Source organism: Paramacrobiotus metropolitanus, unplaced genomic scaffold (genome assembly GCF_019649055.1).
Source record: "Paramacrobiotus metropolitanus isolate TYO unplaced genomic scaffold, Prichtersi_v1.0 Parri_scaffold0000007, whole genome shotgun sequence".
Lineage (NCBI taxonomy): Eukaryota > Metazoa > Tardigrada > Eutardigrada > Parachela > Macrobiotidae > Paramacrobiotus > Paramacrobiotus metropolitanus.
Window position 1 is genome coordinate 2,558,710 of NW_026570227.1, and position 69,831 is coordinate 2,628,540.

The following is a 69,831-nucleotide window of genomic DNA, read 5'->3' on the forward strand; positions in this document are numbered from 1 at the left end:
ATTATAGCAACAGTGAACAGAGTAATAGAGAATAGAGCAGGTCAGCATTAACTGAAAGTAAAAAGCATGTCGGTGTCGGCTTCTCTCTAAAATAATAATATGAGGTATTTGTCGATGCTCGTTTCGTGCAGGTTTAAAATAATTTAACTAAATACAGCGCTAATTACAGCTATTGTAAATGAAACATAAAACCCATACAGCGTTAATAGCAGCAGCATTATCAACCTACCTATAATAATTATACTACAGTAGCATATTCTTCCGAAGTAGTATTACAATTTCGATAATACACGACATAGGCATACAAAATCACCGATTCGCCTTCGTAGCTGATTAGCTGGAAGTTAATCCGAAATAATTAAGTAAAGAGTGCAATGAGCAGTCCAAATTTTAGAAGTTGTCACAAAACCGTAACGAAGTTATCGTCATGTAAAAACACGAAGTGGCGTTTTCTTGTCTGCTTCGCAGTCAGCGAAAACATTCCGTCGCGGACTCGCTGTGCAAATTACGTATTATTCGTGTACTAAAAATTTGTAATTAACGGTATAGTTAGGGACCATACACAAACTACATATAGAACAAATTTTCGGGAACGTAGTTTATAGATAGTCCCTTACAGTATCTTCCTTTGTGTAACTTGATGCTTGTGCTGTGCTAAACCACCCCCCTAAAATGTGCGAATCAGAATCGTGTAACATTTTGGCTACAGACTCTCCATAGACCGTACGAAAACAAGCCGTAAACTAAATAGTGTACAAAGACTAGTCTTTGTAATTATTCTAGTTTAACCGACTGCCAGCTGGTGTCAGTCCGCTCCGGAAAATTACCCAGATGCAGTTTATTATGACCCACTGTTTATTATGACTCACAGTACCCCTTAAATCCTTTTTGAATCCTTAAATCCTTTTAAATCACAGTACCCCCCCCCCCTTTTTGTAACGGGTCGTATTTTGTCGCACACAGACATAAACTGTACGGATTTGTTCTATTTGTTCAAAGTTTGTCGTATCTAAATCTATCATTTGCAAATTTGCAATAACTTTTATATTTGTCGACATATAAAATTAGAATACCGCATAATTAGAATAAAAGCCTAATCTTCAAGGAGCACTAACTGTTCAGGGTCACAACGTACGGTATAGCCCAAAATGCAATTGCAGGTTGCGCTAATATTTATGGCATCGCTTCATAAGTCATATGGATATAAGCAGCATATAATTAATACATCACCTTTCTAATGTTAATAATAGGAATTTATATGCCAGTGCTTTCCGTAAAGTAGTAATATATTAATCGGTGTAATAATTATACTTTGTAGTTATAACATCGTAACACTGATCCTGCAAAACTGCAACGCACTGTTTTTTGTTTAGCCTTCCTTAGTAATCGCCGTTAATTTAAGCAATTCAGCGCCATGTACGTAGTTTAATTAGTGCAAAGTGGCAAACTGAGGTCATAATGTGGATAGCTTATTTATATGCATTAAATTTATCTTTAAAAGATGCATGAAGTTGAGCGTTATGAAAAGATGCATGAAGTTGAGCAATTATAAAGAGGCGTTGTGCCTCTTTATAATTGAAATACTCAAACAGTACTGAATGCAAAACATATTTTGCATATAGGGGGAATTTAACTGTTGAGGCCAGCACTCCCTGTACTTGATGCCGTCTCCCGCCTGGAGTGTGACGTTACGGGAGTACATACGGTTAAATCAGGCGCGGTACATAAGCACCATGTTTAGCCACAACGTAAAACTTCAGCCGGCTGACGGCAGCAAGTACAGGGAGTGCTGGCCTCAGCAGTTGAGTTCCCCCTATATTTAAAGAGCAGGAATGTAGAAGCCCTTTGCCGACAAATGTTTGTCAGCAGAGATGCGTTTTTGTGGTGTCTGAAAGAAATATGTTCAATTTCAAACAGCTGTTATGGTGCACCAGATGAGGGTGTTACTGCCCAGATGTTATCAGTGGGTATTGCTAAAGTCTGTGACTGTGACTGGGTGGGACTGGGTGGGACTGTGAGTCTATGTGACTGGGACCTTATGTGACTGTGACCGTCTGTGACTGTGCACACTGGGCATGGGAATGATTGGGACTGTGACCTTTTGGGAGTGGGGCTAGTGGTTGTAGCAGTCCGCCAACCAACTGACAGGGCACTTCCGGTCAAATTTTTTAACTGGCTTATAGTGTTAAAAGGCAGTACTTGCAAGCTTATTCTGTAAGGCAGTGCTTCGTACGGCATTCTAGAAATTCCAAGAACGCGTAGTATGGCATTCGTCGAAGAGAATACTTAATTTCCTTATAACATACAGAGTATAATAAAATTCAAAACCAAAATAACAGAAACCATAACTGCTACACCAACCATGACCGCTACTACTAGGTACTGCGCAGGGAAAAACTGCCAGAAAAACAGTGCAGTAACCATTCAGAACTGGTGTTTAGCAATATCGATTCTTATCAACAAATTTCGAAAATACATGTTTTTTAAGATAACGTAACGAAGAAAATTTAAGAGAGGCAAAAAACCAAAACAATACCTGCAACTGGATCAATAACAAAGGAATACTGTGGTAATATCGAACCTTACGGAAATACGAAGGTAACCGTTAATGAAAAATATAAAAAATCGCGAAAATTGCTTGCTTGTGCTTTTCATCCAACTTTTCCTTCGTTTCTGCCGAGATTACGAAAGTTGCAGATTTCAAAGCTGGCGTGTTCACGCTGTTAGTTGCTGCAACAATGCAGCCATTATTAGCATGGCAGTAGACGTTTGACGGCTTTCCCTGTCGTTGAACACCGTTGCGCGGGTATATTCTAGTGCCCACTGACACAAACATCAAATCATTTGGTGAATCAGGTTTAATGTGGGGCTTTTGCGAAAGTTCCTTCGACATCCGCTGCACTTCGTTGTTTGAGAACTGCAATCCTCCAGCAGCCATAATTCATATTCGCCCGGTTGTGGCTTTGGTTTGTCAGCCAAATTACGAACCAATACGAAATCCCAAATCTTTTCCATGGATTTCTTTTTAAACGACTCTCGGTCAACAGGAGGAGCCTCTGAAATGGTACGGGTTACATTAAGTGGGTATAGAGCAGCAAGGTTAGTTATTGTAAAAGCTTTGTTATAACAAATCAGTTATTGAAGTTATGCCTGGAAGCTAGACACAGAAACAATAACGATAAATTTTAGTTAATGGTTGCTAATATTTGGTACGGAATTGTATATCTATCTTGTAAAATAATACGTTGTATTTGTTTCTTGCCACACTATGTAATTACAAATCCCACCTTGCTCTTCCACACCTTCCTCATCAACTGTGGTTAGCTCAACTCTGCGCTTACGGCAAGCAGTAGAGCTAGTGCTTGCAAAGGATGAGTCATCGGCAAGCGGTTGACTTGACAGTAGGCTGACTGGTGGTGGCCTTCGGAGCTTCGCACCTTTGCGAATACCGGTGCCATGGAGTTTTTTTCCTGCGTCAGCTGGGGCACTGAGGTCAATCGCACGATGTAAGCCGAACCGATTTCCAAATCGCACATCGTTCGAATTCGCCCAGGTAACTAACGTGTCTAAGGATTGCGTATGAATGGCCACAGCAAATATATCTGGGCAAATACCAAATGTTACATAGTGGCTGCAGGTTTTGTCGCACTCGATTCGGTTCAGATTTCCGTCCAGCGTCACTGTTAACAACTGCCCGGGTTTATGACCGCACACCAGAAATCGGCTTCCATTGCTGCCAGGTGCTAGGACTATGGGATTTGGTTTTTGCAGTAACACATCGGCTTTTTCAAGCATAGATGCCAAAAGGTCACGACTAAACGTTTTGATCTGACCGACTGCTTCGCCGTGCGGATGGCTGCAAGATTAGTAGTTAATATGTTATTTATTAATAAGCAGATTTAGTTACGAGTGGTAATAATATAATAGTATAATAGTCGTTTACTGATGTGGTTATAATAAGTAGCGGTTTAGTTGTAGTACAGTAGGTGCTGGCCGCGGGCACGGGAATTCCGCACGGGATTTGGCTTCGTGCACGGGTAAATTATTTAAATTTCTAAATTTAAATCTTGTAGTTTACTTTAAATTTTTTGTAGATAATTAAAATGAAATCTTACTCACTTAACCCATAACTTTTCAAGGAAAATACAGTAAAGTCACCTGAGCCACGTGGGAATTTCTGTAATATACTCATGGCTAGCGCGTTCGGTTTCGGGATGGACCTGGAACTTCTGAGCAAGGTCTGATGCAAACGCACTTGATGGCCGGTGGGAAACTATAAACGTTACGATCAAAAGGCGAAAATCATAAAAAAATTAAGAAAGCCGTGCCCACCGTCTACACCCGTGCGGACCGAAAAAGGTCACCCGTGTCCGAACTCAGAGCACGTACCTAAACCCCGTGCAAACACCCGTGCACGCAGCCAACGCCCGTGTTTCCCGTGCACGCAGCATCGACCAAATAATTAAGCACCATACACCACTACGATTACAGAAGCGAAATAATGTAACAAGATCGTGTTTATCACTGACCATGTCAAGCGATCTGGCGTTTCGTCTCCGTTATCCGGTTGGCTGTTAGCCTTCTCGATGCTGAATGGTTCACGGTGAATACCCTTCTTAAAAGCCCGTTTTTGAAATTCGGATGTTGGGAGTAATTCTTTGAAGTCCGCTTCCAAGTGCTTGTACGCAGGAATTATTTCGTACAAACCGGATTTAATTGTGGCATATTCGAACTCTTGGAGATCTTTTTTCGCAAAGATTTCCATATCTTTTACAAAACGATTAATGCCCCTCAAGCTGTTAAACCCTTTCTTAATTCTTTTATTTGCACTTTCAACGGCGTTCTGGTTGTAATATCCGGCGCCGACATTTGCCGCTTTACGTGCTTCAGCCTGGCAAGTAAAACATGCAGCTTTATTATTATTAATAATATAGCTTAATAAAAATGATATGCTATAAAAACGGAAATGGTAAGCAGTATTTTTGCGGTTAAAAAGTATGAGTAAACAAGCAGTGCAAAACGAATTAATATTAAATACTATTTTACGAGTGAAGTAGTTAGCGAACGCTTGATTGAGTAGTTCGTCGTCTTACCGAATAATGTTCCTGAAACAAGGGTGCTTTGCTTTTGAAAAAGTATTCTGCCAGCTTGGGCCCGTTAGCATGCATTGCTCCCAACGTTAAGCGCAGCTGCTCTCCAGCTTTTTCGTAATCTTCCGGTGTTTCGCAGTCGATATACCCCGGTACTCTTTGGTCTCCGACAACACGCCCAAAAACAAGCGCGAGCACCTGGTCCTTGACATTCGACATTTTAAAGTCTTCCGCTTTTCGACTGATGTTGTCAATTGCGTGGATGATACAAAGAATATGTGGTACAGTTGGAAAAATTGTCTGGAATGCGCCATAAAGTGCCTGCAAAAATTTGCTCAAATGTTATATAATTACAAGGTAGCCTCCTGCTTTCGGCTGTACAATGCTTATATATTTGGTAAGTAATCGTACTGAATGTCGGGGATGAAATTACAGTAGTTTACTACGACCACTGGCAACTTCCACTCTAATCTATTTCTTAATTTTTCATTGGGAATACATGTACTACGTCTAATACTTACATATATGCAACCCACGCTCAATGTAAGCACATGTAAAAATATATGCACTTGTAAATAATATACTGCAAGCATAAAAACCTTCTAGTTAAACATTCGCTTACTTTATCGCCGTCGGTTCCAAGAAACTTTGCCTTGGTAAGCTGGGGCCTGACATTTAAAAGCATAGCGGCCATCCGCTGATACGCTTCTCCCGTCTTTCTCTTGTGGATAAAGGTGACGCCAATTATGACAGGACTGACCCGAGTTGTACGGTTGCGCAACATCAGGTGGCGCGTTACGACGGTGGTAACGTAGTATTCGCCCACATTAAATGTAGTATCCACAGACATTCCTGCAGCTGGTGCAAACCGCACTAGGTCGTCTAGCTGCGTGTCTAGAGCCAGCATCACAATGAGATCCGGTGCAATAACCACTTCGCGTACGAACGCGGAACTTTTGCCGTGATTATCCATACAGGCCAGAATAACTGCGTTTAACTCCTCGTCTTTGGTCGGTTTTTTGGCTGCTTTGAAGTTGTAAATCGATTTGTGAGACGGAATTTGGGCAGTCGAAGCTAGATTCTCAATTGGACCGACTTCCTCCAAAATGTCAGCGCGAATAGTCGAAGCGTCTTTTCCACTTTCTAATTAAATATAGAAAATCTTTTGATGTTGCCTAACATTTTCGAAATTCTGTAGTCATAGCTAATATATCAAATTTAAATAATATAATAACGTTAGTGTACAATAAAGTTAAACAATTTGCTTACCACAACCCTTTTTAATCTTTTCTTTCGTGGATTCATACATTCGTTCATAAGGTTTTCCGGTCCGCTCTTTTCCGTGGCTGGTAATGGCGAACGATTTGTCTTCTTTATCGGAAAAGTAATATTGTAGGACAGCAAATCCCAGCTCGCGGCAAAACACAATCACGCGTTTGAAGGTCGGTTCACTGAAGTTTGTATAGGTATAACGGCGAAACTCCGTTCCCTCCGCTTCATTCTAAATATAATGTTTTAAGCATTACGGCTAGGTTCACGGATGACCTTTTGAAATCCGCATGGGACAGAGGGATGGTTTACGATGAAGCGTTATAATTTTTTGGTGAAGTCTGCTCATGCCACCTTTGGCTGCTAGTACCACCTTTTGCACACCCCTTTTAACTTTTAGGCTTGCAAAAATAATTATTCTGCCTAAAGTATTCTAGGAAACGTAGCGCACTGCCTGTTCATGTTTTTTTTTACTAACCGATGTATATACATCCGATCCGCTCCATCGGTAGAAATGAATGGTCTTCCCATTGCTTTGCTCCCATCGACCGTTGCTGTCCGATAACACATCTCCCGGACTTGCCAAACACGACAGTTTGATAACAAAAAGTGATGTCCGCTGCACTTGATGTGGGACTCTGGTGGCCACTTTTACACCACGTTTCTGTTTCTTCGCTTTAAAAATCAGTTCGGCTGCGTAAAGGTTCGTAATGAACGAGAGGTGCTTGGTGCTGATTACGGGAATTCCGTCAATCTCCTTGGTATCGCTGTCATCCACCACAGATATCTCTGCATCCTCCAAGCAGACAACGTCACCTTCGTCGCTACAAACGATAAAAATTAAAATCTAACAGGGCGGGTAGTGCGGTACCGTGGGCTACTTCCGGCCACACAGGACAGTCCCAGGCGGGTGGTGCGATACCGAGGACCACTTCCGGCCACACAGGACAGTCCCGGGCGGGTGGTGCGGTACCGAGGACCACTTCCGGCCACACAGGACAGTCCCGGGCGGGTGGTGCGATACCGAGGACCACTTCCGGCCACAGGACAGTCCGGGCGGGTGGTGCGGTACCGAGGACCACTTCCGGCCACACAGGACAGTCCCGGGCGGGTGGTGCGATACCGAGGACCACTTCCGGCCACACAGGACAGTCCCGGGCGGGTGGTGCGGTACCGAGGACCACTTCCGGCCACACAGGACAGTCCCGGGCGGGTGATACCGAGGACCACTTCCGGCCACAGGACAGTCCGGGCGGGTGGTGCGGTACCGAGGACCACTTCCGGCCACACAGGACAGTCCCGGGCGGGTGGTGCGGTACCGCGGACCACTTCCGGCCACACAGGACAGCCGGGTGGTGGTACCGCGGACAATTCCGGCCACAGAACAGTCCCAGGCGGGTGGTGCGATACCGCGGACCACTTCCGGCCACGGGACAGTCCCATGCGGTACCGCGGACCAATTCCGGCCACACAGAACAGTACCATTTTATACTATAGCAGGCAGCGAATCTTTCGTAATGCGGCACCGCGCATTGCTTCCGCCACCCACACTGCGTAGTTTGATAAAAATGCACTAGTGTGGGAGTGTCTAAAATGAATTACAACGCGTGTACTTGAATGCAGTACCTGCATGAACCGTCATGATCCTCTTCGGATTCAATGGTGGTGACTGTAATGTCGCGGTTTTCTGGATCTGTTAGATCCCTGAAAACAGAGCCAAAAATATTAATATAACGATATTTTAATGATCTTTAAACTTCCTTTGATAGCGGAAAACGGTACAATTGCTATGTAATTTAGTAAAATATTATTGCATTGCGTAAACCACAAAAAACTGAAAATGTTAATAAATTATTATTAATACAACTTATACAAGAACACAGACGCAAGTGAAAAATGGTACTTACGTTGGCGGTGGACTTTCATGGACGCTGTCGTCCGTTTCATAAGTTTCGGGTCGCATGTTGCATCACTGCACTGTTGTAAATAGTGACTTCCGCATTCGGATGCGCAGTACAGTATCAGTGATTCACTTACTGTTCATTAGGATTACAGCAGATATTTTTTAACTGAATAGTGCAGGAAAAGCGAAGCGTTGCCGCGTACGGGTTTAGTAGTGGTTTTACTTTCCGAAAACGTTAGTGTGATAGAATCATTTCACATACACGAAAGACAAAGAAAAGAAGCCGAAAACAAGTGCGCTGTTTGGCTTCCGATGTTTCCTTCAGCCGGTCTTCTCTGGAGTCGCCTGCATAGTTCCAATCCTTCTCTCACAGAGCAAACGAGAGGGTCAAGACCAGATCACACCTACGTGCGACAGCCTAGGAATTTGAAAGGCTTTTGTTTGTTGATGTTTGCCGCTTACGAATAATGCCGCTCCGTGCCCTAAAGTAGCAGGCACTAGGCAGACACACAAGAACGCAGCAGAGGGATACCACATACTCAGTCGTCGATCACGCTGGACGCTACACAAAGTTTTCCCGAATAGGCTAAAATAATGTGTAGTGATACACACTTTTTATAGTGATACATGTATAGCGTGTATTTTAGTTGACCAAGTGTGCAAAATAAAAGAACTTCAAAACCATTTAAAAAAAGTGAAGGAGGGTATGCTGAAGATAAAAAAAAGCATGATTAATGTTACTTTCGACTATTTTTCTTGAATTTCTAGAATGCCGTACGAAGCACTGCCTTACCGAATAAGCTTGCAAGTACTGCCTTTTAACACACAATAAGCCAGTTAAAATTTGACCGGAAGTGCCCTGTTGGTTGGCGGACTGCTACAACCACTAGCCCCACTCCCAAAGGTCACAGTCCCAATCATTCCCATGCCCAGTGTGGCACAGTCACAGACGGTCACAGTCACATAAGGTCCCAGTCACATAGACTCACAGTCCCACCCAGTCCCACCCAGTCACAGTCACAGACTTTAGCAATACCCGTTATCAGTCGGCGCGAAAGTGATTTGAATGAAACGACATGGTCATGCACACACGTGTGTCACATGCCGTGTTTCATGAGCCACTCACCCGAAACACACAGATTTGTAGTTTCACGTAAACAGTGTTTTTAAACAATTAGAAATAATTATAAAAATGTACGCATACGTTTATTCATTTTAGTTTACGTCATAATATTAAGGATTCAAAGCGCGGAAGTAATTCAAAAGTTTACGGAGTGGTCACCTTGAGGGAAGTGGTGTCACCGGTATAAGTCCGGTACATGATAGGGGCAAAAATAATTACCAGTTAGCTAATTAATTCTTTAGTATCAGCATTTGTCTAATTAACTGTGGAACGGTGTATCTAATAAATTAAAATAAGCCGTGAGCTTAGTAAATACTCGTATGATGGATTTAACTGGGACCGGTAACTTTTCACGGTAATAACTCACAATAATTTGAAGATGTATCGATTGCATTTAAGGCCATGGCTAGTTTGGCTTTATTCAGATGAAGAAGGTCGGTTTTTTAAGTTTTTTGAAATCATATTTTCTTTCTTGATACTTCGTTATATCCAATTTAAATTGAGAAAAATTCACAACTTTAAACCGGAAAGATTGGCTTTAAAAATGTGAATTGAATAAATCACGCTCAAAAATTAACTAGTCTCCAGGCAACCATACAGAATTTTAGATAGACCACCCAGAAAATCGTAAACATAGTCCTCCTGCACCTTGCGAGGGCTTTTTTTGAAAAAAAAATTTTTAAACTTCACAAACTTAAAAAAACACATTTAGGGTTTCGATTTTCGTAAATAACCTGAGTTAAAACAATTTTTTTCAAAATCGCTCTCGCAATTATACTTTTAAGGTATTTCTACACCCTGTGCATTAAGTTTCAAAATCATGTTAGATCGCCTGAATTAGGAGTTAGTTTTCAAACTTTACCTGGTGCATTTTGAACGGTAGCCTTCGAAAGTTCATGCAAGTTTACATCACTCGTGGGCATGTTGACTGTTTCAGCCCACCACACATATCAAACCATAGTGACTATCCAGACAGCCCTTGCCCGCTTCTTACCACACTTGAGTGTGATGAAAATCTATTGTCTTTCGGTGTTTGCTTTGATTCCGCTGACCAGTGCTCTGTTTTATGGCTGGCAGTAGAACAAAAGATGCGTATCCCGATTCTGTGCTCTCCATTGATTTCATCGCAGGTGCGCTAACTTGCATATCCGTTCGTAATGGTGAGCCGGGCCAGTCACTGGTAGCATCGTTACTCAGTTTAGGCAGCTAACTTAAAAAATTTATATTTCAAAACCCTGGAATTTTATCACTTCAATGTTTTTACCATCGGATAGAGCAGTCTTCAATCTGTAAAGCGCCTTTCTTTTGCAAAATGGCCTATTAGGAATAAAGCCGAGCTAGCCATGGCCTTAAAGCTCAACGATTAAACGGTAAAGAGCAGTAATCTTTTCATTTTTTTGCGCTCGAATAGCCCACTCGATGGAAATATGCGATGCATCAATGGCATGCAACATCTGGTTTTTCACGACGTTCAAACTTCAGTTTTTTCTGCTCTGCATGATTCAGCACATCAAAAGCGCATTTCAAATACGTACTCTAGGTTATTTTTTCTAACGATATTCATAGCACACTAAGTGCACGGGTAATTACTCGTACTTTTACTCGACGAATCTATAAAGTATAAATAAAAGGATAAGCCTTAACAAAATTCCGTGTATGTCATCGATGCATTAACGCTGCACTCATCCAGACTCCAATGTCTATATGTCGTTCGATAGCCTTTAACGTACAGATTTGCCAATAAAAGTCAAATTTAAGGAAAAAACAAAAGTTTGAAAGAAAACTTGCAAAAACTTTGACATGGAAAGCCTATGGGAACAGCTAAAATCCATCACTGCAAACCGACCACCCCACCACTGTCTCGACGGCCAAAAACGAATTGACCGACTTACAAGTTAGAGTCGGGAAAACTTTGTTCTTCTGGAATCATGACCACGTGTTATTCCGTGGTCTTGAACGAATTTTACAAATTTTGTAATCAGTATTTGGTATCAGGAACAGGTGATTGAGCAAGAACACATAAAGAAGGTCTTCAAGCATGAAAACTGCTTAAAAACTGTTTCCCAAGGAGCTGTCATTCGCAGTGGTTTGACCCGCTTAAAGTTGTCACGCTTCCACGGGTGGTTGCCATTTGTACTGAATTGCTGTTAAAGTTAAAAATTTACAGAATTGCGATACTTTTAATTTTTTTTTCTGTGGAAAATTATGTTCCAGAAAGGCGGAATTACGTGTTTGGGGCTGATTTAAGGGGCAGCAAGCTGACATCTGCACATTTGAGCGACTGCTTGGCAGTCATTAGCCGAGAATTGCAGCTAAGGGATTTGGCCCGGTACGTAGTACTAAATTCGTGTACATTGCCGCGGAGTAGAAGTATAGATATTTGCTTCCGCGCACTTTTTGTGTTGCTTTTTGACACTGTGTAGCCGAATGATTTGTGTAGATTGGCGTGGAATCCGTTTTCGCGCGCAAAATTCGGTTATGAAGAGGAGTGACAAAATTCCAAAAGGTTCCTTTTCAAATTTTGCACGTAAATGCACATAACGACGAAGATCGTCTTGCCCCCGAACCATCTTTTATTAAAAACTTTTAATTCATTTTAAAATAGGAAAACAATGCCAACGCTGGGGGTCTGTGAGTGTAAAACCATATTCACGCATATGTGCGTTTACATGCTGTATTCGAAGATCGGTTGATAACGAGACTTTTGGTACACCTGAATGCATTTAAACTTTTGAAATTTTCATACAGCCATAACTCCCGAACCAGATGTTACGTACTGAACGGTTTCTACAATGTATACAAATCATCTGGCTGCAGTATGTCATAAAACAAAGCAAAAAAGGGTTTGCGAGTGCGCGAAAGCCGAATTTGGTGTTATGTACGGGGCCGAATCCCTTAAGCAAGGTAGCTACATGCTTACCAGCGACTACTGACTACTTCCGTTAGTTTGTCACATAAGGCAAAACCGCAGTCAACGCCGAGATGCATCGTGAGAAGCAGCAAACATGCAAGAAATTTTCCGTACAAGTCCTCAATTTTAGAAAGAGCTAACAGCGGAGAAGGAAATACAACAAAATGCTTCTGTCCTTATTTAAATAAAGTGTTTTAACTTTGTCCTGTGGTGAAAGTAATAGGAAAAAAGGTGGTGACTATTACTGTTTTAATTTATCACTTATTAGTGTACTGATTGTTGAAGGGCAGCAGCAGTGGTGTATTAGTGGTCAAACTGGGATGTAAAGTACTTAAATAATTTGCTATCGGATACGTTGAAAAAGCTCAGAATAGTAAGAAAAAGAGGGAACAACAAGTTTTAATAAATTACAGGGTCGGTCCTTATGTAGCAGCTGCACGAAATTTAGCTGATGGTGACTGATCTGGAAATAAATAGTTCGGAAAGAAAAAATTTACCCGTTTTGGGAGAAAAATAGCTTTAAATTAATTTCACATTTCAGGTTTTAGGCCATTCTGCAGTCAATTAAACGGTCAGGCAAATTTTCCAGTAGTTATCATAAAGTGACATCAACTGTGCAGTGTGCAAGGACATTATTTTGATTTTGAATTATATAGAATTCTACGCTTCGTTCATAAAACCAGCCGTTATGAGTTTACATACGATATATCTTTACATACCTGCAGTTATGAGTTTTATTTTTGCGCTAAGATGGGATTTGTCCATTGCTGATTGCATTATTTACTCCGCGCAATTTGCGCGGGGTCTGCTAGTATGTTTATATAGCTGTAACGCTTATTGCAGTTGCATTACGTACTTCTTCTACTTTTGTTTTAAAACGTACAGACCATCAAGTGCAACTACACAACTTTAAAATTTTTTAGCGCATTTTCCTCTTGTTTTGGACTATCAGAAATCTAATGCCTTTTTGGCCGCGAAAATTCCCTTCCTTTTTTTACCATCGAAATTGATCTTTCCTCTTTTTGACCAAAAAACATTCCTTCCTTTATTTATTCCTTCCTTTTTTTGACCTTGGTCAGTGGTTCGAGACTCAGACGTGAAGTTCTCAGCAGTTCAAATGTTATAGATGGTATTCACAGTCATAATTAAAATAGATTGAGTTTTATTTTGGCCGGAAATGTCGAATAGCGGCTATATTACAGTTAATTCTTTCTTTTCAACATTCGTGTTGCTGCAGTTACACTAGTACAAACGTCCCGTATTTGACTGAATGGGTTGTCGCCAATTAAAATGTTGTAGTTGCACTTGTACATTCCTTGCGTTGCATGTAATACGGGGATTCGCTGGACCATATGGGGCATATTTCCGGTCAAGAGTTAAAAGTTATCGAGATATTACTTTAGCAGTCTTAGGAACACTCAGCATTTTAATAGTCAGACTCAGCCTTTTAGTGCTCAGACTCAGCCTTTCAGTAGTCAGACTCAGCCTTTTAGGGGTCAGACTCAGACTCAGACTCAGCGCTTCAGCGCGGGCCTCTAGAAAGAAGTAAGAACCAAACACAATTTTTTTATTTTCTTGGATAAATCCGATTCCTATTTCTTTCTGTGTTAAACGCTGGGGAGTATTTAGATGTCACGTAACAGAAGCGGTTGACCCCCCCACCCCATGTAACAAATGCATAACGGATCGCATAACTACCCCCCCTACCGGGTCAGTGTTACGTAATACTTGAATCGCGCCTAAGTCTACATGTACTTGTACATGTGTTTGATGTCACGCACGCTTCAATTTTCGCTACCATTTAATGCGCAATGCGCACTACAAAATATTTACATTAATTATTACTGAGAAGACAAGAAAATAATAACTGTTAATTAAGTCATATACTACTTGGAGCATATTCAGGAAACTGTGCAACATTCCCGTACGCTATTACTTAACTACCGATAATCAAGATAAAATTGCACTGCTTTTTGCTACAAGTACGCTGACCTTTATCACAGGGCTCGGTGTCGCAGTTCTCGGAGTCGGTCGGCTTCTCCTCTTTATCGCAGCTGGACGATTCCACCACACTGTCGTTCTTCAGGCAGCTAACGTACCGCCGCTTCGAACGTCCGCCGCAATTTTGCGTGCACTAAGTAGAACGCCATAAAATCGGCCGGATAAATAAACACTAGCCTCATAAAGTTAACTAAATAAACATCACATTTGCTAATTAGCATACTGTATATATATTAAACAAAAACATTAGGAGAAAATTAATGAAAATCAACGCAGACTACTGTTGCGTCTAGCTTTATAGCAGTTCGCATCTGTACACTGTTGACAGTGCGTCACTGTGCGTGAGTAAGTGAAGACCAACGGGTACTACAAACCGGCATCCAGGGCCCCGCCGAACCACTGGCTATCGCAGGGAAACTCGATCTTCTTGCAGTTCTACTGCTCCTCCAGTTTCTTCCCAGCATCACACAGATCCGTCACCGCGCGGACCACATCCGATGCATACGATTGTCCATAGTCCAGCCGAAAAGTTTCTGACTCGTGGTCATAAACGTTAACGGTGCGTGTTGTTCCGCTAATTTGCCACACACTCACACACACGACAGGTGTGCTGTTCGTTAATTTTCTGTTAAAACAAAATCCGATCCGCAAACACTTCAACAAAACTTGCATTACCCAATATGGTCAACAGCAACTGACACTATTAAAGGCAGATGACTATTCCGAAAACTTTTCCCAGTTCCCTAATTATGATCTATTCAGTATTTACCGAGAAGTATTCGTATTATACTGTACATGTACGGGTGAATAATAACCTGTTAATTCGAATGATAATCAGAATTTAGAAAATATTCACTGTAAAATAAGTATGTGATACTTGTCGGTTTTGGGTATTTATTTTTAAGGAATCCGTAGTTTTACGTTTTCCAGTCTCACCGACGCTTTCCCGGTTCACTATAATTAACGCTCTTTGCGCGGAATATCTATAGTCTCGAAGCGATGGAAATGTTCGGATTGCAGTTATTATAAGTTACCCGACTGTTTGGTTTTCTTAGGTTTCCATTTTTCCGTGTTAGGGTAGACTGGGTACGAGTAGTCAAGATAAGTTACTGTATAGCACTGTAATATCTAGTATCGACAGGCCTTCCGGGTTTGTGACAAGCAGAAGAAGAGCAACGGAAACGCGACAAAAAATAAGGCAAATCTGTAACAATAGTGTAGAACAGTGGCTTCAAGCAGACCGTGACGTACCGCGGAATCCGATGGGAAAGCCGGTAGCTCCGCCTGGAACAGGCCGAATTTTGCCGGTCAGATTTGCCGCAGACGCTGTACTGTCAGGCTGTCAGCACAACAGCAGCCAGAATCCAGTCGGCAGCGAGTTTGTTTTTGTAGTTTATCACATTTATTTCCTTACCCGAACTGTTTTCGTGAAAAATTGCTTACTACCTTACATGTTAGACAGTTGTAATGCCATGTACAACAAATTACCTGCCGAAGTTTGAATCAGTTATTACAGTGTCGCTACGAGTTAGTGCACTGGTGATTAAGCCTAGTATTTCTTTTCTGAAAACATGCGCTGGGAATGCAGTGCTCCAGTCCCATCTGAACTGACCAGTTATAAAATGACAGTCTGCTATCCACACAACGGATATATATATATTGGGTGTCCGCCACCCGGGTTTCCGCGACAGCTCTCATCTCGGAGAACAAATCGTAACAAACCCGGGTGGCCGACACCCTTAACTAGACAACTTGTCCATCCTTCAAAAGTAAAATATAGAATCTACATAGTACTGCCGGGTCCCGGTTTTAGAGGGGCGGTAGTAGGATGCCTCTAAACTACCACAACCAATCGTGGCGTTACTGGTTTGAATTTGTAATTTAAAGGCTGATTAATCTGCAAGGCATCTGTAAGTTTTTTGTTATTTGTAGTATGATGAATCCATCTTCTTTGTCCCTCATCCAGAATCCCTTAGAGCAAGCCCACAAAGGCATCGGTCGAGTCCTATTAGTACTGTTCAGGGGCCCTAATTGCATGGTTTCGGCCATCGCAGTCAGGCAATCGAGATTTGTAGAGCACAGTCAAACAGTAGCACTGTTTGACTGTGCTCTACAAATCTCGATTGCCTGACTGCGATGGCCGAAACCATGCAATTAGGGTAATTCGGATTGGGCGTCGTTAATTTAATCAGTGCAACATCATTGTTAAAGATTTGTGTATCATAATTTGGATCGAAAATAGGGCATTCTAAATTTGCAAGTTAATTTCCGTCATGATGTCTTCAAATCTTTGTGCAAGTTATTTTGATGCATAATTCCTTTTCAAAAAATTAAAACGGACGATTTGTGATATTTCGGTTTGCGTGAAATATTTATCTGCTCATGGGTGTATACTGGGTGTCCGCCACCCAGTACAGATTCTACATACATGACCATCATGGCGGGTCGCCTAGGTTTTGGAGAGGTGTGGCGGTGGGCTGACCATGGTGGTCCAAAATTGACCGAGGGTGTCCGCCACCCTTGTTTTTTTCATGTGCATTGCCCCAGTAGGTGTCCCGAGCCCGGTGGGGCACGCGGACAGCTTAACATAAAACCTTTGAATTTATTGAACATAACTAAGAATTAGTACGACGAATGTGGGCTGTTTGATTAAGCGTCACTGTCACTGTTTTATGGTTCCCAGTCGATCAACGTACTGACTAATATTGTCAGTGCAAACCGTATTCCGGGTGTCGGACACCCCGATTACTGTGGATAGCAATGTGAACATGTGGCCATGTCAGTGAACATGTCAGCAATATCAAGTACAGCTCTCGGAAGGAGACGACAATAGCGTCCGTCTGTTTGTCAATAGTAGAAAACGAAGAAAGGAGTCGGCACAGATTTATCAGGCACTGGTTGAGCTCATCGCTCGTACGGTTTCTGGAAAAAATAACAGTACACAGTACCCACTACACAGTCTTAAAAAACCAAAACAATCTGCAGTTCGGTCCAAAGCACAAACGGCAATTCACCAAAGCAGCTCGCCCTACGCACCTGTATTTCGTGATTATCTGGTGCACTCCTGAGAGAGCCATTTTCCGAAAAATAAAATCGTTTGCATAAATACAATAACCTTTATAACAGTCAACAGAATGGGAGAACAAAAGCAACACCTGAGCACCTCTGCAATTTTCCAACTCCAAAACGCTAAAAAATATTCCAAATAAATAGATGAACACTGAACAGGAAAGTCTACAGTTCTGCTTCTGGATCACTTTACGCGACCGCCCTGGCCTGACTGTTACCAATGGCACTGGCACTGTACTGTAAGCGCTACAAGCGCGTCTCAACATGCAACTCAAAAAACCTGCTTTTTTGAACGCGCAGACGCACAGTGCCTGATTTTTTCATAATTTTTTGGATTTTTCTTTCGTCTCTGTTTTCTTTCGTAATATTCCCTTTTCTACTCTTCTTTCTCCTTTGTTTTGTGTTCTTAACTTTAAAATTTATTTCTCTACCTTTTCCTGTTATCAGGTTGTTTCCTCTGTGAACGTATCTACGGTGTTGCGCAAGGCGCGCGGTTTACCCGTGTGTGGCTGTTTCGCAAGCTCTTCCCGGTCCAGTCATATCCTCCATACTCCCACATTCCCATTTATCTTTTCTATCCTATACTCTACGATCCTCTCTCATCATGCCTAGCACCAATTTTTTGCGGTTGCACCGTATTGTTGTCTCCGTGCTCCCTTTTTCATCGAGCGACGAGCAGCCTACTGATTGCTGCCTTTCATGATGAAACGTGATTGGTGAACCTGGCCTCCATGAACCGCATCCTGGAACGTGTCTGCGGATACTGGCCGCCGGGCCCTTACAACCCCAGTGGTGTTCTGCTCATTAGGGTGCAGTGGGCAGGTGTGCCCCGCCTGAAATGGGTCCCGATGTGTGATCTGGCTCAGGCCCAGGATGTTGTCCGTGTATTCCTCCAAAAACGTGATAAAGCACTGTACAGATCGCCGCTGCCGGATGGACGGGACGAATGGCATGTTATGGCGTACCCACTGCACGCCGCCATTCTCCGTAATGAAGCGCGCATTCGCGCTGGGGTTCACGGGACTAGCGCCGGTAAACCGGAGCATCAGGTTGCAGCAGGTAAGCACCGTAAGCAGGTCAATAATTTTTTCCTCTTTCCTTTATGGTTGCTTAATATTGCAGAAATATACAGTTAATCGTGTACTTCCCGTCTCCGTATGGTAATAATTGATTGGAAAGATTGATCTTTAATTGGAAAAATTTCAGTTTCTTGTAATTTAATTTTTATCCAACTTTGCTCAGATTCTTTAATTGTCATGAACGTTATACTTTTCGGAATTTTCTTACAAGTTCGTAGCAGTGTACAGTCCTGCGCCAGCCAAGTTGGGGCAGTTAAAATAATTCCTTAACTTCTGCCGGAATGAAACCTAATGTCGGGATTTTTTTCTGCTAATTTTTGCATGAAAATTTGCAAAATTAGTCTGTAATTACAGCAGTAAACACTAAACACCTCTGAGTTGTTTTTGCGTTTTAATGCATTTTATCATCCCGCAATTTCTTCCATATTTTGTACGTTTGTTGTAGCCGGCAAAGCGTCCGTCGCAGCGGCGACACCGCCGTCCCTGATGATGGGTCCGAGCAGCAGTCTGCAGCGTCCCACGACGCCGGCCCGCCGGACACCGCGCGCCCCGAATGCCGCGCCGGCGAGCCCCGCACACGCTGCCACATCCACCGCGGCATCGCGGAAACGCCAGCCGGACACGACGGATGACGAGGATGCACCGCCGTCCCTGATGATGGGCCCGACGTCGCCCGGCGCGTCCTCCCTGTCCAGCGGCATCCCCGGCGACACGGCATTCAGCTGCACCGTCCTGCACTCCAAAAACGCCGGGATCACTAGAAAACGTCCCACTCCACTCCCAGGTAATTATAAAAATTATTTATGGCTGTTTTTACGGCATCTTAAATATTTTTAAGAAATGACGACAACATATCTGTGCATCAAACTTTAATAATTTAAAAATTAAAATAATTTTTATTATTTTAAAAATGATGACAGCAGGGGGTAATTGGGCGTATGTTTAGGTTTGTTTTTAAGACATTCTACATTGGCAAAAATGATGACAAAATTGTGTGCATATTTAAGTTAATTTTGACGACCTTTTATATTTGCAAAAATGATGCCAAATTGCGTGTGTATTTAATGTATGTTTTTTCATTTTAAATTTTTAAAAGTGTTGACAATATGGGATTGTTGATGTTGTTGTTTAGAGGAAGTTTCGCCGTCAGCGAAGGAGAAATGGGCAATAAAACGGCCAAAGATTTCCCGCTCCCGCGATCTCTCTTCGAGTGTTGCTCATCGCCGACGGCGCACTTTTATCAGTTTCATAGATGACAATGAAGATCCGGATGATTGCGATTTCAGGATCAAACGCAGTAAATGCAGAACAAAAGTAGTATGGTTATCATGTAGTTGATTGTTTTACAGTTTTACAAGATTTTGCTTAAGTTGTTATAGAAATAAAGTCTACGTAATCGTTTATCAAAATCGTGAGAAACCGCTGTCAAATTCTGCCTAATACAATTTGTACATTGATTTTACTTGCGCGTTGTCATTATCGTTATCAAAAAAAGCCATTTTTATTTACTAAAATAGTAAATATCAATTAAATCGCGAGATATACAAATAATTAACGATGGAGCAGTCAATTAAATTACTTCCAGATATAGAATACTTTTATTAATATTCATAAATAATGATAATAATAATAATTTTTTATTTTTAAATAATTATAATTTTGATAAAAAATTTTTATTTTTTAGTCATGCAAATTATGTTATTGCACATTCATCAATCTCAATTTTTTTTTATATTAGTTATTACTGGATAATCCTTATAATTGCACAGGTCGCTCACGTCGCGTATCTCCCACGGATGCAGATCGCAGTGAGCCGGCATCCTCGCGTCCCTTGCGTCCGCGTAATCCCCGCGTGTCCTATAAAATCCCGCAGTGGAATGACCCGCAGTTCGACGACGAACGAACCGTGGCCGAGCAGTCACGCAGCGCCAGGAAGCGCCGCCCCCGGACCAGTCTAGCGGGACAATCGGCACCGGAATCCCCGGTCCGTCGCAGCAGCATGGAGACGTCCGTCCGTTGCGCCGCGGATCTGTCGTCCCATCCGACACTTTCATATACACCGGCGTCCCCAGCGACATCCAGCGCTTCCATAGAAATTATTGGTAGCTGGAACCGTTTAGCAATCACATATAATTCTGTTTATATATTTCGGTTATTTGCCCAAGTTAATGTTTGTTTGACCCGTGGCAATAACAAAAATTATTTGGCCATTTTTGACCGTTTTCAGATGGGAATTACACAAAATATTTTTTTTCCTGTCTGTTACCGAAGTAATTTGAACGTAAATGTTATGATAATATTTTTTTGTAGAAGAAAGTTTTGAAGAACCGGTGGAATCCGCCATGTCGCCGGAAACCAGTCAACACGAAATTTTCCCGAAATCGTTGTCTCAGTTAGGAGAAGGTGCAGATTTCAATCAATTAAATATTCATTTTATTATTACTGCACTAATATATTACATGTATTTATTTTGTTATATTGTTATTTGTACCATCTCTTTATTATTCTCCGATTCTGTTTATTTATTACTGCTGGACTATTTATTATTAATTTGTAATTATTTAGTATTTATTTTATTATTCCTATTTACTTTATTAAATAATCATCGGGGCAGCGTAATTCTTCTTTGGTGAATGCAGAGCTGCATCTGAGCGACGATCCGGACAGCGACGCGGATGGAATTTCCATCCCGGACGTCCCTCCCTCCCCGGACACTCCCGTGAATGCCCACCCGGAAGTGTCCGTCCTTTCCGGGAATGATGCGGATGCCAGCGATCTGCCGGTACCCAATCCCGTCCGCCGATCATCTCCGGACCTTCCCGTCGCGCGCCACCACCCCCGGCGCCCGGAAAATGTTGATCGGTGTGAGCGAGACAGTCCGACTGTCGCGTATCGTATCACCGGCAGTTCACGACCCGATGGCCACCACCGCCATTCGCCGGCCGCCTGGACGTACGACGTGGAGCGTGGCGATCGCGTGGATCCGTGGAGTTTCGGCAAATGCCGGCAGCGTGCGCGGCACGCGTTGTGCGTGTATCTGCAGGAGGCAAAAAAGGAGTACACGGGGACGATGGAGACGCCGGCGCGGGATGAGACGGAGGAAGCGCGGCTGGACCGCTTGACGGACGAGCTGGAACAACTGGGACGGTTGGGCGTGAAGCGCGTCCGGAAACTAGTGAGAAATGTGCACAGAAAAATCCTCTCGGAAAAGTATACGTACATGCTAAAAAATATTAGTAAATTTAAATGGATAAATTTTTAAAAAAACAATTTACACGCGCATCATACATTAAAGTTCGCAGATAATACTTATAGACTTATGCATGCAAATAAATGCGCGCAGTTGTTTTAATTTTTACCTGAGAACTGTCTCTTTATCAATACCGAAAACAAAAACATCATGCTAGCTTCGCAGTTTTTTATTGTGAATTTTTTAAGCTCGAATCCAGTCGTTGTATATTTATTCGACTTATTCGTAATGCTGCTTGCTGGTCGTTTCATTATTCTTATTTGGTTTATTTACTGTAGTGCTTTATTTTTTATTTTTAAAAAAATAATTTTGATTGTTTCTTTAAAGGAAACATAATTCTGTGAGGTTTTACTTAATTTCAGCACTGCTAAACATTATTCATCATTATCCTCCTTGCTGTTAATTAATTCTCTATTTATTCATTATTTTTGATGTGTTTTATTTAATATGGTAATTTTTAAAAAATTATTTTAGAAAATAATTTTAGATTGTTTCTCTAAAGCAAACGTAGTTATGTACGGTTGTACAGTATTCATTTTGATTTCAGCCTGACTGCTGAAGAAGCATGTCAGTATGCACACTGCGCAACATATCGTGCCTGGGAGGAGCGCTGCTTGCAGAAAAAAGCGCGCCGGGAAAAGAACCGGACAACCGAGAAGACGCACCAGTGGATCTACGGAGACGAGTGATCATGGCTTTGGAATGAGTTTTACTTTCGTTAGCTTTTCTGGAAAAAGACAGGATATAAAATTTTTCCCGTGTTGCTTAGGCGATTTTCTGCAGGTCTCTTATTTCCGAATGGTGTTTTTATAATCGGAAAATAATTGTCTTAATAATTTTAATTTTTAAGGATTTAATCTTAATTAATTTAACACGTATCGATTTGTATATGGGATGTTTTTGCATGGAATGGTCGGCAGAATGTGAATGAGCTTGTTGGTTGTTGTTAAAATTTGTGGTTGTTATTGGTGCTTGACAATGGTTTTGCCAAAGAATTATCGGTGCGATTTTTAATATTAAAATATTAATAAATTGAATGCCGTTAATTGGCGTGCCGGTGACTGTGAAAATAAAAATCCATGGCAGTTTAATCTCGACACCGAATTTGATTGCGTTTATTTCTAACGAAACTGTTACTGAGATTTTTTATTACTGATTAAAATCGATTCAAATTTGGCTTAATTTATTTTTATAATTTAACTTTATTTTTGTTAATTTAGTATGCACTTAATTTTTTTAAAAATATATTTATTTTATGCTAATATATTTATTTTTCGCCAATGATTTTGAAAAAGTCTCAGTGCCATTTTAAGGTTTATTTCAAAATAAATTTCGCTTATTTTTATACCAGTAATTGCGGAGGAATTCTTAGCGTCATTTTCAATATTAAAATCGAATTAAATTTTGCTAGCTTGAATACATATGTTTGCCGTTTGCGTATTCATGTATACAAATCATAGTACGTACAATTTATATGCTGTATATGAAAAAATGCAAAAATATCCAGTTCCATTACCGTACATCAATCAGTATACAGAGGCCAGAGCCGACATTAGTAATGCACAATAAACCGAGAAAACTACGATTATTTAAATCATAACGAGCACCGTCCGCGGATCGTAATTCTCTTCCGGTTCTTTCTCTTCCTTATCCGTGGTCAGCAGAATGAGCTTACTGGACGGCGACGTCGACATGACCAGCGACGTGGCCGTCTTCATATTATTCGAGCATACCGACACCGCGGTGTTCCGGCGCGACGCCGCCGCCGTGGTCGCCCCACCGGGCAACACCGAGGGCCGCGGTGATTCGCTCAACCGCATCCGGTCGCCCCGCCCCCCGCACCACACCTCCGTGATCGATTTCAGCGGGATATTGAAGCTGGCGTAGATGATCGGGTTGACACAACTGGAAAACCACGCCATGCACTTGGCTACCGCCCCCAAGGCGGGCGGGATGCGGTGCGTATACTGCCGGTACGTCCAGGCGTTGAATAAGGTCAGCGTGAAGTAGGGCAGCCAGCAGAAGATGTAACAGGTCAGGATGCACACGGTCAGCTTGATGGTCTTGACTTTGGCGCGTTCCACCGAGTCGGTGGCGGCGGCGGAACGGCGCAGGGCGAGGGTGTCGGTAGTGGAGGGGGTGGTGGAGGTCTTGGCGGAGGTCTTCCAGACGACCAGGGCGATTTTGATGTAGCAGACGGCCACGACGACGATGGGGATGAGGAAGATGTAGGTGGCCAGAAAGGTCAGGTACACGATGCGCTGCCATTCCGCCGTGTAACCTTTACTCTTGCAGGCGTACTTGACGGTACCGTCCGGCTTGGTGCCGTCGGGGACCTGCAATTACCAAAAAATATAATTTATTTGAAGAGAAACATCAGTTTTATATAAGACCTTTACATGCACATATTTTTTACACGTATGCATTGTACATGTTGTACAATACATATCTATATACAGATTACACATACAGATTACACACACATATATACGAGTACATACATATACGTATACATATACAGATTATTAAAAAGAAAAACATAAAACTAATATTTGAAGTACAAACTCAAGTAACGAGTTCAAAGGCATTTCTTGTTAGAGACAAATAACACTAAAGCAATTGCTGCCGGCGTTGTTTACATCGTCCGGCTAATCGCGTGTTCATCTTCGATCACGTGCCCTTCCTGTGAAGAACACGATGCAAACGTGCGCCCACTTGCGGCTTCCTTGTACACAACAACGCATAATCCCCGAAGTAGCGGAAACAGCGGGCAGCTCTACCGAAACGCGGAAGCGCAGCACGCAGACTTACTGCAGTTTTTCTTGGTCTGGCTTTCATCGTATTTTTCCACACCATAAAGCACCGCGTATACAGTACTTCGAAGTACCGATCGTTAAATCACGTGAGCATTTTTCTCGTCAAATACTTAAATCGGTTTCTTTTATTTTAAATTTCCTGATAAATGTATCGCTTATCAAAGAAACAAAATAAATAATTTTATGCCTTTATAAAATAGTTTTTCAGCATTAATAAGTATTTGTATAAATAAATAGCTGCAGAAGTGAAATTAGTAATTTTATTTTCATTAATAAATATATAATTTCGTTATTGGTAGGCATCATCGCACAAAAACTCGATAATCGGTTCCGCGACAGCATATGTGGGTTAGAAAGGTCACACCGGTAATTTTCTTCCCGCGGACCCAACCCACCTAACCGGAAATACCAGCACTCCGCCGGAATAAATCGCATAAATTCGTCGCACATATTCGCTCCCTCACGTGACCGGTAATTACGTATATATAGCTAGCGTTAATGACCTTTCCCGTAAATTAACCACACATGAATGAGCCGCCGTACTCGCTGATACCAGTAATTACGTAAACCTCACGTTAATGACCTTTCCCACTCTAATCCCATGTCACCGCACATTTCCGGTCGCTTACCTGGAGAAAAATGAGGATCTGCGGGATGGCGAAGATGGCGGCCAGGATGTAGGACGCGGCGATCATGCGCTGGCTACGGGCGCGTGTCCGGCTGAGGAACATGGGCCGGCAGATGGCCTCGTAGCGGTCGTAGCTCATGCTGATCAAGATGAACGCCGTACTGCCGAATAGCATCCCCTGGATGTAGGTGAAGGCCTTGCAGCCGACGTTGCCGAACAGCCATTCCCCGCCGAAGGCTTCGAAGAGGATCTCGGCGGACATGGAAAACAGGGCGATGAGGATGTCGGCTGAAAAGGAGAGACAATCACCTGTACGGGATATTATGTAATTCGGAAGGTTGCTGTGTTCGCATACGGAAATTGTTGATTTCTTCTTGCTGCAGAATATTATGTAGTTAGTTTCGCTAAGTCATGTACTGTATTCTTACTTTGTACGGTACAGCATAATGATGTCGTAGAAGCAATCATAATTTTCTAGATACACAGTTTAATTGTTTTGTTTAATAAACCATTACTGCCTATTACTTTCCCACATTTTTTTTTAAAAAGCGCTTCTCTTTTATTGAATACTATATATTATGTTCCTAGCAAGACGGCAGTATTAGCCATTAAAAATCAAATTTTTTGGTGGTTGACAAACAAGCTTTTTTTTCCTGTACATGTTAAATACATCAACTAACACAGCACATTAACATAAAGTTACAAGCGCATCATGTGCTTGTGTTGATGTGTTTATTATCGTAAATACTAAATACCATACTTCTATATTACTTATCGAGCAGGTTTGCAGGTGAATAATTTATTTATAGTGTACATGTATAGTACAGGTACGACTTTGCAATTTTAATGTCGCGTGTCTGTATGTACTTGTACTGCGTTGCAATATGCACTGTACACGCTCGCCACTGGTCAGTGCGCTGCATGTACAGCGCATATTTGGGTCGCTGCAGAAACAGGTGACAACGTACACCGATCACATAGTACACCCCAATCGCGCACTCTTCTTTCCAATGACTCGAAATGAGCGTTAAGTAGCGCAAATTAATAATCTTCAGGGAGAACCTATTGTTAGCCTCACACTTCCTGTCACGCTCGCCCCTAATGTCTACCTACAGTTTTCAGCGGTGCTAATAAAAATCCCCTGTGGCTCCTGTGCGTGAATGCCGTACGAAAAAAGCACTTGTTTCACTCGCATAACAAGATCATACGGAAAAATTTCTCTTTTTGGAAGAGAAAGGCGGGAAAAATTATGCGAAAAAGTTGGATAGTAGGGAAAACGCCGGCGGGAGGCTTTTGTGTTACGCCTGTATACAGTGTGATCCGCTGGCATTTAAACACAACCGGAAATACGCGGGGAATTAAGCCTGGCGCTTCCTATAACAGCAGCGCGCGCATTGTTGACGGGACCGGCTGTTATGCAACGCACGTACCATACGCACGACATTGTTGCTGCATCGGAAATCATGCGTTTCCGCTGCCGAATCTCGACTTTTCTGGTTATATGAAAACTCACTGTTTTTGTTCGTTATTGTTGAACAGCTCCAATACAAGCATATCACAATTTTTGGCTAGGAAGGGTGTTTCCATTTATAGAAGCACAGTAAATTTTCGTTCATACTTGTGTTGAAAATAAAATTACAAGTACAAAGTATATTGTGAAACGCCCAACTGGAACAGGGTAAGATTAAGAAGCTGTGGTTTTTTTTTAAAAAATGGTATGTAGAGTAACTATACGTGCTTGTGGATGAAAAACTAAAGACTTTTCCCTTAAAATTAAAAAAAATTATATTTAGCGATTATTTCAATCTTTACCTTGCTTATTAGGAACCTGTTGACGACAGTTCAAACGGCTATAAAGCCACTCTTCTACGTCACCACGTCTTCTTCATTACCACACTACTCCTTCAGCGTTTCTCACGAAACCCCTGTACTTTTAATAAATTTTGACTGTTCTATTCTATTCAATTATAAAAGTACCGAATAAAATGCCAATCGTGATTTCACAGCTAAAAATTGTTTAGACTCAAAGCATTACGAGAATTATGTAATTGATCGGCGGTCGACAACAGAAAGGTGTCCTGCGGTTAAATCGTAATGGCCGTTGCGTTTACGCAAAGCTGAAGATTACCAGTATTAAAGTCCAGTATACTCGACACGAGTCATGTTAAAATAAATAAATATAAAAATTATTTTATTTAAAAATATTGCAGCTTTACTGCAGACTGGCAAAGAAACAGCTTTATTATCGAAGTAATGGACGCTCTGCCCGAAATATCCACTGCACTACGTTGACTGGCCAAATCCTTATTAGGAGTAAGCCAAACTGTGCGGATATTCCGATTTCCATAATTTTAACACATTTAATATATATGTAAAATACGTTCGATATCGTTTAAAATGTGTAATACGTATAATATACACTTACTGCAGGCTAGCGCCATGACGAAGATGGAGACGGGCCGTTGCACCCCGGTGGTCTTGCACAGATACACCAGCACCGTCCCGTTGCCCAGCAGCGCGATGACCATGAAAAACGATAGCAGAGCCACCATCTGCGCGCCCTCCGTCGACAGCGGACTGCTGGCCGGTAGCGGCACCGGCACGCCGGACAGCGGATGGCTCCCATTAAACGTCCCCATCATCATCCACAACCCGACACTCCTAGATCAAGATACCGCGTTTAATTAAATTAAACCATACGACAACATTCCGCAACGCGCAGAAGAAACGGGGAGAAACGATATCAGCAGGAAATATAATTCACTTGATTAACTCAGAGAGATGGAGCAGCGTTATGGAAATGTGGCATTGGCATTTAGGAATGTCGACTGGCTGCTGTCGGGTTGCGATCAGAGATTCATCTGGTCAGATCGCGCGCGCGCGGTGTGTGAGATCAGCCGTGTACTTGCGTGCTGTGCGTAGAGCGGTGTATGCGCGAGCGCGGGAAAATCAATCCCTTGGGCTCGTTGAGAGGCGTTGCTGTACAGTTCCGGTTGAGTAGCGACCCTGTACGCTTACAGCACGCGCAGCTGCGTCCTGCGATCTCTTCTTAGCGTGATGTATTATGCGTTCGACGCAGGCTACCGGCTTTTATTCAGCCTTTACCGAAACGTACCGTTAAATTCGATATTTACAACGTAGTACTAAAAAAAGCGTAAAGCGGTCAATCAAAGCGTAAAAAAGTATAAATACCAATAAAAAATTTACTGGAGATATCAACAAACAGTATGCATAATACGCTAACGCTAGGTTCGAACAGGGAAGCGCTTATTTGCGCAGTATGCGAAACGAGGCATATAATTTTTTAATACTACTTTGTAACTCTTGTCTCGATGACGCCATACCGTTTTCCAGCGCGTTTGATTCGGTTTAAATAAATTTACGCACTAATGCCCGCTGTTCTTAAAGCGACCCACTCGAGACGGCAGTTTGTATGGATGCCCAACCATAACAAGCCACTTGTCCACGCTGTAAACAAGCGTGTATTCCAACCTTTCTTGGAAAAACCCGTGTTATGCTAAGCAGCGTTACGTAAGGGCTGGATATGATCCCAACGGGAGCCGTTTGACGCTTTTCTTCCCGTAACCGTCGGGATGTGGAAGTAATCGGGTTACCCACGGTTATGATCGCCATAATTGCGGATCCGTATGCAGTGCGTATTGCCCGTGTCAGTCAGCTGGAAGATTGGTGCCCCTGTCAAGGCCATTCGACGGCGAGTTCGAAGATTGTTTGAGTGGCAGTATCGCGCTGCATGCCAACGCGCCATCCAACTGATCGCCGCTCCCCGGGGACACGGCAACACGGGCGCGCGAAGATTATCACGCGGGTGCCTCGCGTATTGCAATATACTGCTGTATCCGTTATATATTTGCGGCTGTAATTGAAAGAGTGCCGATCAAGGACGGCACAATTTAAGCTGATTAAAAGATTTTCCACCACGCTCTGTTGTCCGCTTGGAAAGACGGTTTAGTGACCTTTATTATTTACGAGGCAAGAAGTCGTCTAATTTTAAAAAATAACCAAAAATTCAGCTGGTAATTTTAGCACATAAAAGTGGTGAATAGATGTAAAGGTCACCACTTTAGGTGTCCGTTTAGAAAGGCACTATGGTGACCCTTGTTATTTGCGCGCCCTGTAGCCGTTTATTTTAAAAATCACCGAAAATTCAGCCAATAATTATAGCACACTGAAAACACGGAAATAAAAAAGACAAATGTAAACGTGAAAAAAAAGCCTGGTGACCTTTAAGATATATGTGCTAAAAAACACTGAATGTTAAAAACATTACTAGAAATTTGAAGGATAATTTTAACAACTTAAAAGCAGTGTATGTGTAAAGGTCATCATGTAATGATGTCCGCCTGGGAAGAAAGCTTGGTAACCTTTAGTATTCAGGTGTATAAAAGCAGCTTAATTTTAAAAGGCAATAGAAATTTAATGGTAGCGACCTGTATAAAGGTCAACTGGTTAATAATCCGTCAATATTTGAATACGGTCATCGTTCGACTGTCCGCATTCGTGTGTGTGCGTGGCAGACGTGTTCCTGATTTCATATGACAGTGCGTAACGGTAGGCGAATGTCGGAACAAATTGTCCGCTCATTACCAGCACAATAAGTGGTAGTGTAACTACGGGCTGGAAGATTAACGACATGTAATCACGCAGAGAAACGGCACCGATCAGTGCCGAGAAAGCAGATCAATAACACTGCACTTGAACTTCACAAATTCAACCAACACACACACCGATGTTACATAGTATACACTTCACTGCGCAATTTGTTTGATGGGAAAGCGCGGAAGGGGGGAACGCTGACTGGCAGCGGATCCCCCTGAATAAGCCGGTCATATATCACAAGTGGCGGGGAAATTACCAAGTCAATGCATGTCGCCGAGGAGCAAGCGGGAGATGAGGGAGAAGAGAGGAAGACAGGCAACGGCAGTACTGTTTTTTTGCTGTGTGACATTTTCTTGGCTTATTTATGTATGCGGGCGGGTGTGCAGTGTGATTGGCCGTGTTTGTGCCGGTTGTCTGACACTGGTTAAATGGCCGCAATTGGGCCCAATTATCGGCGACCTTCAACACGTAAACAGCCGGGCGATTACATGTTTAACGGGCCTTCCGAGGCAGCACAACGTGTTGGGGAAATTGAATTACTGACGAGCGCATAAAACATTTATTTTAATAAAAGCTGTATTAATGGACAGAATCCACTATCACTTATAAATTCATAATTTTACTTCGGTTCATCACCACAAAGTTCATGAAACGGCGAAAGGCTACTGGGGAAAACCACATCCACATAATTAAAAACGTTTTCACCATAGAGACTTTAACCGTGAAAACTTGGAATGGAATCAAAACACATCGTTATAATTAAACGCTTTTGGGAATTCAAAGAAAATCTGTTTATAAATAAATTGCACTATAAGGCGAAGTATGTGCCAAAAAAATATCTGTACATAATTACAAAGTTTGCGAATAAATAAAATAAATCATTCACAAAAAGGTACCTCGAAATAATTGTAAAAATATTTTAATCATAGATATTATATTAACTGATGAAATTAATAAAATGTAAATTGAACTAAGGCAAAAATACATTGTTATAATAAACACCTTCAAGAGCGCAGGAAAAAATTATAATTATTTTAATAATATAAAATCGCCCGCGAGATAGTAACTGTTACGTAGCAGAACAAAGCGCTTATTGAAACTGGAGATTCATATTGCACGCGTTAACCGCGTAACTCCATACGAAAAATCTCGTCGTTGTTTTGTCGCGCGACACGTGTTATGCATGTGTATCAAGTATCGTGCCGGTTACTTATTTCCCCCACAAACACCATCCCAACCTTGAATCAAGGGATTTCTTGTCAACTTACGTAATAAAGCTGTCCACCGGCGTCGTCTATCCGGCTTATCAGGTTACGCGCATGACTGCTCTGAGAAGCGTATATAACAAAAATCACCCAATCAATAATATTTTATAACAACGTGGTCCACGGGTTAATATTCTTCAAGCGGCAGTTACTTTTCCAATAATTTTATGAACCGGGGAAATTATGTATCCAACCGGCGAACAAATACTTCATCCAGCAATCAATTTCAAGTGTTCATCGAATGCAGCATCGTTTATAATATGGGAATATGATGCTCCAGCGGCGTTTTAAGTGGAAAAAGATTCGTTTTTGATTGCCGGCGTGTATTTACGTATAAAGAGTGGGACACAAACGATAATGAACACCATTTCCGTGGCGTGTAAATGGCCGCTGTACGCGCACAGCAGGGCGTCCGCTAGCCCCGGCTTTCTGACATCGGCGCAGTGAAGAAAAATAAACCAGGAAGACCCGATTCCCTCTGACTATCACAACAGGAAACGCCGACCCATTATAAGAAACAGCAGCAAACCGGCATAAAAAACTCCCCGCCACAACAAACATGGAAATGTACTCTTGTGTTTGCGACACAGAAAAAAATCGGGGCGGCACCGCCTGGGAAAATAAACACTACAGAAAAAATTGGAGAAAATTGTAGCAGGATGCACAACCCGGCGAGAGGGCGGGGCGGGGCTCCGTGGGAACAACGATGCCGGTTTTATGGGAAAATCAACGCACAATGCGTACTGGTGAAGACCGATTCGAATCTGGGCGGAACGGTGACAAAAGACAGCCGATAAACAAACGCCTATATAGCGTGTGTATTCCAGGCACTTTTTCCAGCAGAAGATCGTGTCGTCGCCTGATCGATTCCGCTTATATACATTACATTTATTAATGGGCGCGCTTTCTTGATCTTCTCCGGGCATCGCGCGATGTACGCGTGACGTCACCATTGCCGGAGGGAGGGCGCTGTCATGCATGATCAGGACGGGTTTCTCATGAATTTTAAGCGAAGGTTGCCAAGATCTGTTTGTATGTATGTGTCCAGTGCTTACGCGGGTGTGTTTATTATGCCGCTTCCGGTGGCAAACAGCTGCGCAGGAGGACATACAAGTGGGGGTGGCATGCATGGCTCTATGGCGCATTAATCACAGCATGCAGGCAGGATGAGCGCGTATGTGTTTCTTAATTGATTACGCAATAAGCCAGTGTGTCTTTAATTTGGGAAATTAATGATGTTTATACATAGATCCGAGCTGTGTTGGCGATGTCGATCGTATTTAATTGATGGCCTGGTCATTACTCGTCAACATCCGGTCTAAATGCGGCCTTGGTTGCTGATTAATTAGCGTCGGGGAATTTTTTTACAACATGTCCTGTCTTGCAGTAACAGCGCACTAATAAATTTCCGTGGGTTTTTTGGGAAGTTCGTTATAACGCATGAAACGCTGTATTTTTTATTCTTCCTTTAAAAGCTTTTTAAGTAATGTCTCTTAAAAACATTCCCCCGAGGTTTATTGCTGCTTTCCATTAATTCCCCATTGCTATTGAAATTATCGTTTTATTTCCCATAGTTATGAATTTTTTATTAACATTTTTATTTACAAAAAACCAGTTATTTTCTTTATTTTTATGATCATACGAATTGAATTTTACAATTATTTCGTTTCGCTACAGACACTTTTTAAAACCATTAAATTATTTTTATCAAATTTTTTTATCAAATCTACTGGAATTTTGGTCGGTTCGATAAACTACTATATTGTACAGTACATAAAGAATAATTATAAAAAAATATAGATCGTTTTGTGATTGTATTAGCAATTTTTGACGCACGTTTCCTAAACGGCCATACATCGCCACATGTATAACAATTTTTCCTTGCCGCTCTTCGACACGTTTTGCATTTCTATGCCTACATTTTTTTTTCTCCGAAAGGAAAACTCCTTTTACTATACAAGACAGCGCGCGATACCAGTAAATTCAATAATAACATAATCAAAATGCAAATCGGATTTGTTCCGTGTTCATATACAGAATCCATCGAAAGTTGCCCAGCCGATGAACCGTCTTGATTGAGTATTTCCGGTATGGGCCATCCTATCCGCGCACTATCTGTACATCGCAGTATAAACTATAAACGCCGGTTTCTGCATGTACCGCATTTTAGCCGCACGCGTTCCGTTCGTTCCAGCGCCGAATTAAAACTTTTTGGCCAGCATTTAGGCGAACTTAATTTAAAAAATTTTCCTGTAGAGAATATAAGCGTTTAATGAGAATGTGATGACAAGTGTTCTAAGGCAGCCGACCGGCGAGGCATCCGTGCGTTGACCAGGGAATTCAATTTGTCGGTTGTGTTAAGCGGCCCCAACTGCTAATTGCCATCGCCGTTTATATTCACACATTTCACACATGTATACACTGCACAAAGTATACGGCGATACGGCAAATCTCTTTTTAATGGTTGTGCCCCAGAAAAAGTCCCCGGTTGTACCGAGAGTCACACTGACCAACATTCCACTAAAACGCCGATGCAACGGACAAAATAAAATTCCGAAGGAACAGCGCTTTAAATAAATGGGAAGTTCATTTCCTTCGATTATTTCTTGGATTGCATGTTATTTATTTTTATGAACCGTATTTTTAAAATAATAAATAATCTTAAAAGCAATGACAAATTTCACAAAATCTTAAATTAAACATAAAATTCCGCAGTATTTTCGTGGAAACCTTGTAATAAATATAATAAATATAAATATAAAATAATAACGCAGGGAATTCGAAAAATTTGTACGACATGTACTTTACTATTCGATGTTTATATATTTTTAGTAAAAACTTTTCTGGTGATGTATATAGCACGCTATTTTATTCAATCACTATTCTGAAGTTTTATCTTTTTTTGTAAGATATATTTGTAAGATAAAATAATAATTTTTTTAAAAACCGATTTTTATTGCTGAATAATTTTTAAATTTTTGTATTTTTTAATGATTTCAGTTTTTATTACAAAATCGATATTTTTGCACTTGGAATTTCAATAATAGAAATTTTGACTGTGAAGTTAGAGAAAGGTTTCGCTGACAGAAATCGACACCATCCGGAAAACAGTGTGTATATAAGGAAAACAAGCGTAAACGATGGAGTTTTCCTGGGAAACAGAGATTGAGTTAACAGCGAGTTGACCCAATTTGGCCGGTGTCAGAATCGTCGATCAGCAGTATTTAATTCTCAGCTGCGCTGAGTATCATGGGAAACTATGTAAACTGTGGACAAGGGAATGCACGCGGGGTATAAGAATGATATCATTCCGCAGTATTGCGCCACACATGGGCAAATTGCCGGTCTGCCTGACACCCGGGGTCAGGCAGCGGCGCCGATAATTGACAGGTCTCTCATCGGCCGGCCCAAGTGTCCATTCACCATCGTATCATCGTTTCCGGCAACCGCGCAGCTGACGATACACCGCTCCTGTCGGCGCGTGGACGGGATGTATTCAAATTTACAAAATCACCCAAAAAATACTCAAAAAATAACAATTTTACCAATAAATGTAATACAGAGGAAAATACAAAAACATACCAACGCTGCGAAGGAAGAAGGATGGTAATGACTTAACCGAGCGCCGGGCACCACTCTGCATGCGCAAAAATATCGGAAGAACGAAATTTAATTTAAATCAAGCCAGTTCACTCAAGAGCACTGACCTTTCCGTCTTATGATTTGTGTAAATATGCAGGACTCGCAATTATTCGGTTGTTTACGAAATTTAGGTTTTTACAGTTACGACATTTACAAGGACGATCGCGCCAAAATAACAAACGAACATGTTAGATGATTAGTATGGTAAAGGAAATGGTACGGCTGTTCTGAGCAGACTGCCTTTTCGCGTGCAAGAAGACATTTTTTAATTACATTTTAATTATCAAGTAGTGTACCAGCGCCTGCAACCTTTGCTTACTAAGTGGCTGTTACCTTTAAAGATTTGAGTTATTTGCTTGGTGTAGCCGTGATTTTTTTTAGGTAGGCGTGTTCGCACATCTACTAATGTGGCATGGCGATCCTACAGAGCTGATTAAGAAAGTATCGCTTTTACTCGGAAAGCGACGATTTAGCCTTTTGTTGAACCGGTGGTAAATCGCTTTTACTGATACTTGATAAAAGTACGTACGTAAACGTAATGTACAATGTATTAGAAGCCATCTTGCTGCTTCTGTTTAACGGTACGCAGTACATGCAATTTCTACACTTTAACTTTCTTTGGATTTATTGCGGCTGTAATTCACGGACTGGGTTGCCGTTGTTCTTTACCTGTTTAAAGATTCGTGGTACGTGAAAGCCAAATCAGCCGTGGTAGGTCTGCTCCCGGTTGTTTTTCTTCGTTCGCTAATGAATTTTCCATTTCTTTAAATTTTGTTTTCGAATTGCAGGCGCTGGTGTAAAATAGGGACGGAGTTTGGCCATTTTCCTTGTTAAGATCAGCGATCCACTATGTTCAGCCTAACGCACTACGCTAACAGCGTGGATATTCTGGGAGACGACGGGATGATGCGGTACGGACGCGTGGTGGACGTGGCCAACAACGGTCTCTTCGTTGACCTGCTCTATCCCAACCGGCGCCGTGAGTACGTTCCATTCAACAGGCTCTTTTCGCCGTGCGAGACGAGCGAAGCTGATCCGCATCGCACTTTCTCTACCGAATTCGCGACATTTCACGTGGAAATCCTGGTGCCGGAGACGCCACGGGGACCCTTGATTTGGCTGCCTGGCCTGGCAATCAGTTTGGGGCTCGGTGGGTCGGTGGAACATTACGGAGGCACCATCGTTCATTGGCGACGCAAGGACAACGGAGAGCGCTGCTCGGACATCATTCCCATTCAACGCATCCGTTGGCCGCTGACGAACGCACTGCCACTGCACCGTTACATCCGTCCGCAGATCTTCGTCAAGCGTACCCTGCCCCTGGACGATGCATTTCACTCGGTGTCCTCTGTAGAATCTGAGTTGCTCATCAAGCGACTGAATGACTATGAATTGCGTCGCCTTCCCTTTCCATGCTCAGTGGACGTTGTGGAGCTCGTGGACAGCCGTTTGGGTTACATATTCCAGCCACGCTTGGAAGGTTCTGGAATATACGATCCCCGAGGCTTGCGAGTTTTGGTAAGAACGAAGGTGTTTTGGTTTGAAATCGACTGGATGGACGACTACAAGTACTGTGGGGTTTTCAGGCGTCGCTGGCCAGTTTCCAGGCGGAGCTGCTGAGACTGTCGGCGGTGATAGAGGAGATCCCGGCAACAAGAGACACGACGCTGTCAGCGCAATTGTGGCAGCAAGTATTTTCAAACTTGGAAACTGTGACGCAGACGAAGCTGCGCGCGGTGTGCACCGCGTGGAACACGGCAATGGATGAGCCAGTGCTGCGTGGTTGTATTGTGATCGGAGACTGCGACGATTGCAAGTGTAACTTCACCGATTTCCTCCGCATGGCAACCGTGTACAAGCGCCTGCAACCGGGCACCCAGTACGTGATGACGCAGGCCGGTAGCGTCGAATGCTGCCCGATGAGCACCGTCCATGTGCTGATGCTGTGCGACATGATTCACTATGTGGTTCACCACCACATCGACATCCGCCTGCGCAGTCTGCATGTTAGCCGATTCGCTCTAGATTTGCAGATTAACGGCGCCACCGGTATGGCGGGCACTGGTGGATGTGCCTTGCATCAGCCGGATCCGGCAACGGTGGCGGCCATGGGGGGATGCGGTTCGTGTCAACTTGAGGACTTCATTGCCGCCTGCTGTCGTTTGCCGTGTGATGCCGTCCACTTAAGCCACTGCGCTGTTCATCTGCTCTGCTGCTATTTTGCCAACGAGTCAGACCGCTGGGAACGGAAACTCGTCCGGGTAGAGATACACATTCTGACAGCGCACTTGTCTAGAAGTCCGCGCTTCCGCTGCGCACTGTGGGAGGCAATGGACACGGCGCTGCCTGAACCAGATGAGCAGCAGCTGTTGGGCCTCTTATTCTGGCTCCAGCATTTCGCAGATGAAAAAATCGTGAAGGCCGTCTGCACGGTAAGAGTGTCCGTTACGGGTTGTCGTGTTATGTGTGTGTGTGGATTTCTGGCTTGAAAAGCATTAAACTATGATTAATTTTGCAGATGTTGTGCGCACTGCAGTCGGCGGATCCGCGTCCGTCGGCGCATTACGACGGGAAGAAGTGGTGTGTTGATGGTCTGGACGGTTTGCAGCTGGCGAACCTGTCGCGTATTAGCCGGCATTTTCTTGTGAACTTGCAGCCAGATACGTTCTTGTAGTCCATCACGGTGCGGATATTTCGGTGGACAGAATTATTAGAGTATAATTAAACTACTGCATCACTTTTATTTCTTTAATTTAATGGGCTGCATCGGTGATTCTTTTATTTCTATTTGGGTTTGAGTTCTGAAACAGTTGCGCATCCGGTTTATTTTATGCCACCGTGTCTGTAGAAAATTTTTTAGCAGTATAATTATACAAGGAGTTAGTGCGTTGCGATTCGTATGTGGAATGCTGAAGTACTGTAAGTACTGTATAGATATTATTGTAATAAAACATGGGAGTCAAATACATGTAAATTCATTCTTCAAATACTTAGTGGTGAATACATTCAAGTGATGAGTACAAAACACTAAAATAATCATATGTTTAGGAACGCCCAATTTTTTTCCCAGATTTTACTGCTGTCATCAACTGGTTTAATCAGTTTTATATTCACATTGCCCCATAAGGAACAATGTGACAATAAAAGTAATCCCAATGCCTTCAGTTTCATTAGCCGCAAACCCGTAATTGTATACTAGTTAAGACATTTCTCATTGTAAAGTTGATACAAAATTCTTTGTGTTAATAATCGCCTTGGATATTGTCGGTGGGATTGCCTGGAAGTCCTCCGGTTAATACAGAGATTTCTTTCGACACAACGAGCTCTTGACGAGCTATCGCACTTACAAACATCCGCCTTACAACGTATTGCCTTGCAAGTTTCCACCAGCGTCGAAAACACGCAAATTTGTATCCACTATGCGGATCCAGCGAGTACTCCAGCAGTTTCCGCGGAAAATCCGTTCGACTGAATTTGAATTCCAATGACAACAGTCACAAATCAGACAGATTGGTAAAGGTATCCTTTTCCAGTGAGCGATCGTTATCCGTAAGTTTGTATAGAGTTTAAAATTATCGTTTTTAATTTTAAATTCGTCGCAGATCCATGCATAAAATTTTAGGAGATGTTAAGCGTAGATTTCGCAGTCGGTTGAATGGACGGCTGCGTTAGCACGAAACTGATGACTAATTTCCGAATCGGGCGGGAGTTGTCGCGCTGCAATACTGGTCCGTTGTCCATGTACAGAATGAACGGACGTAGCGGATGTTTGGCGGTAAAACGGGTTAGTTGCTTGGTTTCTTTGGTATCAGGTGGTGTAACGAAGCACATAATCTCGTAGGCTTTCGCATCCAGACAATGCTTGTATGCCAGTTAGCCCAAGCCTGTCTGGCGCTGGTATTCTGCATCACGTATGCGTCCTTCGAGAACGCCGGGAAGTCGCCAATGTGGATTTTTTGCACCAGCGGATCAGGATCAAAATCCAACGCGATAACGGGATCTCTGCCATTGGAACCACACCAGCATCAGCAAATTTAGGCGAAATGTTCTATGTGACTGAATCCACTGTGTCGATACACCGATCTTTCACATACATAAAAACTAGGGATTACTTTGTACCGTCAACGGAAAATTAAAAAAAAATCGTGCTTTGCTTCTGCGAGGATGTCGAGCACTAATAATTTAACCATCTCCCGACAGTATACCGGTATTAGTTTCCGACGCAACAAACATCTGTTCTTGTTTTGGTTTAATAACCGAGCGCCAAACACTTAAAATCACGTCTTTCACTTACAACATATTAGCCCTGAAGCATAACAAGGCTGCGTTATGGCATAACTGCAGTCCTTATCAAAGCATTAAGGGATTTGGCCCGGTACATAGCACCAAATTCGCGTACATACACGGGAACTTTCGCTGTCGCGCACTCCCAAACACGTTTTTGCATTGCTTTATGGTGTTTTGTAGCCTAAAGATTTGTATACATAGGCGTGGAATCCGTTTTTGCGCGCAACATCCGGTTCGGGAGTTATGGCTGTTAAAAAATTCCAAAACGTTTAAATGCATTCAGGTGTACCAAAAGTCTAATTATGGACCGATCTCTTTCAAATTTTGCAGGTAAATGCACATGACCATGAAGATCGTTCTTACACCGATCCACTGTTCCAGCATGGTTTTTAAATTTTAAAATGAATTTCAAAAATTTTAAAATTCATTTTAAATTCGAAAAAAATTGTGGGCCAAACCCCTTAAGGAACGTAAAGTGCAAGTTTTCTTAGTCTTATAATATCATTAGTCAAGATAAGGTGGTTTTCCAAAACAATCCTGCAGTTTCATCAGGAAATGTTGCGCTATCAACATCAAATTTTTCACTTCGAAATCCTTCAGGTTATCAACGAACCACTTCTTCCAGCGATAATGCAGTGGCGACCGAGAATCCACTGACTGTGTCGCACAAAAACTTTAGCAAAAACAAAGTTTTGTTAAAAGCATCTGCGGATTTCTTCACATAGCCTGACAGGGTTAGAACTGCTCACCTTGCAAACCGTCCTGATGTGGAGGTCCACTGCATCCCCATTCAACCGGTTCCAAAATTATGTTAGCTTTTGCCACTGTTGAAGCATCGGAACGGTTAAGCCGGCGCCTATCGCTTTCCATACCGCTCAATCCATATCCGCGGTAACCTTGACAGGAAACGTACTACATGTCCAGCGAAATACTGTATCCGTTTTATAATAATGTAAAGGAAAAAGACGCAGAAATTAGCACTTGCTACCGCACAGTCACGATCTGACACCGATTCGACAGCCCCAAAAACCAGCTTCGACGAAGAAAAAATGGTACTGTAATTTCAAAGGGCCCTATAAAAGATAACGGCTACGTGACAAGTCGTCGCGGGACAGTTCGTCGCGGGACATTTCGTCGGGGACACTTCGTTAAAGGACTTTTGGTCGGGGGACAACTGGTGTTAGGATGTTTCGTTATATGGACAATTCGTTTTGGGATACTTCGTTGTCGTGACAGTTGGTTGGAAATCCACTCGTTGCTTAACTGGTACATTTCGTCGCATGGATAGATCGCCGCATGGACTTTTCGTTGCGCCGCATTTTTTTGGGTTTGTTAATGGGAATTATTAAGAAACTGAATCTACCATGCTCTGTCATCAAAACAAGTTAATAAGGAATAAAAACAGTTTAACCAACAATAAAACAAATACCAACATTACCAAGAAAAGAATACAAACCGCAGAAAAATTCCGTTATACTGTAAATCATTTGTACCATAGCGCATCAGAAATTACATTAAGCAAAAGAACACTGCATTGAAACTTCAAAGTTAGTGCGAAGGGGTACTACAGACCGCTTAGACGCTCAGTTCCAAATTCGACGCAACGTGACGCATAAATCCCACCTTGTCTTGGCCGTTGTAGTCGAAAACGACGTTCGCAAGGCGGTCAGTCGCCTTGACATACTTCTTGCGGCGCTTTAGCGGTGGTCCACCAGAAGCCAGCTGAGCCGTGACCACGGTAAAGAATGAGACCAGTAACCCCATATAGGTAGCGTACTTGCATTAGCTGTAGTGCATCTCTTGAGAGCTAATCTGGGTTTATCTGTAAACAGGCAGTAGCGTGAAAGATTCAGTCTTTCAGTTTGTACTCAGCCATTAACAACAATTTCAATGCCTGACGGCAGTTTTAGCGCTTGCCAGTTGCACTGGATGAGTTATTTTAGATGAGGTGAACGGTTGAGATGAGTGGGGCAGTGAGACCTTGAATTAATCAAGACTCTGCAGCATATGCACAGTCCGTCAAGGCTGCTGTCGAAGTCTCTTCAGGTATGCCAGGTATGATTTTTCCATATTCGCAGCATACGCACAGTTCTTCAAGGTAGCTGCTGAGGTCCCTGTAAAATGTAGATATGCCGGTTTTGATTATCCCATATTCGCCAATGGTGCCTTAAAGGTCAACCAAAGTAAGCCTATCCAAAGACATGCAAGGTCTGATTTTCCCATATTCGCTGCATTCGCAGCATTCGCCAAGGGTACTTCGAAGGGCAGCTTAAGTGAGCCTAAAAAGACATGCCGGTTCTGATTTTCCCATATTCGCAGCATTCGCAGCGTTTGCCAAGGGTACTTGAAAGGGCAGCTTAATTAAGTATAACTCAAGGCTTGCCGGGTCTGATGTTCCCATATTCGTAGCATTCGCAGCGTTCGCCAAGGGTATGTTAAGGTCATCTTAAGCAACCGTAGGCAGGCCGAGTCTGCAGCCTACCCGTAGGCAGGTCTGATCTTCGCATTCTCGAAGCATTCGAACATTTTGCCAAGGGTGCGACTAGTCTAAATATGCTGATTTGGTTCGGCGTATTCTCGGCATTTGCAGTAGCACTGTACTGTTTACCATCGGCTTTGTCTATGTACAGTTTTTAAGTACTGTGCATAGACTGTACTGTACTGCCTTTTTTTGGTAATTCAGTTTTGAGTAAATTCAACGCGTTTACCCAAACTGTGACAGTAAACATACCCAATGTCATGTCGGGTTTAATTTTCCCATATTTAACGGCATGCCGGGTTGAAGTAAGTAGATTTCCGCAGCAATCGCAGTGTTCGAATAGGGTTCCTTAAAAGTGTCTCAGTAAGCATACACAACGGCATGCCGGGTTTAATTTTTCCATATTCGCAACTTTCGCACCGTTCGCAGCAATCGCCAAGGGTACTTCAAAGGTCAGTCTAAGTAAGCACACCAAAGGGCTTGCTGGGTTTGGTTTCTTTATTTTCGCAGAATTCGCACGACTCGTAGAATTCGCGAATGGTACTTTAAATTTCTGTCTTAATAAACATAAACAGCGGCATGCCCGGTTTAAAGTTCCCATATTCGCAGAATTTGCAGCGTTCGCAGCAATTGCGAAGGGTACATTTAAGGTCATTTCTAAAGGTGCTCCATCGTAGTTTTGATCTTCGCATATTTCGCACAATTTCTTACATCAGCTGTTGTACATATTTTCTTTCTAAAACGATTAATTACAAAATCGGTTCTCCATTTGATTAAATCGGTTCTACTTTCGATTTCATTCTACACGCTAAGGGTTACTTCTGGGCGTAGCTTGCGTACCGCTCCCAACCGCCGCGGGCGCCATCCTGGTGGAGAATCGTCAACGGTTTTTTTAGGTTTTAGCTACGGTTTAAATAACTATTTATCCAATCTGATTGGTTCCTCGAGTAGGAGGCGACTTTTTCTTCACTTTTAGTGTCTGCTGCGATACATACCGGATCAGCCTCACTGGCTAGTATGTATTTGCTTTGCGTATGTATACAGTACTGTATTTACAGTACTGTACGTATACAGTACTGCAATGTTATCGTATCCTGGATACCTTGTAACCTTAACATGAACTTGGCGAATCCTGCGAATACGCGCGAATACTGGAACTGGAGTGTGGACACTTTTTGAAGCGATAATAGCGTACGTACTACAACTACCAAATACTGCAACAAATAATACTGTAAGAACGTAATACCAAAATGAAAGTACAAAAGCTATCAGCAATAAATTTTTAAATATTTTAAGTAGAATACTGTGTCAGATATGACACGGAAGCAGAGCGAAAATGAGGGCAAAATATGCCTTTATTGTGAAACAATAAAGCAACCACAAACAAACACAGAAATGCCAATGCGGCGTATGCTGTGAAAAAGTAGCTGCAAGCGCGCAAGTCAGAATCGTGATAATGATGCAGCGTGCTGCAGGTATGCAACAGCTGATGCCGTAAAACATGGAATCGCTCGTAGGCGCTGGGCTACGCCCCCAAGAGTGCTGAAGGCATCGCTGATTGGTCAGCGAGACAAAGTGAGCGCTGAGTAATCAGCGTAATAGCGCGGCACGAACGGCGTTGCCGTGTGCGGGCGGGCGACAGAGAAAGCCACGAGAGGTGTCTACCGCCTCGAGTGAGCGGTCTCTGACATGCCTCTGGGCGGGAGTGGGAGCTCCTGCGAGCACCTTCCGACTCTGCCGCTGGCCAACCCGGTAGGGTGCCAGGATCCGATACCCGGTAGGGCCGGATGCCACTTTGTCTCTAAACCCGGTAGGGTTGCTGCCTCCAGACCCGCGGTGCAGTGCACCGAACGGCCGAAATCCGGAGTGCACTCTGGTTGCTGGGGGTTCCAGTGTGGTTGAAGGCTTGCTTTGGTCGAACAAGTAAAAAAATAAAGGTTTATAAGGCTCATTGGTTAAACATGGAAATAGAAAAATCACAATTCCAGTGAGAATTAAAGTAAGATCAAAGTTAGAGATCCCAAAGCCAATTCCTTTGGTTAATGGCTAAATAAAAACATCAATTTCTTTGGTTAATAAAGTCTAGAAAAACCAGGTATGGTTAAAAAACTAGACGAAAAAAGGCTTATTCCGACTATGTTTACCACAGGGCCACAGTTATCCACAGGGGTCCTAGTCAACGGTCCGCTTTATCCGATAGGATTGTTCTGGTCCTGTGAATCCGGGGCGACGGTTCCCAGAGATGTCCACAGGGGTCCAGTAAGGTGAATCCAGCGGTGCGGTATAAGGAAGGCACGGTTGCATGCGCAAGGACAGTTGTTCCCTTCCTGATATGGTGGACCAAGCCCGGTTGGGCGGTCCATGGTGGGCCATAGTGATGGCTCTGGACAGGAGAGGTGCTCCTGTGACGAAAATAGTATGCTTGGACCAATTCCGTTTGGATGGCCCATAAGGGTCTCTAACTTGGACCGGTTTTGGCCTTGCATGCCGGTTTGGTCATGCGCCTAGGTCCAAAAATCTTCTAAGTCCAAGAGGGCCATAATGGGAAAATTTCTAAGTCCGAGGGCCAAGTGGTGTAATGGACCAAACCCGTTGGGGCGGTCCAAACTCAGTCTCTGACATGCTCTGGACCAGGATACAGGGTTCCGGAATAGTATGGCCTTGCTTCAGGCCTTTGCTGTGGTGTGGGTCCTGTATAACCGGATTTGGCTCTCCGATATGGACTTAGTCGTTTTTTTGATGAGCCGCGTCGTTGGACGGGCCAAAAAACTTAGTCGGGTTTTCAGTGGCCACGTCATTGGACGGGCCAAAAAACTTAGAAAATTTTCGGTGGGCCACGTCGTTGGACGGGCCAAAAGACTTAGTCGATTTTTCGACTGTCCGCCGTTGATGGCGGGCCAAATGGACTTAGTCGTTTTTCTGACGGTCCAAGGTTGATGGCGGGCCAAAGGACTTAGTCGTTTTGTCGACGGTCCAAAGTTACAGACTGGTTAAGTCTGGTCCGCCTCACTGGCCGTGGGCCATGAGTTGGCTACCATGTCCGATTGGCAGGGTAGGTTCCCTGAGACCATGGCCATAACAAAATTAAGTGGCGTCTGACGAAAACTTCAGGTTGGCCGGGCCAAACTCCAAAAAATTAAGTTGTGGGCGCCGGTAGGCGTTTTCCACAAAGGAGTCGGTCTGCTGACTAGGAACATCCTCTTTTGGCCTCGGGGCGGCGCATCTTTTGGATGGGCCACTGGGCGGTCCGTGGTGAGGATGTTGGACATGGCATGCAATGTGGGTGTACCACAACGTCTATGTGGCTCCCTAACTCACTTGTCCCAGTTGCACGGTATGGCAACTAAACTCGTGAGCCATCTATGGTCGGTTAGACGCATTGTGGGCCTGGTCCAACTTCTATGGGCCAGGACTTGGCCGTGGCTTGTCGCAACTTCTAGGCGGGCCAGGCAGATCCATGGCTTGTCGCAACTTCTATGCGGGCCAGGATTGATCCACGGCTTGTCGCAACTTCTATGCGGGCCGTCGCCGCCTTCTGGGCGCTGGATCCTTTCCATGCCGGTGAACTTAGGCGTTGTGCCAAGTTCGGTCCGGTGGACTCCGTCGGATGGTCTGGGATGGCCGAGCCAAATTCATGGTCCCAGTCGCTAAGCCAGAGCCTATCCGGGGAATCCGGTTAAGGTCCAGGGATTAAGGTCCGGTGAGGTAAACGGTACATGGCCGTGAGCCACGTTTGTTGGGCGAGGGTGACAACCGTTGGATTGCACCCATCATGGTGTTCAAGTCCGGTTTCAGGTGATGTTGGTCCCTTTTTTGAGCCAACATGCAGGAATGGCCGTTGGCCTATCCCTGCCCTCCTTGTCCGGCTTGGTTGCCGTCGCCCAACCCAGGGTTGAGTGGGTCGACGACGCTTTCCTCCATAAGCGCCAACTCCTGTTCGGTCAGGTTTTGTTGATGTTGGCTGGAGGTGCTAGTCGGCTGAGCATCTTGGCCAAGTTGTTCGGCCTGGGTTTGGACGTGTGCGGACGATCCCGTTGAGGATCGCTGAGTTCGAAACTTCGTTGGAAGTTTCCTCGTTGCTGTTTGATTGACGAACGCTTCCGCATTGTCGTCGAAGTCCGTCGGATGTTTATAGCGGTAATCTTTGGCGCGGCTCCTGTAAACGTTCAGGGCGCTTTGAATCTTGACTCCCGCTTCGACTTCATGGATTTGATTCCCCAGAAGGGCCACCTGAGTCAGTAGCCGAGGGACGATTTTCCCTTGCCGGTAGGCAACTTCGAGTTCCCAGTGGCAGTGTAGGTGGCCAAGTCTGGCGGCAAAGATGCGTATCATCGTGCCGTTATAGGAGTAAGTTTCTGTCTCTGGATCATCCCTGTGGTCAGCCGGTTTGCATGGGATGTCTATGGCAGCTCTGCAAGCTGCGATGTTGAAACTGGCGTTTGCGTCCGGTAGGACAAACTGAGCCAGGTATTTGACAACGTCGAGTTGGTCGTCCTTAATGTGCAGTTGGCACAAGTCGTTCCAGTCCGGTCTGGTGATGGGCTGGCCGAGTAAGTTCACGTCCGTGATGCTAGATAGAGCATTGTCACGGACCATCGGGTAGCCCTCGCGGTTCTGTATGTGTTCGGCCATGCTAAAATCACGAGGCCAATCTTTCCGTTGCATCTCCATTTCGAGGCCGGATCTGGCGACAAAAATTTGCAAGTTCTGGACCATGGCGTCCACCTGGGTCCATCTGTCCCTGGGGTATGGTATGGCGCCCATAATGTAATCCGTCACAACCCGGTGGGGGAGTGGCCGGATGTTGATGCCCTGGTCCTCAGCATACTTGTAAGGATCGAAGTTCGCAGTGCTGCCAGTTAGCGCGGGTTGGACCGGTAGGTCCGCCGCTGGCAGTGTGGCCTCAGTTTCCATTGGTATTTGGATACTGATGTTGTGGGCCACTGAGCTGACACTTCTTTCTGGTCGCTTGGTGGACTGCGCAACAACCAGGCTGGACTCGGTCTCGTTCCGTTTTCCGGGAGATGTGCGCGTTCGGCGCTTCTCGGGCTGGCTGCGGCTTTGGCGGCCAGGTTGGTCCTGGTTGCGGCACTGAATCTGGTGACGTAAGTCATCTGGGTTCCGCGGTAGCGGTGCCAGTGGCGTGCGCTGTTCGATACGCGTTGGCTGGTATTGGCCTTTCAAGGCATCTAACAGTCCACCTTCCATCAGCTGCTTGGCCAACTGGTCAACCATAGCTTTGTTGATGTTTTCCAAGATCGTTTTTTCGAACCCCTGGTTGTATTCCATGGGTATAGGCAGCTCGCATCCGTAGGTCGAGAGCCTGATGATGGCCGCTGCGACTGGTGTGCGTAATTGCTCGGGGCGGCCGTTGGGCCACGCCCTGAGGACTGGTCAGATCCCGAATTACGGGATCGACGTTCCCGGTCCCGCTCGTCCTTCCGTTTTAAAGCCGATTGGCTGAGTGGAGGAATCGGGGTTCCGGTACTGCTCCAGCCAGGTTGTCGGGCGCCACTACGTTGCATGTGGAGATCGTAGATCTCTATCTGCTCGTGGTCCCTCAGTAGGGGAATCAGGTGGCTTCCGTCGCGGCTGGTCATGTTGCAGTATGCGTCGAAGTTGCCTCTCACCACTTCTAAGTAGAAGCAGTAGGCTCGGTCACTCTCGTCGCGGAAGCCCGGTCGCAGGTGGTATGCACAAGGGAACGATTCCCGTGAGGAATTGTCTCGGCGGTTCTGGTCTCCGCTATTGGGTCTGCAATCCGAGCATCGCGGCTCATACTTCTGCTGCGGTGTGAGTCCCATTCTCTGTGGTAACAGAAATGAAACTTGCAGAATGGGATTAAATCCGCTTTTATGACAGGTCCCTATGATAATTACGCCCTATATTTTACGTCCCTATGATTTTACATGTGATTTGTTAACTAGGCTTTTCTTGCCCGGTGAATTATTTCGGGATCACCCCCTAGACCCTATGCAAATCCTATGCCTAGGTCACTGATGGTAAGTGCGCCGCTTCTTCTTGGACTTGGTTGAGGCCAAGGAGTCGGATTCGGTGGGACGAGGGCCGTAACGATCCGGTGGGATGTTATGTTGTCTGTACCGCTGCTGGGCCTCGGGCTCGTCAACAGTTTGCTCGAGCCATCCTTCGCTTAACATTTTCCGTACGATATATCTGACGTCCTCACAAATAGGGTACAACCCGCTAGGGCGGCCCTGGTTCGGCATGTATGCTATCCCATCGATGAGTTGTGGATGGTGCGAGATGACGTTCAGATCGTATCGGCCCAGGAGCTGGTTGGCTATTTCGCCTCGTGTGAGGCCTAATGGGTGCTGAGTGGTGGTCAGCACTGTGAGGACGGCGTTACGCCACTCCCAGTAGCCTTGAGGAGCCTTATCCACTTTTTCCGGTGGGAAAGTGTAGAAGATCTGCGTATTGGGCAGATGGGTCCGTAATATAGCTCCTTCATTGTAGGCCATCTGTATGTACTTCATCACTTTGGACTTGGTCAGCGGTGGGCCATTCCATTTTCGGATGAGTTGGAAGGCCAGGCCCCCTGTAGCAAGGGTTGTACCCGTTTGGGACAACGCCTTTAAGGCCGCCTTGATATATGCCCATCGCTTGTCAGAGTTGGAGATCCGCGGCTTTTTGGAAGGATCTCCGCCGGGCCATTTCCTGGCCACCTTTGGTGTTGGTGGCGAGACGTAGTCGATCCGTGGTATGGCCGGGCATGGGTCAGGTAAAGTCCATGGGATCTCACCATCATCTGATTCCGGTGAGGTCGAGTCGCGCATCCTTTCCCGATCGGGCGATGCAGCGCTTCCACTTGGCTCAGCGTCGTCTGCGCTGGCTGGACTTTCTTGGCTAGCGCCTTCTGCGCTACCTTGTTCCTGATTGGCGTCTTCTGCGCCGCCCTGGACCTCCATGTCCTGGTCACCGTTAGGTGACTGGTTCTCGTCACCGGATGGAATTTCCATGTCATGGTCCGGTGGGACGTTAATGGTCAGTTTGTCAGGGCTTTGGTCATCATCGTCATCTGAGTCGGACTTTCGGGATTCCATGGTTTGGTCCTGGTCCGGCTCTTCTTGTTCCTCGTCCTCTGAGTCCTCCGGTTGTGAGTCCTCAGAGTCCGAATCGCTTGGCTGCGGTGAGGGATCTTTTTTCCCTCTTTTCTTTGATGCTGTGGCCTTTCGGCTCTTTGTGGATGTGGCCGATAGGGCTGTCGAGGGAGGTCTGGACTGGCCTGCTGCGTTAGGCAGTGACACTGTGCCCCTAGGCACGGGCCGAATTCCGGACGCGCGCATTTCTTCCTCCGCTTCCCGCCGTGCAGCCATCTTTCTTCTTGTGACTGATGGTCGAGGAGGCTTTTCTACCGGCAGTTTCTTTGGACCAGGCAGTTTGGCCACTTGGGAGATCAAGTATGCCTCCTTGGCTCTGCCGGTCAACTTGTCTTTCGGCGGTCCAACCGCTTTCTTCCTATCCGGGTCCCATCTTGTACCCACATCGTGTGATACATACAGAGACCGTTGGGTCTTCTGTGGGATAAATCCCGGGATGGTGCAGCGGATAGGTTCCGCCCGGTAGGCGTTGGTCGTTTCCAAAGTTCCTTCTTTGACCAACATTAGCAACTCCTCGAGTACGATACGCTCGAGTTTCTCCAGGTCTTCCACTCCTTTATAATAGAGGGCGTTGAGGGTCCTAACGAGGTCGACTAAGTTGGAGCCTCTCGGGTTATGCAGGTAAGCGATAGTCCTGCATATTTGTTGGAAAGGATAATCCCGGCTGCGGGAAAGTCCTGCTGGCCGATGAGGCACGTGAAGCTCCATCATGCTGGTCCAGTCACGGTGTGTGCGGACCAGAAGTCCCATGTCCAAGATGAGAGTTACTACGCGCCGCATAAAGGGTGCCGTTAGTAGACGGTCCGCTGGCGGTAGCCCTCTGAATTCCTCTCCTTGTGCCATTCTGGCTCGGAGAACTCGGACGAGACATTGGTACATGTCTCTTCCTGTTGCACGTCTCATGATCCTGGCCGCTGCCACCCATTGGCGCACATATGGACCCGTTGGGATCTCAATGTGCGTGGCCTCTGGTCCAGTGTCCGGGAGCTCAGCTTCGTCGTCCCCAGGCGAGGGGAGCATTGTCTCCTCCGAAGGTGGTTCACCTGGGGCACTGGCTCGTATTCCTCGTCTCGCCATGAGCGAAACGGTGCTGGCTCCTCTGACTTGTCCATACTGTCCGATAGGACTTGGACGTCTTCATCGCCTGACAACCGTTTCTCTAGCTGGGCGATTTTGGCCTCGTGACTTTTCTTGTCCTTAGCCGCTTGTTTCTTCTGGCGGTTCCTTTCGGCCTCTGGATTTGATGTTGGCCGAGGTGTGGCCGCCTGACTTCCACTCGGTTGAGGGGAGTTTGGACGAGTGGCCGGTTTGGCCCTCGGTTGAGGAGAAGTTGGACGAGAGGCCGGTTTGGCCCTCTCCGGATTTTTGGCTTTTCTCGGCTGCTTATTCCGTTGGGAATTAGCTGAGTGAATCACACCCATGCCGAGTGCGAAGTTCTCCATTGTCCCCGTTGCAGGGAAGGTTACTGGACGGCCAAAAGGTATGTCGTCGACGCTGGCAGGCATGTTCGTCAGTGTTATCGGAGCAGCGGCCGTTGGCCCTGTTCCGGACTGGCTTTGGTCTGCCGATTCTTGTGCCGACGAAGTGGCCTTCAGTGGCTCCTCCGGTTGAACTGGTTTTGGCTGTGGCTCTACGGCCACGGGTCCAGACGGAGAAGTGTCCATTGGCTCTGAAGCCGCTGGTGGTTGTGCCTGCGTCTTTGGCGGTACCACGGTTGGTGGCGCGTTTGACGACAGGGTTTCAGCCATTCTGAAGTCTTCCTCCGGTGGGGGAAAGGCTTTCTGGTTGCGACGGCGCCGATAATCATCTATCATCCGTAGGACCAAGGACCGGAGCATTTCCGTAATCATGTCGTATTCTTCCATACGATTCTGCTCCTTGGCCTCCTGTCTCTTTGTGAGCAGGAACGGATATTGCCGTCGTTCGTTATGGTCAGCATGGATCAGTAAGTGTCTCTGCTCGAGACACTTACTGATCCATGCCCATGAGTGAGAGCACTCATGGGCATCAAGGCCGCGTCGGCTTCCACTTGTTGGTCCGAGACAGCCGGTTTTATCTGCACCTTCATTCGGCCGACTCTGCGACCACTGGTGCTGGGGTTCTAACCGTGACCGTTACTGGCTCAAGTGCTGAACCTGCAGACACCGTAGGTGCTGCGATTCGTTCCACAGTAATGGTCATGGTTGGCTGTTGAGGAGGTGTGGTGTCCATCCTCTCTTTGGTCGGGGATTTGCCTGGCCGGCTCGGTGTGAACCTGGCAGGCGCCAGTTCGATGGCCGGCATGCTGGGCATTCGCGCCGGAGTTGATGTGGCGCGTCCAGGAGAAGTCCTCTTTGATGGAGATCGGCTTTGGCGTGGCGATTCCTTCGTTGAAGGCGGCCGGACCTGGCTGGCCTCATATAACGCCCTTTGGACATTCTCGTCCAAGTCTTCCTCGATCTCTGACTCCTCGCTGGATGAGACGCCCCAGAAGGCTGCTGGCAGTTGAGGATGTTCGTTCTCGCTTTCTGCCTCTTCTGGTGGAAGTTCGTCTTCCGCTGGCTGGCCTGGTCGCGGGCGCGGTTCAACTGTCCATGCCCTTGGGTTACTGTGTGGGCCACGGATGTAGATGGCATGCTCAATAATTTCGCTAGGCAGCTTGCGTTGGCGAAGGGCCTGGCTTTTGCTCCGCATGGCCATCAATTTCCTGATTAGGATTGTGCGTTCTTGGACCATCAGTTGACAGCCTCGGTTGATGCGGTCTATCTCGCGGTCCGTTAATGTTTCGTCGCCAGCGCGTAGTCGTTGGCGCATATCCTCCTCAGTAAGATTTAAGCGAAAATCAACCTCTATGATCTCGCTTACAGCCCGGTTGTGCGGGTCGTCCCATGACTCTGTTTGAGTCAATCGGATACGATGCCTCGTTGGAGGTTCGTCCCGCAGAGGCTGAGTTGTTCCTGACGGAATCTTGGGTGCTTCCGGTGGTGAAAGCACGTGTCCCTTGCCAGGAAAATTCTTTGGCGGCGACTTCTTCTTCTTGGTCGGTAGGCCGCGAAGCGTCAAAGTCGGTGGTTCCGCCTTCTTTGGCTTGAGTATGGACCGGCCTGGCCTGGTAGGGCCAGAAACATCTAAGTCCGTTGGCGGGCCGCTTTACGCTGGTAGAATGGGCCTGGTTGGGCGGTTCAGCTCCAAGTTTTCTCTTGGCCCTCGCCAAGGTGGGAGTGACCGTTGCGAAGGAGGCTCCTCTGCTTCTGGGGGAGTCCTCTTCTTCTTCTCAAATCTGGGCGACCGTGGACCGCTTCTTGTGGCAAGATTGGCTGGTTCTGGCCGTCCTCCTATCGATTTCCTGGGCGTTGGCCGTGCAGCAAGGGTTCCATCTGATGTGTCGCCTTCGATCGGCTTCGGCATAGGCTGTGATGACACCGTTGGCGCATCAACAGCCATTGGGCTTGTCGGTTCACCAGCCGGTTGGACTGGTGTCGGCTCTGCTTCGGCTGGCTTCTCCGAACAGAGCTCAAGGGTATTATCGGGCAGGCTCACGTCCGTTTCGACGTCCTGCAGTGGGACTTCTTTACTGCTGTCCGCTGTAGCAGGTCAAGCAGTGTCCACAGGTTGGGTTGTCGTTGGACCACGCACCGTTAGGGCCTGGGCCAACTCAGCTGGAATTGGCTGTCCAACTGATGTTAAGGCGGCCGGTACATATGTCAGGGCCAAAGGCGATGGCGCAGACACTGGTGATGGTCGCCATTCATTTACTGGATCGAAGTCACTGGAGCGTGCCGTCGTTGACGGACGTGGGACTTTCCAGTAATCTTCGATAAATTCTCGGATCCATTTTGTGGTATGGTCCATAACCGTTAACGATGGACCGGTAGGCCTCGTGTGGTTAGGAGTGAGGTCCTTGAGCAGAGCCAACCGTTGGGCTAGACTCTGCTGCTGTTCTGTCAGTCTGACCGCTTCTGGGTCAAATGGGCTGAGTTCTTGGATCCGGTTAGTTATGCGGCGCTCAACATCTCCAGCGTCGCTAATGAGGTGCCAAATCCTCAATGCTTGGACGATCGTCATTTGCATGGGCCCGGTGTCGGCCTCGCGCAACCGTTGGTCCGATGCGGCCTGTTCTTCGTCCCATTGCTGACGTAAAGTCCGAGGGGCCGGTTGATTAGCATTGGCCGATTCGTTCAGTACCGGGAAATCGTCCGCATAAGCCGGTCTGCCTTGCGTAACGTTGCCCCGCATAATCAGTTCCAGGCGTTCCGCTATGGCTGGTGGCGGCGCCAGTGAAGTTGGCCTCGGGTGGACTTGTCGTTCTGGCGCGACCAAGTGATCAGGCGGAGCTGTTAGACCCGGTACAGGGATTGGATCGGGCATGTCGAACCACTCGATGTCGCTGTCGGTTTCTGTGTCCGACGCGCTGGCTGGTCGACTAAGTGCCGGTCCGGCTGCAAATCTTTCAGCCGAGATCCGCATAATTCTCGAGACTCGCATCCTCAATTCTTCCGCCGGTTGGCGTGTTGAGGACCGTGTCGGTACGAGAAGTCCGGTTTGTCCGACGCGTGTTGGCTGCCCCGGTCGGGGTTTAGGCAACACGCGGCGAAGTGCTTCATCGATCAGGCCAAGCTGATATTGCCGGTTACGGAAGTCACGCAACGCTGGTGCGTCGTTAGCCGTCTCTAATGGCTTATCCATGAACCGCAACATGGCCCGTCGAATCCTGGTAATGTATTCCAGGACGCGTTGAAATTCTAAGTCCAACGCGACTTTTCCCCGTAAAGTGGCAATGTCCACCCCCTTCAGGCCGCTGATAACCTTACGGATTTCCTCTTCGAGGCGTTCCGCGGCGTGGAGTTCACGCTCCAAAGGTGGTATATCTGGGTAGGCCCTCAGGTCATACGGAGAGGATGCTGGTTCTCGCGATTCCAAACCAGTGGCTGTCAACATTGCCTCGTCGGTAGACGTAGGCTGGGCCGCTGGTGGCGCGGAAGATTCCCCTGTCGTAGCGGTAACTACGACTGTTGAGTTCTCTGGGGACGGTGATGGTGATGGCGCTGTAGCTTCTTTGGCTCTGGTCCTGAACCGGTGAGCCATCTTGTGTTGTTCCAGTCGCCATCTCAATCTTTGCGTTGCCGCCGATAGGGCCTGACCGGTTTGGTCATGTAACGGAAAGATTTCGTGTTGGGCCCGGCGGGTTGCGATTTCTTCGCTGAGTTCGTGCGCTTGGCGCCTACAGTCTTCCTGGTCGAGGATGATTTTCTGGATCAACTCACGGTAGTGAGGACCCATTTTGTCTAATCCTCGAATGATGGTCTCCAGTTCTTGGATGGCGTCCTCCATCTCCTTCAGGTTGTCCTGAAGTTGGTAGAGTGGATTCCGGCCGACGGCCAAAGGTTCGATAGGGGATTCGGTCCTCATTGGTGGGGTAGTTGTATCCCTTTGGACGTCCCCTTCATCTTCTGGCTCTGGCGATGACACAGGTTCCGTCGGTGGGACGGTCTGGTCACGCCTGACTACACACACTGGGTTCAGTGGTGGCCGTGCCGCTGGTTCCGGTTCGGCTAAGCCAAGTTCGGCCGCCAATTCTGGTGGAACCTCCTCTGGCCGGTTATATATAGTGAGCCGTCCATTCACAAATACCCGTAGTGGGTAATCACTTGGCTCGTTGAGCTGTGATGTGCTTGGCTGGGTTTCCGGCGGCGCTGGAGTTCTGTACGCTTCCGGTCCTGCTCGTGGAGGCTCAATGGATGAATCAGACGGCGTCTGGCCCGTAGGGTCAGGTTGTGCCGCTGAAGGTGGGCTATACGGCGGTTGGCCGTATGCTCCATATCCGCCATAAGGCGGTGGATATCCATATGGTCCTGGCGAATACATCCACGGTGGTGGGTATCGCCATGGGTTTATGTCCGGCTGCGGCTGGTTTGAAGGTCCAGGCGCAGGATACGGTGGATATCCATAATGTGGATTGTAGTATGGCGGCGGAGTGTACTGTGGCCGCGGTCCAGTATGGACCGGCGTAGTCGTGACCGTTGGCCCGACTGCCGCAGTTGTAAAAACCGGCTGACTCGCCGAAGTGGTCGGTAGGCCACCATACAGGATTGGTTGGGGTGGGCCGGTACGGCCATGAGAATAACGTCGGACCGTTTGGTCTGACGTTGAGCTTGGCTGGCTGCCAGCCACTGCCGCATTCACCAGGAGTCCAGTGTGGTCAGAGAATGTCCCTGGCGGCCGAAGTTGTGGCGGAATGGCTCGTGGTGGCAGAGGCTGGGACCGCGGTAGCGGTGTGTCGGCCCGTGAACTGGGGCCAACTGACATAGTTGCCAGCTGCTCGGCGGTTAGGATGGCCCTAATGTTAGGTACCTGTACACTCGGAGGCCGGTTAGACGACCGAGTGGAAGATCCGCCCGACCGGGATTCCGGTCGTGAATATGGATGTGTTCGGTTACTGCGGTCGGAGTCATCAGAGCGATCGGTGCGTCGGCGTCCTTCCATCGTTGAATGAGGCGCTGTCACGAGACGAATCACGCGGTGTTAGACTCCTACCTACTTAGTTAGTTCATCTTACTGGTTAGCTACTTCTAAGCTAACATGTCAGATAAGGTTAGATATGGTTAAGCCATGTCAGATATGGTTAAGCTACTTCTAAGCCACCATGTCAGATATCGGACCAAGTTAAGCTACTTCTAAGCTACTGGTCGTTTAAAGTTAGGTTAGTTAAATTTAGGTTAGTTAATTTCGGTAGCAGCTCACGGAGACGTTTTATGGTTAGTTAGGCTAATTCTAAGTCTACCGTGTCAGATATCCTATCGGATGTTATTTTAAACGTCATTCTGTCCAGCCTTGTCAACCGCTTTGTCTAGTACGTCCGGTGGGACTGTACTGGACTTGTCCGATACGTCCGGTAGGACCGTATTGGACTTCTGCTTTTTGTCCTTTGAGACTTTCTCTGATTTTTCCCGCCCTGTGGTTATGCGAGTGAGCAAGTCTTTATCCGCCTCATCTTCAGCAACTTCGTCCTCTTCCAGGACTTGCTGAGCCGTAAGGGTTGCCTTAGGCTTCTTGGGCGTCTTTGGTCTATTGGGCTTTTCCTTAGGTGCCGGGGCCACCTTTGGCTCTTCGGTTGCCTTTGGCTTGTCCGTGACGGATGTCCCTTTTTCCGGTTCCGCCGGGGTCAAAGCTGGGTCAATAGCGGCTAATGGCTGGTTTTGAAGCTTTGTCAGCGCCGGTGTCTCGAAATCCGGTTTGGCCTTTCGAGGTACAGAAGTTTCTGTCTATGGTCGACAGGAAAGTCAATGCTAACTTGGACCGGGGTGATGGACTCCGGTGGGAGTTTCACTTTTATAGTTGCCCGGACCATAGCATGATCATTAATAGTGCGGTACCGGTTTGGATTATTCCCTGCCGCTTTTGGCCATGGTAAGCCGTCGGCATTGGAAATGGACCAATCTACGCCATCCTCCTTGATGTCTGGCCCATAAATGTCGCTGTAGTACATATGGCCAACTTTTGCACCTTTGTGGAGGATTTGGTCGCGTCGGGACTTGTTTTGGACCTGAATCCACGCGTGTTCGCTGTTTCTGGTTTGGACCTCCGCTTCGATCGGTATGACCAAGCGGTGTGGTCGTCTCAGCGATTTAAAGTGGATTGGCCGTCCCGGGTCCATAGTCCGATAGGACCGGACCTTAATCCAGCAAGTTGAGTAGGCTGGAAAGGTGTACCGTTGATGAACAAAGACGACTTCTCTCTCTTCCCTGAGGCAGCCCATTGGACGTTCAGTCCGCAGTTTGCGGATTACCGGTGCCTCGGCTCGGAGTTGGAGAATTTCTGTGTCCTCTTTGTCATCACTTGACTCCTCCGATGATTGGTTATCGAAGTCCGTGTCCGGTGAGTCACTTGAGCTTTGGACGTCCGAGTCGGTAGACTCGGGTTTGTCGTTTTGCTCAGTTTTTGGCTTGCCTTTGTCCTCGTTAAAGGTTGGCGCGCCGCCGGCCACTGTTGGTGCCGGCTCAGGCATGAGATCCATTTCTTGGATCTCTGGCGTTCCGGTTGCGATTTCCTGTTTTTCAGGTTCGTCCGGTTCCGCCATAGTGGTTGGATGGTTCCCGTTAGGGAGTGGCGAGGCTGGTCGGCCTCCTGCCCACCGTTGAGCCGAACGGGTCTGTATGGCCCGTATTACCGCTTCAACGCCGTCTCCACATAGAGGACAAGTCAGTTGGACTTCCTCCGACGAAAGGTCCTGCTCGTTCTGGCTGGTGTCCCTTCGATGGCCTCCCTGTTCTGGGTGTGGGCCATCATTGAAGCGCACTTTTGTCGCTATATGCGGTGCAGCTTCCGGCAATGGTTCCGGTATGGTCCTGACGTTAGTCAGGCTTAAGTCGTACTTTGGCCATATGCTGACGGTTAAACCAGAGTGTTGGGCCACTTGTCTTCGAAGCGTTATGATGTCGTCAAAGAGATCCGTGCACATCTTTTGGAGTGCTTTTGGCATTTCCATGTGGTACTCTCTGTATTCCCACACGAGGGCTAGACGTTCGTCCTCCCATAATGCTCCTTCTTGGACCAAGTCGTCCAGTTCTTGGGCGAACGGTCCATATTGTTCGGCAATCTGCGGCCACGTTAGTGGTGCGCCTTTTTCTTCAAGCCAGCCCTCTTCTAGGGCAAGGAGTTGGTTAGCGCGGTATTCCAGGAAATTTCTTACTTCTGTGAACCAAGTTTTGTAGCGCTGGACTAGTTTCTCCTTAATATCTCTGTCAGGCACCGGCCGTTGGTACGGTGCCTCTGGTATCGGGATAGTCATTACTATCCCGTGATTTGGCTTGAGTATGCCTGCACGGAATTGAGTCATATATCGCTCGATTGCGTTATGGACGCGCAGCTCCCATATGAGGCTTTCGATAGTGTCCAGGCATTCCCAGCAGGTAGAAGTTTGGACAGTCGGTTCGCGTAGCCGATTTATCCGCACCTCATTGTCGGGTCCCGGTGCCTCTGGTATCGGGATAGACTTTACCGCGTCCCAAACGATTTCTTCGTTTGGCTTCAAGATGAAGGTGAAGTTGGAGTGGAGATAGTCACATCAAAGTAGTATGTGCACGTCCGCTAACGTCGGTTGGACGAAGAACGTGTGGTGGCTCTTGTATCCCTGCAGTGTCACCGGTACGGTGCAGCAGTTGGAGACCACAAAGGCGGTTTGTCCGCCAACACCAAGGATTTTGGTGTTCCGTCCTAATGGCTCTGTTTTGATGCCATTGGCGGTGCAGAATTACTGGCTAATGAGGGATGTCTCCGCTCCGGTGTCCAGCATAGCGAGCGTGTGGACTGGTCCAATTTGGACTTTGTGCGTCCATGCTCTGACGGTTTTTGGTTTACGATTTTCGTCGAGACCAACTGTCACTTCCCGCATCACCGGTACAATGGGGATTAGCGACACTGGTCCTGGATCGTCAGGAGCGTACTGGGGTGATAAAGGCTTCTGCTGGACGGACTCTTCCTGTGGTGATGTTTCCGCTACCCGTAGGGTCGAAAACATACTTTTGGTGTTTAGGAAGGTCCGTGAGCTGTTTATGGTTCGCACCGTTGGTGTGGTGCCGAGGGGTTGTCCACCGATCTGGGGCCAGCAGGTACGGGGACTTGACGCCTCAAGAGGTTCGGTTGTCCAATCTTTTAGGGATCCGACCTCGCTGTCCGTATCTTGTACGGACCATCCTTCCGGTGCGCTGTCGGAGGATGTGTCTGACGCCGATTGTGGATACGTCATGTTCGTGGTGCGACGTCTCGCTTTGACACGTGTTCGGTTGGCCTTTGGGTTGGTTGAGGCTCCGAGTTTTGGGGATCGGTTGGCCTTAGGGTTTGTTGAGGCTCCGAAAATCGACTTGGTCGCCTGCAGTGCGACTGTCGGCCTGGCATCATTTTTAGAGCCCGGTGGCTTAGACGCTGGTTTGGCGCTAAACCTGGATCCGCTAGTAGGCTGTTGAGCCGTTTGGGTTAGTTTGGGATCCATTGGGGCTAGTAACTGTACATGCGTTATGTCCGGCGGTTTAGGTTCCGGTCTTAGGTCAGGTGAGTTGCCGATACTCCCCGACCTTAGGCGTTTCCCGCGGTTGGGCTGGCCCGGCTAGGGCCGCCGCCGCCGTTGCCATTTGGCTTTACCAGCTGTTCCGGTATGGGTGGTAGCGCTGCCCTTTCGTTGGCTGGCGTCTGGTATCCCTGTTTTGGACCATTCTGCCAGTTGCCGCCACCAGACCCAATTCCTGAGCCAGTGGGCTGCCGTCGGCTGCCTATCCCCCCATTACCACGTGGTGGTCTTGGTTGTTTGGGTGGCACTAAGCCGAGGCGGTTAGGATTGGCTAACCCGGTAGGGTAGCCTTTTTGATAGCGATTCCGCCAATCCAAATACCATTTTCGGTTTGGATTTTCGCCATATGGCCTGTTCGCGTAGCCACAGCCGTCAGTTGCGTGGTTTCCCCACAGGCAGTGGTTACAAGTGATAATCCCATCTTTGGCCCATCGCTCGAACATCCGCTCGACTCGGTCGATGTACATGTCCTCTTGTCTGCGGGCCTCTTTGGGGCTCAGAGTCTGGCGTTGGCCACTCTGGCCTCCTGGGCTTCGGTTTTGTCCTCCAGGGCTGTTGCCGCTTTGGTTTCCGTTAAAGCTGGCGTTTCGGCCCTTGGAGAACTTGCCCTTTGGTCCTCCGCCGCTGTTGCCCTGGCTGTAGCCAAAGTTGCCCTGGTTTTGGACCTGGCCATAGCCGCCACTACCGCCGTTGGGCGGTGTAGACCCACGTTGTGGGGAGGCTAAGTTCAAGGCCGCGATGGCGGCGTATGATGCCTCAATTTGGGCTTGTGTAGCCTGCGGGGGATAAAGTGCCGGTTGTTGTGGTACGACTTGGGCTGGTGGCGTTTGTATGGCCGTTCGGATTGTTGGGTATCCGCGGCCTGCCTTCCCTTCGTACTCCGGCTTTCCCATTGAGTACTGCCGGACATAGTCCCGGAATTCTGCCGGTGACTTTGGTATCCGGATATCCAGAGCGCGGCGCAGTTCCGGCTCTTTCACATTCTCTCGCAAGAAGTGAAGAGTCATTGTGTCATCCAGGCCTGCGCGCGTCTGGAGAGTCAGCATGTCGTCATAATACTGCTCAGGGGTTTCGGTCAAGTGTTGATAGTACCAATGGGTGGTTTCTCTCATGGCAGTGGTCTGCTGATTGTCGTCGCCGTATCGAGTGGCAAATTTTTGGAGCCACTCTTCCACTGTCCAGCCGTCCTCGTCTTCACGGTTGGCTTGGCCAGCGTACCGTTCTTTTACAGGGTCCGATAGGGCCATGTAAATGCGGCTCATAAAGTCCGGATCTGGTTTGTTCAGATCGGACGACTGCTTACAGATCCGTCGGACCTGTGCAAGCCATCCTTTCACCATTGTTTTGTTGCCGTCAAATTTTGGCAACTCGGTGCGGACTTGAGCTCTCGCGGTGGCTTTTCCCATCTCTTGGGCCATTTCCTTTATTTGCTCTCTGGTTTTGAGAGCTGGACTGACCGGTGGTGACGGGACAGGTGTCGGCTGTTGTAGCGGTATCAGCGGCACCTGCTGAGGTTGAGCCCACATTGGTTGGCCCGGTACGATCTGGGTGGCCCCGTTGGATGCCATCCATGCGTATGCTCCATTCGGGAGCTGGATCAGCATGGGCGTGTTCTGGCCCTGGCCTGGTTGAGCCGCTGGTCCTGGTGGCATACCCGCTGTTGGCGGTGCGCCTGCTGGGTTGGGCACGTTTTGGCCCGTGGGCGTGGTTTGGCCCATCTGTGGCTGAGCTTGGCCCGTTGGGGCTGCCGCCGTGATAGGAGGGCCAAATAGGCTTAGTTGGCCTACTAGTGGTGGTTGCACCGTTGGTGTACCACTTTGGCCTCCTATCTGTCCTTGCGTGTTTGGTGGCCCGAACATTAGGCTCGGCTGGCTGGTCCGGTTTGGATCCATGCTGCTAATGTGAGTCTGGCTTGCGGCCGGTTGTGGACTAAAGTTGAAGTCCATGTTCGGGAATATTGACGGATACAAGGACGGGTATGGTGGCCTTGATCCGGAGTAGCTGTGGCTGGGTGTTGCCTGGCTCGGGTCAAAGCCTAGCCCGCTTAACGTAGACGGATGAGTCTGCGTTGCAGGCGTCACTATCATCGTTGGACCGATAGTGGCAGTTGTGGTGACCGGGACTGGTGGTGGCGGCAGTGTTACTGTCGCCGTTGATGTTCCGCGGTCCACCGGGCTGGGAGGCGCGGGTATGGTTTGCCCCTTTGGAGGATCTCCAACCGATGGCCCTTCCACAGCCATATTCACGTGGTAATTCTGTTGGTGATACACTGGCTCGCGGTAAAAGCGTTGGCCCTGCCGCAAAGCCTCGTCGACTTTTTCTTGTCGACGTTGTGTGCCCGAGTCTGGAAAGGTATGGTAGGACGGTGGTTCTGCGGACAACTCGGAGTTTATGTCTGCGAGATGTGATTTCTCCGCATCTAAGCAGGCGTTTTCCGTGCTTAGCCTTTCCAGTTCCTCGTTCATTTCGGTTATACGTTGTGTGGCCGCCTGGTAGTCTTTGACCAGGCCGGCATTATTGGCCTCCAAAACGATGATCCGGTCTTGTTGGCCCTGGATCACCTGTTTGGCTTGGTTGAAGGCCTGCTCCAATTGGACGAAGTTTTTGTGTCCAATGGCGCTGTTTTGCTCAAGTTGTGCCCGAATAGTTGCTTCGGTATTGAGCTGGCTCTGGAGGGCAACAATCTGTTGCTGGAGTTGCACGTTCTGTGCCTCCTTCTGTTGAACCGCTTGGCTCGACAGTCCTCCTTGTTGGATGGCCTTCATGAGATTCTGATGGCTCTCATAAAGGAGGTTGTAGCCGTTCCGCAGGCGGTTGATTTCGTCCTGCAGGTTGGCCAAGTCTTCAGTAAGACGCTCGTTTTCCCTCTGTAGGCGGTCCGCCTCACAGTCGGTGTCATCAATGGTGGTCCGGGCCGTAGCCAAGTCATCCTTGGCTTTGGCCAGCTCAGTCCTCGTAGAGGTGAGCAGGGCTTCGAGGCCTGCCACAGCCATTTCCAGGCTGTGGATTGTCCTGTTGAGCTGGTCTCGCTCAACATTAGGACAAGGTGACAACTTGAGCTAGGTTAGCTCAAGTTGGGTCTGGGCCAGTATGGCCGAGACACGTTAAGCCTCTGCGTCCGATTGGAACGCAAGGTCTTTGTGTCTGCAGATCTCGTCCTGCATCCAACGTTCGGATAGCAGGGCAGCTTCTGCGATGTCCGCCAGCTGCATAGTCAGGTCCCGTACTGTGGTCCTGAGTTGGTCGACTTCGTCGATCTCTTCGGGCCGTGTTGCCTGGATCAGCTTTGGCGGGGTGACGCTGGCGCGGATTGTGTCCCAGGAAGGTTGGTTTAGGTCCATCCTGGCTGTGGCCCTGCTAAGTTGGGCCAGGTCCACAATTGGCTCTCCGTCCGGTTTGGACGGGCCAGACGCGCCGATGACGTCATCGGTTGGCGATGGCGTTGTATTGGTTGAGCCATCGACTTCAAACATGATGGGCGACTGACTCACAAGCTGTTGGCCCTGGTCATGTGCCTTTGGACCAGCCTTTTTGGCTTGGCCCTTTGCCTTGCGTCCACCTTTGGCCACCGTTGGTGCCTCAGGTTGGATCTGGTCCGAGCCCGGTAGGGTTGGACGTGCTGTCAGATCCTGGACATCAAGGTTGGACCGGGCCAAGTTGTTTGGCTCTGGTCCATCGGTGCGTGTCTTGTCCTCACTTGTGGCCGCCGTTGGCGCCTCAAGTTGGACTTGGCCCGGACCAGGTATGGCCGGTTGTTGTGCCAAGTCCCGAGGACACTGTTGGCCTGGGCCGTCCTATCGGCGCCAGGTTGGCTGTCCAGAGGCTGGTTGGCCTCGGACAATCCGTCGGACGCTTCCTGGAATGTGTCGTCCCGGGTGGCGTCCAGACTTTCATCGCTGGTCTCCAGGTCAGCCGGCAGGATTTATTTGTCCCGCCTGGCTCTGGCCTCGACCGAACTCGTAGAGCCGGCCGAGTTTGGCTCGTCTGGGTCAGACCTGCTCGGTTTGGCGTTACGGAAACCGTAAGGTCCTGATGGTTCACGCGTGGCGTAGCTCTTCCCCAGCTGCTTTTTATATTCATTGGGTTGGCGCCTGTCCATTGGACTGAGCAATCTCCGTTGGAGTTGCTCATGGCTGGTGTAAGGCATCACCTTGGCCAAGGCGCTTTCGGTTTGGCCCATGGTAGTGGGACTTAGAAGGTTTCTTTGATCTTGGTCCGGACCAGAACGTTGAGTTGGCTGTCGCGGGTTGGTGCTGGGCAGGTACGCTGGAGCTCAGGTTTAGCGTTAGCTTCCTATGGCCCTATGTTACGTTACTGACCAGTGTGACGTTACGTACGAAATGGTCTTGCAATAAGCTCTACGTCACGAGTAGCGTGCCGTGAGCAAAAAATGCAAAAAAGTATGAATCACTACGACTGTTATAACGCGGGGAAGTTTCCCACGCGTTCTAATTGGTCAGAAATTTTATGGAAAATAACCACGCTGACGTCACGCGACTTTTTCGCGAAAATTCCGGCTGGACAAAATTGCGGTTGTTTTTCGCCGAAAATTCGTAAAAAATCAGGAAATGAATTTAAGAAAATAAAAGTACTCGATTCTAGCTACTTTTTACGATCTTTCCGAAAAAGCTATTTTCAGGCTGATCGGATGTAAGGTTCAAAAGTTATGAATTTTTTAAATATGGTTCAACGCGGAAACCTCGAATTTTTCGGAAGTTCTACGAAAACCTACGACGCCACAGCAGGTCTTGCCGGCGGTTGTTCGTGCCAAACTGCTGCTCCGTCGTTCCTCTTCACCCTCTTCTACCGTGAGGGCCGCAGCGCACCCGATAAGGCGTAATGGTGTGACAGGACCGTACCGAACGCAGTTTTTGCGCCGGGAGCCAAAGCTGCGGGAGGTCTACTTATAGACGCTGACCCGTATCAACGCAACCCGGTAGGGTGCTTATTTGGTCAACAGCGACGTACCCAACTCAGTTTTTGAGCGGGGAGCCAAAGCTGCGGGGGACCTACTTATAGGCGCCGACCCGTATGATTAATCCTTCGCGCTGCGGATCTCCAGTGAGATTCGTATGATGCAGGAGATGGTCGCGGGATGGCTGGCCTACTTTTAGGCAATCAGCGTAGTTCGACCGATTATGCCTTCACTGGGGATCAGAGGTTCCAGGAAAGAAAACCGAACGATAATGCTACCATGTCAGATATGACACGGAAGCAGAGCGAAAATGGGGGCAAAATATGCCTTTATTGTGAAATAATAAAGCAACTACAAACAAACACAGAAATGCCAATGCGGCGTATGCTGTGAAAAAGTAGCTGCAAGCGCGCAAGTCAGAATCGTGATAATGATGCAGCGTGCTGCAGGTATGCAACAGCTGATGCCGTAAAGCATGGAATCGCTCGTAGGCGCTGGGCTACGCCCCCAAGAGTGCTGAAGCGATGCGCTGATTGGTCAGCGAGACAAAGTGAGCGCTGAGTAATCAGCGTAATAGCGCGGCACGAACGGCGTTGCCGTGTGCGGGCGGGCGACAGAGAAAGCCACGAGAGGTGTCTACCGCCTCGAGTGAGCGGTCTCTGACAACTGGAACCAGGAAAACCAGAAAAACATACAACTAAATTAAACAGCTGTATTCTAATAAGCGTAACCCAAGCCCCATTGTATGACTGTGTACTGCGATTAGTAGACGTATACTAGCGCGCGGTGGTCGTATGAATGAATTATTGGTAAGTAACAATTAGTAATAAAGCTCATTTGTACGACCAAAAAGAAAATGAACGGTATAAATTAACATTAAATTTAATCATGAGCAACCACCAAACACTCAAGTTCGTACGTAACCAACAGTGCTTGGTTTGCTATGGGCATCTTTACATATTATTATAACGTGTCAAGCCGACTGCAAAACAGATATATAATGTTGGCACTAATTACATGTATATCCCACCTCGTTTTCCCGCATTCGCAGCGTTCGCAAGGTTCGCCAAGGGAACAACAGGGATCAGCTGCATTGCATCACTAATAAAAAGTAATTAATATTATTCTATTAAAATAATAATTCATTCGACTAAGTAATCACAGCAGTACATCCGTTTTTTGTCCTAAAAGTGGCAGTGACATCGGCTACGCAAAAATGCGTACGCTTGGGCTTAGGGGTTACTGACCTCATATGGAGCCTGTACTGCTTCGCTCAGCTCAACTCTAATTGAATTCAACAAAATGAAATGTGAAGACAAGGACGTGGCAGCCGCATTACGGGTGCAGTAAAACTTTGTAGTATAGTGTCAACTTCTTTCTAAAACTTCTCGATCTTTCCGCAACCTAGCTTCCTGTCACATTATCGTTTTGCCTTCTACCGGCTTAAAGACGTAAAAACAACGTTTTAGCGAATTAAGGAAGACCATCACACCGCTTAAAATAAACTTCTGGATAGGTATGTTATATGTCTCGCTAAACGTAGCCATTGGTGCGCTGATAAAAATACGTGTACAATGGTTAACCGAGCTGTGCGCAAGAAGGTACATGCTACACTACTTTAAGAAAGAACTTTGACTTGTATACAGCGATAATAATCGTACCGTAATATCTGTAGTACATTTTGGTTTTCCATTGCACCACTACTGGAACGGCTTTGGTTACGAGACTCCCACCAACAGAAATGCAGATGCAACATACGCCTGGAAGTCCGTTGCCGGTTAAGCGGAAATCCCCGAGAAAAACGTTCGTTCGCCACGTTCAGAAAGCCGACTTGGCTTACCGTATTCTCAAGGTGGCTGCTCTTCGCACATTTGCAGTGAAAGTGGACCTTATCTGGCCCCGAAACGGCGCAGTCCATAACTTACTCATCCCCATCGGAGTGGCTCCATTGCACTTCCGGGATTATAAAGGTGGACTCTCCGATTAAAAAAATCGGGGTAGGGGTTCTCAATTTTGGTATTTTTCGTGCCTGAAAGTGTATCGGTGCCAGAATTTGGATACTGGATTCGCGCGTTACCAGCCGCATGTTTGGACAATCTGTTAGACAGCTTCGCCTTTCACCAGCGTAGCGTTATCGTTGGCAGCATCGAATTTGCATGACTGTGTCTGGGGTGAACAAATCGTTTTTTTGGCAGTGGTTTTCTATGCAAATAAACACGGGAAATGCAATTAACGTAACGGTAAACCTTCCCTTCTAGGGTTAAATATAGACGAGATTTGGTGTAACAGCTTCTATCGTTACTGCCTTCTCTGGTGTTTCTAATACTATTACCGCCAAATGTTTATGTTAATTCTCTTACTGACGGACTTGCCTACGCAAACCGTTAAGTTATGAATTTGTGATAATACCCGTCTTCAATAATTATTATCCGTGCAGCGTGCTAGTATGAGTAGAAGTAAATACTATGTAAATTTAATCTCTCAATATGTACATAGCGAGCTTCGCTCAGTAATAACAATCAAATGAAGAATTTGTCCCAGTTAACATGAGAAGGGACAGTACACTATTATAACGTTATATTAACTAACTCGTTATACTATCATAGATACTGGAGTAATGTCGAAGGAGTTAGAGTGCTGAAACTGTGAGTCTACGCTTTAACGCTTTTATGCTGTACTCAGTATCAGTCTTAGCATTTGGAATCATTGATTCAGCGCTCAGGGTCAGAGTCATGATCAGAGCCTCAACGATGGCCGTATATCCGAGCGGATCCAGATTCGTAGAACTGTAGGCAAATGACTGCTCGCCGCAACTATGCTGCACGAATCGTATGATATACAGTACCGTAACAGCTGAAGTGGCACCACAGAGTGCAATGTACGGAAAGCGACGCATACGCTGCTCGATGTTCTACGTAATGTGTGCGATGCCCGACAGGGGGCAGCCAGCGGCCGGCTCTGAATGTGGTGCCACTTCATTTGGAGGCTACAGTACGGTAACCTTTCTCTTCTCCTCACTTATTCACTAGTTTTTAGTCTTTAAACGTTTTGATAAGCTTGGTACTATATTTTCTATGGTTGTAAGCACTGAGCTTTTCAAACATATAATTTACCGCCGAACCTATTGGTTTAATCGCGCAAGAGGCATCAATTGGTTGGTAAGTGGCATTCCCGAAAATTGCTATTTTTGAATAATAATTTTATGACAACGTACAGTATTTTTTCTGTCGTACTGCTGGATTAAAACTGCTTTACTCCTCAGATGCTGGACCTCTAGAAAAACACCTCTTCTGTGTAGCGTTTTCAATAAAATTTTTAATATCCTTTTTATAATTATGATTATACCATACTACGTATTATATTAGCATTATATTACAGTCCATATTACTATTAATTATCAGTGTAATTATTACTAATATTAATTAGCTGTAAAATAATGTGTGTCGCGTACGGCAACCGCATGCAGGCAGACAACTGAGAGTAGTTTGGTGCTTTCGTGCGTTATTATGCGCATTTGCAATTTTGCATTAAATACAATAATTCTGAAATACTGCCTGAGCGCGAGCGTGCTGTTCAGTTTAATAATTATTACTATGATGACAATGATAATCTGTACAATACATGCACCTTATCGCAATACTATTGCCATTACGGATGCTTGCACGCGGCACTCATTTTTCGCGCAGGGCTTATGCTGTTTCTTACGCGAACTGATCAGTCGCGGATACTATTTCTGAGTTTTCTCGATGCGGCCGCTCAGCAAAGGCTGTTTACTACGTCCGGTTTTTCTTAACAATTGATCGCTTATACTATTATAGAGTACTCGTACTTACACTAAGACTAGGACAAGTATGCATTTCAGACAACGGGTCACTCGCACCCGGTTGTCAAATGTAATGTGTATAACGGAACTGCGGCTATGTATATCGTGATCGCTATTCACTATCAAGAAGTGGAGACTTAATTGCGTGAATGACGAATTTTTCAAAAATCTCTAAGGAATAAAGATGGGGCCATACTGCCTTACTGAAGTATTCTGCTTTATTTCTTAACATGTTTAAAAACAAGCGTCGCTCAGTAAATACACTCAGAATTTACCTCAATTAATATTATATGGGACTGTACAAAGCGCACTCTTAGCCTAGAGTAATATGCATAATTTCCAGAATCGATTCAGGTGTCCTGTTGCACATTCTTATTTCTGCTTATATCGTAACATGAGCCGGGCCACGGTTGGTGTAAAATTCTACTGTAATTAACAACATTTGTTTGCTGCGCACGTTCAGCATACTCTGAGAACTGTTGCGCAGAAACTTATAGGTGGCTCAGCTTATCTACTAAGCGCCACGTTCGCCGGGGCGTACTTCCATTTCGCATAGCATACGTAGCCTTGTTTAAATTTAGGTGTGACGAGAGAAGCAGCTCACGTACAGCGACAAAATCTTTCAACGTACTGCGTCGTGGTGCAGTGGTACTGCCTACGCGAATCTAACGACGTAGCCGGGATTCGATTTCCCCATCGGTGTATGTTTCGGCCGTTTCTCGGTTTCCCTCGGATTGCGCCCTGCTGATACAGGTACTGAAAGGAAAAAACATCCAATATTGTCTTCAAAGTCTGTGACTGAATCAGCTACCAAAAACATGACAAAAAAGGAAACGACAATGCCTTAAGCAATCGCAACACTTAAAATTACTTAATACAGTAAATTACAGTAATAAAAGCGCACTTCTTCAAATTTTGCAAAAGTTTTGCGTTTAGAACAGTAAAAACTTATTTATGAGGAGATTTTCAGAGATCTCATTCTCCTCTCATGATTATTAAGTATTACCAGGATCTATACATTGCTGGTCATTGAAACTATATACATTACTAATAAACAAAGCGTGACTAGGCTGCTGCAATGTACTGTATATTGGGTTTTCAAAACAAATCGTACTATAATTTATACTCGGAATTTACACTATCGTCGCTATGTACATAAAATTCCCATACCCCACATAGCAATGTCGTCACACTTGTGTTACAGTGAATTCGAAGTTTTACGGGAACTAAAAATATGCAGACCCTGGTATTACGTCTGCGCAAGAATTCAATAGGCGGCTTTGTAGAGTGACGGAAAAGAGATACCGAAACTGGCCGAAGTATCAGAAATCATGGATTTAAGCAAAATACCGGAACCCTGTTAAAATGTCTAATCTGTACTAGCCACAAAATTCTTTCTGCCTATCCTGCCTCTTTGTCAGAACGGTATTTACCACAACTTACGTTAACTTACTTCAGTTTCCTAGACCTGTGTTTTCTAACTCAGAAAGTACGCATTTTTATCAGTAATAACTATTAACTACTAATAAGTACAATGTTATTATTAGATTTCGTCATCGTTTTTCATCGAAAGCGAAAGTTAGGGTGAAAATCGGCTTCGGTTTCGTGAACATTAAACTGCTTAAAGCACAATTTGATTTTTACCTGGTTTTATGTAATGTAATATAATCCATTCCGATTTCTCTTATATTGCAACACAAGTCGGTCCACGGTTGGCCTAAAACGGTTACTAAAAACGCCTAGTCATGGCGTCCTTTTAGGAGGGCCTGAGAACTATCGTGCAGAAAGATGTGGGAACACAGCCAAGTTGCCTTGCCTGTTCACTTTGCGCTGATATTGTTCTGGCGCAGAGCTCGTATTTCGCTTTTGAAATCCAGCTTAAGTAAAACATCTGATGTCTTCAAAATTGCTTGATTGCATCAGATACAATAGCATATTTGAAACGGCTGCCACGTTGCCGTAAACATAGTCTGCTATTATCCGTATAATTTTATTAGCTCATACAGAAATCCGTTTTTTCAAATCTCAGTACAGATGCCAATAAATAAAGTAAGTATAGTACGAGTAAATTCACATAATATTATATACATGTTTACATATACTTCTATACATCAGTGCATATATGTACCTAATATAGGGGGAAATCGATAGCATACTATACACCTTCCCTGTACTGCTCCAGTCATTCGTATGGATTTCCACGTCATGGCTAAACAGGGGTTTTTAAAAGCGCCACATTTATACCTGCACATTGATTGCTGTAAAGTCGCTTTAGCAAGCGTATCTCGAAATGCGCATGAGTGATTACCTTCAAATTTCCCTGAATTCCTGGAAAATCTCTTTCCTGTTTTTTACATGAAGATTCACAAAGACCTCAGAGTTAAACGTTAGAAAAACGAATTTTATGGACTTCCGGCGCGTGACGCAGGTGGCACCGCCCGGAGTGGCACCGTGATTTGGCTCGCATTTTGAAAGTTTTCGAAATCTTCCATCCTTTTGATTTT

General features: G+C 46.1%; 5 protein-coding genes across 7 annotated transcripts; 2 read left to right on the forward strand and 3 right to left on the reverse strand.

Annotated features, from left to right (window-relative positions):
• Positions 1-3,320: 3,320 nt before the first annotated feature.
• LOC129582171 (uncharacterized) lies at positions 3,321-8,398 on the reverse strand. The gene is made up of 10 exons (XM_055473609.1): positions 8,267-8,398; positions 7,986-8,063; positions 6,838-7,183; positions 6,360-6,591; positions 6,146-6,233; positions 5,713-6,043; positions 5,094-5,411; positions 4,530-4,891; positions 3,615-3,856; positions 3,321-3,487 (listed from the first exon to the last, which is right to left on the reverse strand). The coding sequence occupies exons 1-10, from the start codon at positions 8,320-8,322 to the stop codon at positions 3,321-3,323; spliced, it is 2,220 nt and encodes a 739-aa protein (XP_055329584.1). The 5' UTR covers positions 8,323-8,398.
• Positions 8,399-17,677: 9,279 nt separating this feature from the next.
• On the forward strand, positions 17,678-22,696 carry LOC129582258 (uncharacterized). Of its 3 annotated transcripts, none has more exons than XM_055473738.1 (7): positions 17,678-18,425; positions 18,891-19,229; positions 19,578-19,742; positions 20,215-20,547; positions 20,756-20,848; positions 21,085-21,661; positions 22,243-22,696. In XM_055473738.1, exons 1-7 carry the CDS (start codon positions 18,098-18,100, stop codon positions 22,382-22,384), a joined length of 1,977 nt encoding a protein of 658 aa, XP_055329713.1. In that variant the 5' UTR covers positions 17,678-18,097; the 3' UTR covers positions 22,385-22,696. The 3 variants fall into 3 exon arrangements, with proteins under 3 accessions (XP_055329713.1, XP_055329714.1, XP_055329715.1); XM_055473739.1 differs by having other exon boundaries at positions 21,085-21,655; XM_055473740.1 differs by having other exon boundaries at positions 21,085-21,620; positions 22,243-22,388.
• Positions 22,697-23,062: 366 nt separating this feature from the next.
• On the reverse strand, positions 23,063-31,852 carry LOC129582233 (vasopressin V1a receptor-like). The gene is made up of 4 exons (XM_055473699.1): positions 31,025-31,852; positions 27,565-27,800; positions 25,141-25,427; positions 23,063-24,031 (listed from the first exon to the last, which is right to left on the reverse strand). The coding sequence occupies exons 2-4, from the start codon at positions 27,782-27,784 to the stop codon at positions 23,285-23,287; spliced, it is 1,254 nt and encodes a 417-aa protein (XP_055329674.1). The 5' UTR covers positions 27,785-27,800; positions 31,025-31,852; the 3' UTR covers positions 23,063-23,284.
• Positions 31,853-35,270: 3,418 nt separating this feature from the next.
• On the forward strand, positions 35,271-37,492 carry LOC129582347 (uncharacterized). Its single transcript, XM_055473859.1, has 4 exons — positions 35,271-35,349; positions 35,452-36,181; positions 36,250-37,095; positions 37,182-37,492. The coding sequence occupies exons 2-4, from the start codon at positions 35,513-35,515 to the stop codon at positions 37,335-37,337; spliced, it is 1,671 nt and encodes a 556-aa protein (XP_055329834.1). The 5' UTR covers positions 35,271-35,349; positions 35,452-35,512; the 3' UTR covers positions 37,338-37,492.
• A 17,843-nt stretch (positions 37,493-55,335) lies between these two features.
• Positions 55,336-61,582, reverse strand: LOC129582172 (uncharacterized membrane protein YddG-like). Its single transcript, XM_055473610.1, has 3 exons — positions 61,292-61,582; positions 60,734-61,141; positions 55,336-55,788 (listed from the first exon to the last, which is right to left on the reverse strand). The coding sequence occupies exons 1-3, from the start codon at positions 61,580-61,582 to the stop codon at positions 55,336-55,338; spliced, it is 1,152 nt and encodes a 383-aa protein (XP_055329585.1).
• Positions 61,583-69,831: the final 8,249 nt, after the last annotated feature.

What these genes read in the sequence shown, in the direction of transcription:
- LOC129582347 (XM_055473859.1), top strand. Translation starts at nt 35,513, where the DNA reads ATGTTCAGCCTAACGCACTACGCTAACAGCGTGGATATTCTGGGAGAC. An exon ending in CCCGAGGCTTGCGAGTTTTG is followed by an intron (nt 36,182 to 36,249) that starts GTAAGAACGAAG and finishes TGGGGTTTTCAG; the next exon opens with GCGTCGCTGGCCAGTTTCCA. An exon ending in TCGTGAAGGCCGTCTGCACG is followed by an intron (nt 37,096 to 37,181) that starts GTAAGAGTGTCC and finishes TTAATTTTGCAG; the next exon opens with ATGTTGTGCGCACTGCAGTC.
- LOC129582258 (XM_055473738.1), top strand. Translation starts at nt 18,098, where the DNA reads ATGAACCGCATCCTGGAACGTGTCTGCGGATACTGGCCGCCGGGCCCT. An exon ending in GGAGCATCAGGTTGCAGCAG is followed by an intron (nt 18,426 to 18,890) that starts GTAAGCACCGTA and finishes CGTTTGTTGTAG; the next exon opens with CCGGCAAAGCGTCCGTCGCA. An exon ending in ATCCTCTCGGAAAAGTATAC is followed by an intron (nt 21,662 to 22,242) that starts GTACATGCTAAA and finishes TTTTGATTTCAG; the next exon opens with CCTGACTGCTGAAGAAGCAT.
- LOC129582233 (XM_055473699.1), bottom strand. Translation starts at nt 27,784, where the DNA reads ATGATGATGGGGACGTTTAATGGGAGCCATCCGCTGTCCGGCGTGCCG. An exon ending in CGTCATGGCGCTAGCCTGCA is followed by an intron (nt 25,428 to 27,564) that starts GTAAGTGTATAT and finishes TCTCCTTTTCAG; the next exon opens with CCGACATCCTCATCGCCCTG. An exon ending in AGATCCTCATTTTTCTCCAG is followed by an intron (nt 24,032 to 25,140) that starts GTAAGCGACCGG and finishes TGGTAATTGCAG; the next exon opens with GTCCCCGACGGCACCAAGCC.
- LOC129582172 (XM_055473610.1), bottom strand. Translation starts at nt 61,582, where the DNA reads ATGGCTGTGGCAGGCCTCGAAGCCCTGCTCACCTCTACGAGGACTGAG. An exon ending in AACAGAAGGAGGCACAGAAC is followed by an intron (nt 61,142 to 61,291) that starts GTGCAACTCCAG and finishes CAGGTGATCCAG; the next exon opens with GGCCAACAAGACCGGATCAT. An exon ending in GCGGAACATCAACGGCGACA is followed by an intron (nt 55,789 to 60,733) that starts GTAACACTGCCG and finishes TGTCGACCATAG; the next exon opens with ACAGAAACTTCTGTACCTCG.
- LOC129582171 (XM_055473609.1), bottom strand. Translation starts at nt 8,322, where the DNA reads ATGCGACCCGAAACTTATGAAACGGACGACAGCGTCCATGAAAGTCCA. An exon ending in GCTTCGACTGCCCAAATTCC is followed by an intron (nt 6,044 to 6,145) that starts GTCTCACAAATC and finishes TCACGGCAAAAG; the next exon opens with TTCCGCGTTCGTACGCGAAG. An exon ending in TTGGAACCGACGGCGATAAA is followed by an intron (nt 5,412 to 5,712) that starts GTAAGCGAATGT and finishes AAATTTTTGCAG; the next exon opens with GCACTTTATGGCGCATTCCA.